This window comes from Candoia aspera, chromosome 6 (assembly GCF_035149785.1).
Source record: "Candoia aspera isolate rCanAsp1 chromosome 6, rCanAsp1.hap2, whole genome shotgun sequence".
Classification (NCBI taxonomy): domain Eukaryota; kingdom Metazoa; phylum Chordata; class Lepidosauria; order Squamata; family Boidae; genus Candoia; species Candoia aspera.
In genome coordinates this window covers 54,556,205-54,628,293 of record NC_086158.1, presented here as the reverse complement: position 1 = coordinate 54,628,293, position 72,089 = coordinate 54,556,205, and the positions used below count along the sequence as shown (strand labels likewise).

The window sequence follows — 72,089 nt, the reverse complement described above, 5'->3', positions numbered from 1 at the left end:
GGGCAAAATAACTTCTCACTATCACACACATATGTTTCACAGTGCAGCCACACCTTAGAAAGTTTGGGAATATTCCGGAATCGAAATGCATTAAATTGGAAGGTGGCTCGATTGTTTTTTCCATTTTCATATACTAAAATGGATTCATCTGTTGCACACCTGTGCCAGACAAAAAAACAGGGAGTATTACAGTGAGGAAAAAACAGATGAGATATAAATCTAACATAAGTAAACAGAATTAAGATATGCTTAACCAGTGGAATACCATCTCATGTGAATAAACCTGATTTAGGCAGAGAGAGAAAATGAATTACGTACCCCTTAGTTATCAGAGGCCATTGGATTTGATAGAAATATTCTGAGGAAGGGGTTGCCCAGCAATTGCTCAACACTACTTTAAATCTGTGAAAGGACAAAAAGACATGAGCACTGACAGAACAACAGTTTCCATAATAGTATCATGCTGGGGCCCATTGATATAAAAATCATACCTATGACTTAAGCCTTTTGCTTCCACTCCAGCAAATACATCAGAGCCAATTTCTGATGTTTCAACAATGAAAGGGGCTTCCTTCTTGCTTGAAAACTTGGCATTCTGAGATATAAAAACAGGGTAATGTGCTTTAATTTTTTTGCTGCAAGAGATTTGCAGGAGCAGCAAATGAGGTTCACCCTTTCTCAGAATATCTGAGGCCAGCCAAATTATTTTGGCAGCTGAAGCTTCAGAACAGTAAACATGCAACAAAATATATTAAATAATTAACTATCTGCTGCCCTTCCATGACATCTGAAACTCTGCCTGATGATAATACTGCTCTTTACACAGTGAAATCATGAGATCTAGTTTGCTGCTTGAGTTGAGAGAGCAGATGTAGTCCTCACCTATTATGAGAACCCACAGTGCATCATAATCTAAACTGAGCAAGTTATTTTATATGCTTCCCTCTTGAAGTAACAACATTTATACAAAATAAATTAAATAATCAGCCATTTGCTGCCCTTTTGTGTTCATTTAACTTGTATTTTGTGTTCCTTCATCAGTTCACTCTGCTTAATGGATGGGTCAGTCCTGGTCATCAATAATCAACCCAAACTCCTGCAGACTGCAAGACCTACAGATAATTACATAATCATTTAACAGGCTTTTGCTTTAATATGTGTTAGAATACAAAATTTCAACATTAGTGAAATATTACCATGGAGTTCAGAGGAAAATATCAGTTACCTTACCTCAATTTACCTTCACAACAAAATGTTAAAACTATATTAATATCTAACTTCTTAAATAATTCCAAACAAAACCTAGGCTATTCTCTGTCTGAGATGGGATGTAGGGAGGAGAGAACATTTTCTATGTAAGTAGCATGTGCTGAGATATACTAAAATTCTGAGGAAGAACAGAAATCATTCAAGTAGAAAAGGCCGTTCAGTCCAACCCCTCTTTAACTTTCAGTAAAAATCCATATGCCATTGAAGAAACATTAGAAACCAAAAGCAAAACAAAATAAAAAGTCCAAGCAATCATTAGACATCTTCTATATTAGGAACATTTCAGGAAGATTAAAATAAATACCCACCTCTGTATAAGTTACATAAAGTAAATGATACTTGGTTTCTACCTTTTTTTTTTTAATGGTTTCTTATACCACTAGTGGGGAATGTTAAAATGAAGCGCAGTGGCTGTTCCATAGTTTGGAAATACAAATATACAAACTATGATGCACACTGCCTAGCATTCTATTACTACAGTACGTACTGATAGATAAACCACAAAGATTGCTTCAAAGAATAAGGACACATTTGGTGTCGCACTGACACGTGGTGTGGGATTCATGTTCACTTTCCTCAAATACTGAATTTGGTAGAGATTGGAGTTCATAAGCTTGCACTTTTTTATCTTATGGACTACTAAGGGGTAGTTAGGAACAAGGATACTATTCAAGAGATTGCCTCTTTGAACCTCTCTTTTTCTATGCTCTGTCTTGATTGAAGACTGATACTATTAGTTCCTCCCTTCAGCCTACTTCATCCAAGAAAAACAGAGTACTTTCTTCTTTGTCCTTTATCCAACATGAAGATAGAAAGCTCAGAAATGCAGAATTTCTGTTGAAGCACATGTCTTCCTTAGCAAACTGTACTTGCTTTTTTGACCTGAAGCATCTGCCTTGAGATGGTCTTAAGCTTGTTTCTAGTCACATATGCGTGTTCTCCTAAATGCACCACAGTAAATGAACTACAAAATTCCAGTCAGTTGGTGGAGTAAGTTACTATTACATCACATCAGTTCATAATATAGCATATGTTTTAATAAATAATACATTGTTAGGTATGTGTCATATACAGTAACTCTGTGTGGCTCTGATCTTGGCCTGAATTAGACATCTGACTTCCAATGCATAATATTAATGATAATACCCATAAACACCCTCTTTAAGATGAAGAGAGTTACAAAAATAAAATTAATAAATATAAACATACATGTATCATAGATATATGCTCATTATCTCTTAAAGACTAGAGTATCAAGTGATCACTTCTGTGCGTGAATCTGATTTCCATAAATGAAAGCAAGTAGGAGAAATGTTTCCCTAATCCTCCTGCAAATTAATCTACCTTGATACCCAAGCCAATTATATATGATCCCCAGAATATTGGGAGATTTGTGCTCTGTAGAAGTTTACAAAATGGAGTTGAGATCAGTGAGCCAATACTTTCACAGAACCCTCAATAGAAATAAATCAATTTTAGCTATAAAGTGGTTATAGTACCAGTTGAGAGTCAATATATGATTATTATTAATAATGCACATCATTTATAGCATCCTTTGTGAATCTACAAAGGTCTGAAAAATAGAATTTACTGGATGATACTTAAAGCAGTATTTTTAGCAGTCTAGTCTACATGAATATTTTGTATATATTCGGTGAACTGGAGCAGCTACCTAAGTATCTTAGCTTTTTCAAGACATTATGAAATCCTTGTTTGTCTTTTTCACTATACCACTGAGAAATTTACTGAGGAAATCAGCACATACTCTATACTTACAGAATAGAAGTTGAGAGACAACTGGCTTTCAAAGGAACCAGCACTGCCATTCTTCACATGAACAGTTGCCACTCTAAAAGAGGCAGAAAATGTCACAGGACTGAATCCTATGCTATTGAAAATAGAGTGAAACATATGCTACAAGATGGAATTCCAGTGAATTGGGGCAGAGTTACCTTTGGTCAAAGGCAGCATGGTTCACCAGATAGTTTGCATGATAGGTGCATGTAAATGAGAAGTTGACAGGTTGGTTCTTCACAATGACAGTGCTATCATTGGAGATGATGGAGTTATAGAAATGATAGACCGGGTTTTTAAACTGCATGGGGAAAAAAATGTGAATGCAATTTTAGTTTAAATAGTTCTGTCATTAGTTCAGTTCTAGATTCTAACACTACTGCCCAGGGTGAGACAAAAGATAAGTAAATTCAGAAGGCAAGTCAAGAAGATCTTATTCACCCAACTCTTTTAAAAACTTAGTGTTATAACTATTTGTGTTTATTCTTTTGTACTTCCTGTTTTTAATTAAGTTTTTGTTTTGTTTTGTAAGAAGCCCAGGACTATTGAGTGAGAGGGGACCTGATATAGTTATTGCATGTGGCCTGGTGACAGCTAGATGGCATCAAAGGGACACAGAAAACTAACACTTTGCTGCCTCTAGTGGTTGCCTGGACTTTTGCAGACCATATGTTTTATTTTGTTTAATAGATATTTCTTTGCTTTCATGAACAACAAAATAAACAGAAAATAACAAAATACAAAGAAGAACAATAAAGAAAAGGAGAAAGGCAAAAAAAACCCTTCTCAGACTTATAGATAACAACTCAATTTGTAAAAGTGTTAAGCCTTGCCCACAAGGAGTGATGTTGGTCAGTCTTTCCATTATGTCAGTAAAGTATGAACATGTATTATGAATCGAACATTGTAAGTTTGGTTTCCAGCTGAGATATTGCAACCCTAAACATATCCATTTTAAAAAAACATAAAATACTGTATCATAGAACATAGATATGCTATACTTTTTCTTGACTCTTGATTGTTGCTATGTGGTATGGAAACATAGCTGGTAAATTAAGGATATATTCTAGCCTTAATTCTGGTATGTGTGTGTTTTACACATGTGTAAGCACCATCTTAACTGTACACTGGAAAAAAGTAAAATTAAATAGTGCATTAAGGAAAAAATAGAATTTACATAAAATACATACAGTAGTGGTGTTAAATAACACTGCTGTAACAATGGTATTCCTAACAGCAATGCAATAAAATAGTTGTGAAGTTGATTTTTTTTTTAGTACTCGTCAGATGAATAGAGCTGAAGAAAGAATTTGTCCATGTCTACAAAGTGTTTAGTCACTTTTCTTCTGTTGACAGGCATTGCATATTCAAAGACTGTGGCTGAAATGTCACAGCAAGGAATAGTTGACTTTGACTTTTAATATAAATGCAAATGATTTAGTTATCTTTAAAATACTGAAAAGATAAAGATGCTGGAAAATGTGTATTCATTCTTTTTCAAATTACTTCAAATATATAATAAAGTACTGTGATAAAACCTTATGAAATACAGTATATCTAACTTCAAACATACCTCACACAATTATAATCATGTATGCAAAACTGAATGTTAACACATGGTCTACTTACATCTGATTGTGTTCCACAATATGATTTGTTCTGGGGTGACAAATCTGGGATGGTAAATTGATAGTATCCTGCATCATGAACTCCATTGTAGCAAATCCCTCCAAGAGCCAGTTGATTAACTTCCCATCCAAACGGGCATTCTGGGATTTTTGTAATAATTGTTTTAGGATAGCAATATACCAAAATTACATCTAAAGTAAAAGAAAGAAAAAGAAAATGCATTGCTGCAGCAAAGTTCTGCTTACAAAATCAGGGGAAGTATGCTCTTTCCATGATTACAAGCTTGAGCTTTGATTCAAATTAAGCTTTCAGTATCTTCCACTATCAGCTACCACAATTAATACCACAACAAGCAGTTCAAACTACATTCTAATGCCTTTGGGCAGTGAGGAAAACAACATGCTTGCCTATATGGAAGCTAAAGGCAGCAACAGAGTCTGCGTATCTGAACTAGTCTTCTCCTCTCATTCTTAGAAATTATATGAAACAATAACACCCAAATAGAATTAGTAATATCTACAATTTATGACTTCATTTGCTAGCAAAATATTAACCACATCTTTATTCTGAGGCTTAATTTTACAGGCATGAATATATGTCTGCCCAGCACAGCAAACTGTGCAAAAGCAGGTGTTCATGCCACAATTTCCACAAGGAGAAAAACAACAGAATGAATCTATTATTTGCAACTGCAATATGTCCTTGCCTCATTTGGGGGACCACCATGTTGCTATCCCTTCTGTGGGAGTCATAATGATAAGGGGAACAATATACTGTAAGTGGAAAAATTCAGTAGAACTGTAGCCAAGTTACTGTTCACATTCTACTTTAGCCTTACAGCAACATGGACACAAAACATGAACAATTTGGTTCAAGGTCAATTGCCTGTTCTGTCCATTACATGATATATAGGCTCACGACACAATAAATGTTTAGGTTTCACAAAACTCACCCCATTCATTGCCCTTGAAGTTATTCTTGGCTTTAACATTGTCATGGATAGGATTTGTTTTCACATGTACTTGAAAAGGGAAAACCATTCCTTTATGCATGAAGTGTTGTTTAAAGTATCAAGTATTGAATAATAATAATAGAGTATCCACAGGCAAATTGCAATTACAATTATTTCTACTAAAATTTAACTCATTCATATAAGATTCCATTGACTTTGGTGGGGCATTTAAACTGTGAAATCAACTGAACTTAAATTTGACATTATTGTCATACGGCATTATTGTTATGAATTCTATATGTGTAGTTCCTTAGAAAAGGTATGATATATGTATCTGTTAACCATTTATGCTAGTCAAATATGATCAGACATATTGCAGATATATCTAGATTATTTTAAAAAATAAGTTATTTTACCTGCTTTATTTGGACTACAAGGAACTGCAAAACCTCGAGCCACGATGACCCACAGTAGAAAAATCAACATCATCATTGCTCCCAAAGATATGTAAATATTAGTGAAAGAATCTGATTTTCCAAAATGCTGCCAGATCTCAGGAATTCACTTTTGTATGTATATCAAGCCTGTTTCAGGTGCCTGTAAATAACCAGCAGAATATATTTAAAAAAATTAAATTTTCCACTCTGAGACTTTATTGTGATTCCTAATAAAAAGGAAAAAAGTTATATGCATGTTTAAACTTTTTTTAAAAATGAACTCTTCCTTTAGAATAGATTCATTGTCCTAGCCATGGAAGAAGAATAGATGAAGCAAATCAACAAGCTTTAAAAAATTCTCACACATTCACAGAATGCAATTGCAATTTCTGAAATTAATTTCCTTATTGACTATATGTTTACCTTTATCAGACTTATATCACTGAAAACTGAGATATATTGTGATTTCTCATTCTGTCTCCATGAATTATTTTGTCCTAGTATGAATAGTAATATTATTCTACTGACGAAGTATAATTCTCATTAAAAAGGAACAGCTTCAGCACTTTTGTACAAAAATAATTATGTCACTTGCTGCAGATTATATATATGGCTTTATATTATTTACACAGCTATTACTTCATGTCAGAAATGTTAGATTACAGTTGTTAAATAAATCCCATATTGATCTGATCTGCGAGAGTCACTTCAGCATACAATTCTCAGTCTATAGCATAATGTTATTCTAAAATACACTGGGGTTTTTTTCAAAATACCTTTCATTAGTTATACATTTCTGCTTAAATTGTGTATCATGTTCCAAAAGATCTTTTAAAAATCATCATACATACAGCACAAGAAACAGCTTGCAGATCAGGCTATTCATTCTCCTTGTTCAGAATGTAAATGTAAAGTCTGTTTTCCAGCAGGTATCTTTTTCAAATAACACTGTCTGGCCTTATCTTTGCTTTATATATGCCGTCTTGTAAATGGAGCCTCTGCATTTCAGTCTTCATTATTCCAGGTGGGAAAAGTAGGTTAGGTAGATAAAAAATTAAATCATTCATTTTCCCCTTACAGGAAATTAGTTTCAATTTTCAGTTCATGAATTTAACTACACTTTCCTAATGTTGAGATAGATGGGATTTATTTTAAAAAAAGAAAGCATCCTTTTTCATATGTTTAAAGAAAATTCTGGGCCATAGACACAGTTTTACAAATCATGTATTATTTTCCATATCACATTGTGAGTTTTGTTACCGGCACGATTTCTCTTTCACCAGCTTCTTAAGAGAACCCTAAGGAATATGGGACACTTATCTCTACCACATAGCTCAAAGAAGAGCCATCACGTTTTTGAAACACAACCAATTGCCTGTCAGGCTACAACCATAATGTCTAGAATTATATATGAAATCTCAGATAAGCTTCATCTTGTGGCAAATCTCAACATTCATGTTTTGAAGGGGCAGTTAAGATGTTTACATAATGTATTCCTACCCGAGCATTCTTAATTTCAAAGTACCAAATAGTATTTCTTTGAGATGACTGTCATCCATTTTAAGGGATGATTGTACAACTAGTGAAGGAACAAGCTATCCCAACCTCTCATTATATGTAAGCAATTTTTAGGAACACAAATATGCCCTTCTTAGGCCTTAATCAGAGTAATCCAGAGTACAGTTTGTGCTACAGTGCCTAGCTGTCTGATGATGTGTTGATTTGCATAAGAAAAAAAGACTCCACAAAACGTAATTGGGTGAACAGTATTTGATCTCTGTACTGATACAAGGTGAGGACCCAAGGGAGTTTTGTATTGCTCTGAGTAATTGCAGATAAAAAAGAGCATTCATTAAATAGCAAATTATACTTCAAATGCTAATTGCACTTCCTAAGAGAGCTCCCTTTTGATTAAGTAGAACGCACAACCTTAATGATGGGAGTATCTGTACTGGCCTCTACAAAAAGCGAATGAATCAATGGCTTCTTGTCATCTCAGCCTCAAAAGCTGTTTGACAAATAGCTCTTCGGTTTCTCCTTGTTCTGTCTACTGTTATCAAAAGTGTTGTATTATTATTTGCTGTTCATGTGTTACAACATGGTAGTTTGTGCAGTGAGAAGATAAATTATGTTGTAACATTTTTGCAGGATAACATTCTAAAGGAAGAAAACAGTTTTCCATAACGAAAGCAATCCTGAATTTTAGGCACTCTTCCCTCTCCCCTCTCCCTGCAACCCCGCCTCCCCCGAATATTATTTGTCCTCTTCTATTCTACTACACTCACTGAATCTAAGACAGTTCTCCCATTTTAAAGGCAATTGATTACTCGTTCGTGTAAATACTGTATGGTATATTCTTACAGGTAGCACAAAGCATAGTCCTTATGACTCCACATTCATGATAAGGCATCATAAAAACAAAATATCTCTCATTATTCTAATGCTTTCACACAATTTCTTCATGCCATACTTATTACTTTTTATATAATGATATACCTAAGACATGGTCTGCATTGTGTGTCTGCAGTGGGTTGATTTTCAGATGATTTGGACTTTTGAATTGTTTAATAAGTATCATGGAAAGTAAATTATACTGGAAGGCACCAGCCTGGAAGACACCAATTTCCTGAAGAACAATCTCCATGCAGCTGTTTAATTCATGGACGTTACACAGACTGTGAGTTATAGTATAAATCTACTTGTTTGCATATCTGCACAAAGAGACTGCTATTATATGTTGAGGACAGCAACTTTATTAAGGCATTTATTTAACAATCATTTGTACGCTAGTATTTTGGGTAAAAGAAGATAGTTGATGATGCATTATTGCATATTTTTTTCTGTCCACTTCTGTTCCTCAATAAACATTTGCTACTTCAATCATTATGTGGCCAAATAACAGAATCCTCATTTCCATAGAACACAGACATAAAACACTTATTTACCTGAAATCCATTGAGTAGGGATTATTTAGCCAGACGCAATTACCAGCGGAGAAAGACTCTGCCAGTTTATCAAAATAAAGAGAAGCTGTTATGAAGCTGCTGCTGCTAGCTAACTCCATATCTATGGCAGCTTTCCAGCACTACAGGGACCATGTCCAGCAAAGACATTCAACAAGAGCAAAGGATTTAATGTGAGGGCTGGCTGCCAGTCTGAGAAAATCTGTCAAATGAATGAATAGCACAAAGGATCCATTTTTCCTTCTTTTATCCACCAAAAATTCTTTCTAACTGAAAATCAGGGACACTTCAGGAAAGATAGCAAGAATGATATAGATTATAATAGAGTTAGAATTTGCCAGTGCTTGGGACACTTGTCAAATATCAGAGGACTAGAATGAACGATATCTCATACTATAGCAATAAATATCATATGTCTGATATTGCCACGTGAAGAGCGGAAGTATTTCATGGTAGTCATTTTCCCCAAAGTATATCCACTTTCCTACCATCCTTCATGCTCAACTCCATTACTTAGAAATTTTTTGGATTTATTTATTTATTTCTAATATTTCTATGCTGCTCCGTTTCAGACTGGTTCTGAGTGGCTTACAAGAAAAGTCAGTGCATTAAAATCAATAGAAAAAAACAAGAGACCAAAAAATGTTACGATAAAGGCACCATCCACCAGGGGCATGCTCCCATTAACCTCCCCTGAAAGCATTATTGAACAGTTATTTTTTTACAACTTTGTGAAAACTCAGGAAAGAGGAAATGTTCTGGATATGTTAGGACAAGCTTAAGGGGGACCACCACTGACAACGCCCAATTGCAGAATCCCTGCAGATTAAATTCCCTCAGGGAGGGATTCTCAATAGGCCTTCTCTCCCTGATGCGGAAGAGGTAGACTTGAAGCTATCCATGCCCTAAGCCGTATAGGGATTTAAAGCTGCTAAAGAACATCTTCAGTTACACCCAGAAACTGACTGGTAACCAGTACACCTCCCAGAGTACAAGGCTTACATGGCCAATTTAGATGCACTCGTATCTACTGGGCAGCAGCAGGCTATGCCAGTTTTAGCTCTAGATGGCCTTTAAGGGCAGCTCTATGTAGAGCAAATTGCAATAGTCTTGACAAGAATATGACTAACTGTGAACAATGTGTCCTGATCCAGGAAAGGATAAAACTGGCACACTAAATGCTGTTGTCTGAAGATTGAGACCTGCCGTTCCAGCAGAAGCAGTGAATCAAGGAGGTCCCTCAGTTTGTAAACTAGCTCTGAATGGGAAAGCTTGATCCCATCCAGAGCTAAGGGTGGGCCGATTCTTAGTAACAGCCATTATGTTTTGCTAGGTGGTCCCAAGTGTGTTACTATTCAGGCCCTAAATGCTTCCAAGCAAAGGGCCAGGACCTCTTTCACAACAGCTTTCTGGCTAGGGGCTAAGATGTAGAGTTGGGTAGCATTCACCAGCATATTGAAGATACCTCACCTCTATGCCTACAAATGACCCTATCCAGCAGTTTCATGCAGATGATAAATAATAAACTTGATATATTTGATTATCCATTATTTACATATATAGAACTGAGCATTGTGGTGCCATTTTTTTCCTGAACTTAGGGACATATGAGAGCACTGCAGTCCAACTCTTTTCAGATTTTTTCACTTTGTCTTTACAATCTGTGGCAGAAGGTACACTCAGAAAAGTGGATGAGGACAAGGCAAAGAAATTAATGAGGCCATGGTAAAAACTACACTTGATTTAGTATCAATTTTTGTTCTTGTTATTGTTCAATCGTGCCCGATTCTCAGACAGTACCTGGACAAGTCCCTGCAGTTTTCTTGGCAAGGTGTTTTAGAAGTGGTTTGCCATTGCCTGCTTCCTAGGGCTGAGAGAGTGTGACTGGCTCAAGGTCACTCAGCTGGCTTCCTGCCTAAGGCGGGACTAGAACTCACGGTCTCCCAGTTTCTGGCCTGATGCCTTAACCACTACACCAAAGTGGTTTTCATCAACACATTACATACTGTTAATCTGATTACTCACCATGATTTAAATTTTTCCTTTTTTCTGAATAGTAGAAGTTTGGAGTGACTCTGAGAGATGCACATTAGACATTCTGTAGTTGAGTAGGTTAGAGCAAACCAAAAGCTTTTAAAATTATTTGTTATTATTTATTTATTTGCTATTTTATCCTGATTTTCAAATAATTATGATCTCTCATAGCAGCTTTGGGAGAAAGTTTCTGTCCTCTGCCTTGCAATCGAAAAATAGACAATGCATGAAATAAAGAGAATGGAGGGAAAAGGGAGATTAAGGTATGTTCTTCAAGGCCCAAGTTAATTGGTGACTTATTTATTGTTATTTATCTCCAGTGCAGATTTTATTCATTACATCTTTTTTTGGGTTCCTGGCAATGCAGTAGGATCTGGGCTTCTTTTTGCTGACAGGTAGGGATAAACAATAGTCCCTACCATTGCTGTTTCCATGGTGATGTAACAGGCCAGGTTGGTTTCTCCTTGTCATTCAATGCTTTCCACTTTATTCCTCTCCTTTCCTGGAACATCTTCTGAACAATACGAACAGGAACAAATCTACCCATAGGGCAAAAGGGTCATCCCTCTGCAACAATGGACGGATCATTTGGATTACTTCAGTTTCTGTTTTCCCAAGAACAATCAGCAGGCCTGTAACTGGGCATGGGTGTGCACTGACCAGTGACCTACATTTTCTTTTCCCCACCTGAATTTTTAAGTTTGTCCCAACTTATTTTGGCCTCCTCTGCAAAACATTTAGGTGAGTTACAAGTTCACTGGCTTTTCTCATGCTAATAGAAACTTTTTTTCCCCAGTAACTGTAAAAATCAGCAATATAGATTGCAATTCTTATTGAGCTTGGTAAGATTACTTTGGATAAATATGGTTAGGACTGAATTATGCAGCAACCAATTTACTTTGAATACTTCAAGCAGACTTACCCTATCTGGCCTGCAAAACTCTGGATGACCACTACATGCTGATCTTTGCAACCTACATATGGAGGGTCTACTTCAACGACAAAACAGTTCATCATTACAGATGTAAAACTTACTAGGAAATCTGAGTAAATGATACTACTTAATGCACAGGTAGCATCCATTTTATTTATTTCTACTCAGTGCAAACAGAAGTTGTAGTAAGGATCTAGCAAAACCCACTGGTAATAAAAATGCTGGCTGAAAACTTGCAAAATATACCCAAACCACACCCTAAGCTTTATCTGGAAACACAGGTTAAGACAGGTGAACATGCCAGGAGTCTTACTGTAACCATGAGACAGGAAATCTGGCCCAGCTGGGTCTATAAGGTTCCTATGCCTTACACACAAAGAAGGTGGGAGGCAAAAGCTACCAACAAAAAATAACTCAGAGACACTTGAGGAAGAACAGCTGGAGTGCATGTAGCATCTGGCTTTTCTTCAGTCATAATGGTAGGAAGTGGGAAGTGAATCACCATTCCCTCTTTTTCAAGCTACATTCATATGACTTGTTTATTGACTCAACCATACTTTTTAAAGTTAACCTAATATTCTGGATTTTCATGATCCACTGTGCCAGATCATTTTATGTGTCTGGATCCCCACATCAAGATCTCTTCCCAGCTTTGGGAAGGTCTATCAGCTGACAGAGGCTGCACAGGAATGCCTCCTTGTTCCTGCCACTTGGGCTGTGATTATGTTTTACCTTTCTTCACGTCGGGAGGCACGTTCCCCTCCTGGAGAAGTTTCCTGTAGCTTGCTGAGAGACAGCAAATTGCTGCTGCTTTCTGCTTCTGCCTTCCATATTTTCACAGCCCAACTAACAACCAAAGATTGCAAGGAGAACCTGAGCATGCCAGCCTTTCCTTTCCTACCCTACTGTCCCCCACTCAGTGACTGGGGTGGGTGAAGGGAAGAGGGTGGAGAGTCCCCTTTTCGGGAGAGATAGGCGGTGATAGAAATTAGAAAAATAAATAAAAAATAAATAAGCTGTTGTAGGAAAGAGCTATGGTGGGGGGAACAGAGGGCATTTCTACTTGCTTGCTAGCTGCTGCTCCTTGGCAGCTTCCTTTCTGGAAGAAGGTACCCCAGGGTAACATTGCCCTATCCTGTTCCTGGCCCTAAATTACCTCCCCCACTAATATGGGTATCTGGGGAATTTAAATTTGTGCTTCAAGAAACATTACTTTAACTCTGTGAAATCAGAGTCTGAAGCATTCTAAATGCCATACATAAAAATACACACATGACACAGAAAACCTCAACCATCTCAAAATGTGCTAGTGTCAGATCCCCCTGATCAAAGGTTTTACAGAAACCCTTATCGGAGCATCTCCCATCATTTCCTTCTCCAAGGAATGGAATCCGTGTTGCCAGATGGGAGGGGGTGTGAAGTTGGAGTGTGGTTTAGTATGGTTATGGAGGACATCAAGGACATGGGGTTGAGATATGCCAGGAATACCATCTGGATGGGAGGGGGGGTGACATGGTTTCATGGGAAAGGGGACTAACTAAGGGAATGTAGTTTTTAAGTTAGGTTTGAGCAGGAAATCTTTATTTGCAGCTTACCTTCTGTACCATTCATTACGCTTCATTAAAACAGTTAAAGGAATCCCAGCCTCCTGACTGTGATTGTGTGAATGCTCGAATGATCAGGTGCTGACAGCCAGAGGCAGGTTGTCCTAACAGTCAGGAACCACGCTGAGACGAGGAATAGGTATCTAGTGTTTTATTACTGCTACGTTAGACAGAAAATCCTAACAAACTGAAGAAGTGTGGGAAAAACCCAGACAGATAAACCCCAAAAGTCAGGGCGGGTCTGTTCTGTGTCTCTTTGAATGACTGCTCAACTCCTCACTACTATGCATGTGTTTTCCCCACTGGATAGGGGCCCCCTCCTGCTCACCATCAGTGCTCATGACACAGGTACACATATAAATTGAAAAGTGAAAGAGGACAGTGAATCTGTTCCACAGTGAGAAGAGAACATGCTGGTTTCTGCTCTGCTCTGCTCTGGATAAGTGGATGGATGATACATAAATAAATAGATACTATGTAAATTCTAAATTCATCATTAAAAATTATGTTTCCCCATAACTATGTCTGAATTCTAATTTTAAAATTAGACTCCTTCCTACGGGAAACTGCTGATGTTTTGAAATCTAAAAAAAAAAAAAAGGATGGGACTTTGAAGCTTAGACACTAGAGGAAACCAGAAGGGCCTAAAGATTACAATTAAAAGAGAACACCACCTAAATTCAACTCGCTAATGCAGAATGGAGAAAAATACTTTAACATTGCATGTACTGAAGGATATTTGTGAACAATGGACTCAGAAGTTAATTTTAAGAATGTCTGCCATTATAGGTAGATTGTGTGTAAACGATGTTATGGAAGAGGAACAAGGTTTATTGGATAAGACTGAAATTGATTTAAATGTAGATTTAAAAATGACAGGCTATAAGAATGATGAGAGGCAGTTTGGTCTAGTGGCTAAGGCACCAGGTTAGAAACCAGGAGACTGTGAGTTCTGTTCCCCCCTGAGGCATACAGCCATCTGGGTGACCTTGGGCCAGTCACTTTCTCTCAGTCCTAGGAAGGAGGCAATGGCAAACCACTTCTGAAATCTTGCCAAGAAAACTGCAGGGACTTGTCCAGGCAGTCTCTGAGAATCGGACACGATTGAACAGATTAAGAAAAATAAACACAAGAATGATATGGAAAAAAAATGAAATATTGGATATACAAATGAAACTGGCTGATGTTTTAATAACTGAAAGGGACATACAAATAATAAACCAGAAGAGTGACTTAGATAACTTTCCTATATTGGATTTACGAAAGAGATCTGTTAAAGTTCTGAGGGATTTTGTGAGAAGGGACAAAGAAAAAAGGAAATCAGGTTCTAGGACAACATTTGAAGGATTTAAGACCAAGATTATTAAAAGTAAAGGGAAGGAATATAAAATTGGTTTATTTGGTCAAGATCAAAATATTTTGCTATCTCTGGAAACCCTTAATGGACTTTTGCTGACCAGAACTGAACAACAAGGCTTTAGTTTTGTTTATAGATAAGAGATAAGATATGGGAAGAAGACATCATTTGTTGAATTTTAAGAGAAAGTGGCAAGTTACTAAAATTGTTTATACTTGTGATGAAGGAGGAAGTTATTTCTTTATATATCTCTTTTCTTTTTACTATATTATTTTTCTTTTCTATTGTTTTCTCTTTTCTTTTCTGTACTTTCTATTTTCTATTTTTACTCTTTTATTATTCTTTTAGTTTGTATTAGCTTTTATCTTTTTAATTGTGATGTTTAATAAAATTATTATTAAAAATGTTTAACAAAGGACATTTGGACTTGCAAATCATAAAGCAAAAATCAGGTTACATTAAGACCTAGCTAGGAGTCAGGTGGAATATAAATTTAATATATTCCCCCTCCCCCTCCCCTCCTTCTTCCTCTTCTTCCATGATGTGCTGGCATAGTATGAGTAGACGATTGCTCTGCACAAGTTAAACCCTTTACTCATTTTTTAGAACAAACTGCAGTGGACGCTGTTCTATGACCTTATGTTCCAGAAAAATAATACTGAAGATGCAACTTGCTGAATTGTTGCATCATAGAAATATAATCCCTGACCTGATGTGGCAACGCTCTGATAATGCAGATCATAGTACATTAAGTTCTAGCAATCATCACTCACGTGACACCACATCATTTGAGTTCTGAGTAGCATACTTCTGGTCTTGTGCTGGTTTATTTGGAACCAGAGTCATGCTGTGGCTTTGCTGAGTTTGTGAACAGCTGATTCTCCATTTGTGATCATTTTTGCCTTACCTTAACTCCCAGTTCCTGGCATTCAGCCACTTCAATGTCTTAGATATTACTGTTAATATTATTTACTTGCTTGTGAAAAATTTAAAAAGATAGGGGCTGCACATACTGCCAGGGGAATTCCGCGAAGTGAGGGGCTGCCAAAAGAGGCCTGTTGTCTGGACCACACCCACAAAGGTGAGTGGGGGGACTTTCAACAGGCATCTCTTGGTGACTGGACCTGAGAGGCGGATTTGGTTTCAGCAAGATGCTGTCCGATATATCCCAGATGTGTCATACATGGCCTTAAAGGTAACGGCAAGTACTTTGAACCAAGCTTGGAAGCCACTGACAACCCATGCAACAATAATTCAGGAGTAAAGAGAGAAATCACATCAATAGCAAACCTTACAGGGTAGATCCAATTTGTTTGTAAATATGACTTCAGCTTCCTAATAAAATATAAAGCAGAATATAAACAGAGAACTCCAAGGGTCTGATAATTTAGAAGTAAAAAGAAAAGAGTGAAGGATATGAAAGCAGGGTAAGCTGATAAAGAATAAATCTGTAATTATGTCAAATGTATGCATTTTCTTTTATTAGAAGTACTGATTAACACAAGTGCCTTTTAAATTTATCTTAGAGTTTAGCTGTCCAATCCTATCCATGTTTATAAAAGCAAAGTTATTTATTCAATATAAAGTAACTATGATAAAAACCAGAATCCAAAACTTTTAAAGTACTAAAGTCATAAATACAATTTAAATAAACAAATTAACAAAAAAGATGCTGTAGTTAAGTAAGGGAATGACTATTTAATACTACAATCTAGTAATACTTTCTTTTCGCACAAGGTTCCGGCTCTGATGCAAAGCACTAATAAATAAAAGCATCTAGAACTCAGCAAAAATGACCTCCCTCTCTTCTGTTTCATTTTGTTTTGCAAATACATGAAGAAGAATGAAATGATTCAACAGTTGTAACACATACTTATAATCAAAGATATGCAGCCTTTGATATCAGGCATTAAAATAACTCTTGACAACCCGCAAAGGTCTCTAAACAACAATCATAATGTTGATGTTGGAACTTCTGGTTGCATAGACGGGACTGTTTGTACTCGGGCGAGGATAAACTTGACCATTGAGAACAAAAATGCCTTTGTTGATTAGCTCAGCCTCCTTCATTTTCCCTCACTGTAAGGTTTTGTTTTTTAAACTTCTGTTTAATCTCTTAGTTCTATAAACATAGCCATACTCCCCCCCCCCCATTTAACAACAGTTCTGTAGGAATCCCAAACACAAATTGCAAATTTGGAGCAGAGAATGCTTTAAAGGAGAGAGAGAAAGGGTATGAGTGAAAATCTTCCCTGAAAACATTCTAGAGAAATAATCTCTATAATACTTTTTGGCCCATATATTTATATATATGAGTGTGTGTATTAATATATATTAGAATTGCTTCTATTGCTTATAGTGCAAGTGATGGAAAACTTGCAGTTAATTCCAATGCCAACAGATTGTAGCATCAAAAGACAATGCAGTCGGATTTCTTAAAAAAGAAACTATACAGTTGAAGCAGGCCATTTAGAGTTTTAGAAAGCTCTAAAACCGTTCTCATTTATTTGATACCATAGCAACATCACACACAAGAAACAATCTTAGAATACAAAATTGAGAGCTTTCTATATACAATAAGGGATCTCTTGTCCAATGCTTTAATGGATTTCATTTTTTGAAGTACACCATTTCTGACAACCACTTCAAAGGAAATACATTCTCCCAAGATTTTTTTTTAAATTTACCTAAAAGGAATACAACACAACAAAGCCACCATCCTAGAGAACAAGAAGCAAGCAATAATTTAGAGTCTTGAAATTAGCTGAATATAGTTTTTCATAATAAAAAAATATATTTATTGTATATACAGTGTGTGTGTGTGTGTGTGTGTGTGTGCGCACATACATACATATATTCTAAAGACCATTATTTTGTCTCTTAGCAATGGCTAACAATTTTAGTTGAACTCAAATTTCTGTCTTTCTTGTTATTTACATAACATCACCAGGGTTCACTGAAATTAGAAGTGAAAGAGGACTAATTTTTGCTTTAAGAAATGTACAGTCTTAAAAGAGGAAGCAGCAAGAAGTGTAATCAGGGGGAAATAATGAAATTTTGATTTTTTTTTACATATCCCCACTTAAGCTTGGTTACAGGCTAAGGAAGTCTCAGCTTGAATAATGGTTAAAGGCTCTGAAAAGGGTTAAAGGCTCTGAAAAAGCTGTGAAACTGTTATAATGCCAGAATCAGTGGCTTCTGAGTGAAGAGACACTTGGTCTTGGTAGGGTTGACTTTGAGACTGTATACGTAAGTACAGATACTGGGACAAGAAATCTTTTCACTGGGATGTTTCACACACAAGGGATTTTTGAACTGGGTTTGAAGAATAGCTCATTCTAATTCCGGTATTGGGAAAATTAGCTGAAATTACCTTTCACAACGAAAAACAACAATACTCCAGAGAAAAAGGAAAACTGAGAAAGTAACGTTTGGATGGAGTTGATATGATCCTAAAAAAGTGAGAGGTGAGAATTCAGAAAACAAAAGACAATGCATGAACTGCTGTATGGATGTGACAGAAGCAAAGATGGTTTGTAAGCATAGAGACATATGGAGAGAAATAGTGGATGGTGTTGGTATATGGTGTTGTATTTCCTTTTTTAAAAATCTCACATCTTCAATTTCTTTTGCTTGCTATTGCTTCTTCCCTTTTCATGCTTTGCATAATATTACTTATCCCAAAAGGGAACATATATACTTCAAAGAGGTGACTAGCCTGTCAAAATTGATTGGGCAACAATCTGCTTATGGATGTGCATATCTCCCCCAATCCAGCAGCAACAGCCATTTGATGGAACTTAGCAACAGAAGGTGAAAAGTGAAATGTGGTTTGTCTGCTTATGGCTTAGCATGATGTGGAAACCCAGCTACAACTGTTGATAAACCAGTTTGCGGCTTATTGGTGTATGCAAACACAACTGATGACATTCAATATGATCAGTAACGTTCACTTCTGTGCATTAATTGCATTCTCATTAGAGCAGCACTCAACTTCTAGTTAAGCAAGTAACAGGACAAGGGATTTGTTCTTTCCTAGCCAATTCTAGTGCATCAACCAGAGAAAGTATACAAGTTAACAGTGATGACTTTTTTCTTTAAGTAGTAGACTGAGTGGGATAAAGGGAGCAGCCCTTGTCTTTTTTTGCTTGTCTATTTCTCTTTCCACACCCCCACTTCATATTTACATGTTATTGGAGGTGCCTGGGATTGTTCAGGGCATCCTGTTTTGATGGCCTTTTCCAACCTGAGATTTTCAGGCTTTGTTGCAGGGCAGAGAAAGATGAGATTATTATCCGACCTTGTCTCTCCACCAACAGCTGCTCAATGACACCTATCTTAATAAAAGAATCTTCGTTAAGCATAGTTTTGTGAATTTTTAAAAAAAATCATCCCAAACTGGGACAACCCTTTTTTCCCCCCTTTGTTTCAACCCTCAATATGGTGTCCCTCTGGCACAACTTTGCAGAATAATCGGCAACTGCCTATGTCCTGCAGTAAAGCAATGTCTCTAACTGCCACCCCCGTTTATTTCTAAGGATAACCGGCAGCCTATTGAACGTTTCTCTGCACAATGGAAAGACTTGGTGACCCCGGAGCTTCCCCTGAGATTGGGCTCATCTCCCACCCTCCCAGCCTGTCTGCCTTCACCGGGTAGAGGTGATGGCAACCCAAGACACGTGGAAGGCACCAGCTCGCGGGCGGCGGGGCACCACTCACAGCATGGCAAAGCGCTCCGGCGGCCGCGCACGTGAGCACCGCCCGGCCTCTTCCCTGTTCGCCGGCGCCTGGCGCTCAGGAAATCACGTCAGCATCTCCCCTCCTCGTTGGGGCGGCGTGACCGAGTCAGCCTGCACCCGCTTGCCGGCAAGGTCTTTGCTGGACTGCTGCCGGACTGCTGCTCGGGTGGGAGCCGCATCGCTATAGGGCGCGCACGGCCGCCAGCCCGCCCCCCACTGGCCGCTGGCTGCTCCCCAAAGGGCCGGAGATAGAGAAGTTCAAAGAGCAGAGGATCCGGCGCGTCGCAATTCTCTGGGAGATTTCTGCTAGATATTTCGAAAGGAGAGCTTAAAAGGCTGCCTCGAAGCTACTCCTTCGGTGGTGTCCTCGCTGGAAGAAGAAGGTAGATTTGGGGGATTGGGGCCACTGTGTTGATGGCGGGTCTGGAATAACTAGGCTGCTTATGAAATGCTTGCACTGGACGTGATTTTGAAGGGAAAAAAAAGATGTTGAAGCCGGTCACCTTCCGTAACCAGCAGTATCTTTGCAGTATCTGCTGCAATCATGACTAAGACGGGTGGCCAATATATAAATGAATCGTAAGATTAAAATGGGACAAACCGTGTTCCATACTAACTAGAATGGAAAGTATTTTAGGAACTATTTCTTGAAAAAAGAGCACGTGGTAAACCGAAGCTGTGCGTGAATGAGATAGCAAGTGAAATGAAATGAAATAAATGCAGAATCATCTAGTTGACACCCCCTTTCCCCCCCTTTTTGGCATCTGCAGAATTTTGTGAAGCTGTGGATGAGAGTGTAGAGAACTAGCATTGTACTACAAAAAGTATTTTTCAGATTCATCCATGAGCCTATGGAACATTAGAAGAACTCACCTTCATCACTGTAAGGAGAAAAATTCTTCCATGGTGGAAAGTGGTTGTGCATCTCTGTGTTTCTGTTCTTCTGTCTGGAGCCTGCTAGTATATGGAAATAGTTTATCATTCTCTTACTATGGCAATCTGGCTGATGTGTCTGGATTAAGATTCAGAGGAGATCTTGGAAGAATGCCCATTCCCTTTTTAGATAGGCTGTTTCTTTCTCCCTTTTTCTTTCAATCTTTCACTTGCATTCCATTGATAGACTTAACTAACTCTGTGTGAAAGTCCTTTCTGTCATTCAGCCAACTTGGCTTCAATTGCTGACATTCCCTTGGTGATCAGTTGAGTGAAATTTCTTTGGCAGTAGCCTTTTGCTGTACAAGGACACCCAACACTTGATACTAATAATTATTACAGTAGTTCTGTTATTAATAGAACTTTTGAAGCTATTGTATACTTTCCTAGCACTCCTTCTTTGTGCTAGTGCATATAAATTCTCTGAGCAAATTCTGAAAGAGCTATCTTTTTTCTTCTAGGACTTTGTGAAATTGAAAGTTTAGTAATTTGCAGCCCAGTCTTGTGTTCATGTAATTGGAAGTAAGTCCAATTAATTCAGTGACATTTATTCCCAGGTAAGTTCACCTAAGGATCCAGTTTTAGAGGCTGTTGTTTCTGTGGTCTCTTTGTTCTAGATTATCTTTCAGTACTTACAGGGTTGATGTATGAATTTATGTTATTAGCTGAGTAATTTAGAGAGATCAAAATGATTTTTATAGCAAAGTTTTCCCATGTTGCCTATCTGTTTTAGTGCACCAGATTCTGGAGCAGTTCCAAGTAAGATTTTATTTAAGGTTGAAGTTTACACTTTATGTGAGTTAGACTTGGTCAAGCCACCATCAGATATTCTGGTAGGTGTTAGTTTAAGTTATGTTTTGTCCTAAAGGTGTTGTAATACCAGCTGAAGACAAAGTAAAGATGTTGTTCAGTAGGAAAGTAGACCATGAGCTCAACCTGTTCTGGATGAGGTTTCTCTTAAAAACAGCTTTTCAGCCTGGGAGGGTTCTTTGATTCTTAGCTGTTGCTGGATGCCAGGTGACAACTGTGAGAAAGAACATGTTTGTGTAATTACATCTAGTATGCCACCTATGATTCTCCTTAGCCAATTAGATTTTGTAGCAGTTATCTGTATCTTGGTCATACCCCCTTCTTGACAGTTTCAATATACCCTATGTAGCTACCATTGAAAAATGTCTTGAAGCACCAATTGATGTAGATGTGTCTGTTGAAAGATCTGCACTAATTGTCAGTTGTTTTCTCAGCACAGTTTAAGGTGGTGGTTATATTAGTCTTCAACTCTAGATATCATGTGAAAAGGTGAAAGGTCCCCCGTGCAAGCACCGAGTCATGTTTGACCCTTTGGAGGGAAGCTGCTTTTGCGACATTTTCTTGGCAGACTATAGTAGGGTGCTTTGCCATTGCCTTCCCCAGTCATCATAGATATCATAGGCTATGATTATTTGAGATTATAGACATCATAGGCCATGATTATCTGAGAGACTATTTCTTCTGCTACAAACCTGCTTGAATGCTTTGATTTACAAGAAAGAAGATCCCCTGCTTTTGATGTCTATTATCAGAGGTTCTCAAAGTTTCTCCGTTCATGGGATCCTTATATCTGAGTAATTTTTTTACAGCACCACTAGGCCAAAAGAAATACCTAACCGTTCCATTACTTAAGTAGTTAGGTCCAAATTTAAAATATCCCATGGTGCCCCTGTGAGTTTGCTAAAAACACCCCAGAGTGCTGTGGCTCACAGTTTGGGAACCACAGGTCTATATATTAGGCAAACAGGAGAGGGCTTTCTTCCACATCACTCCCAACTATGGAATACCAAGTCTGCATCTCTCCATTCCTAGTCCAACATCTTAATCACTACATCACATTAGCTTTCTTAGGGAGTTGTGCTTAAACCCCTTTGAAGAACAGCTAAGATGTGTATCTTCTTTCAAAATGCCTCTCTTCCATGAAGCTTTAAAAACCTTTAGTTTTTATTTTTGTATTTTGAACTGGAGTTGCTTTTAGCTACCATGAGTATTCAATGCGACTAGAAAGGCAGAAAACAAAGAAAACCATTCTCTGCTGAAAACTGTCCTCTATAATTTCCTGGGTCCCTGAAGAAACTTGTTAGTGTATCTTGGGAAAATGCATGTTATTGAGCTTTCTCACTCTGAACTAATCCATTTGTTTATGTCTCTGCATTTTGTGTGCATGTATAATGTAGGGAAGGGGTACATTACTTCTTACAATAAAAAAAAATGCTTATGGTTAGCAGGGTGAAAGGGAACCTTGATTTTTCCCGTATTTGATTCACTGACTGTAGAGTATAGCATACTAACCCATGGTTAACTAATATAATTTACATGCCTAGATCCACACCATCTCAAAAAATTTCAACCCATACAATGTTTTTTTAAACACTGCAATTGTTAATTGATAAGGGTCTTGCAGTCTCTCTCACATCTAATCTGCAGCTGCATAACCAACCTGCCCTCCCCTTTTCTCCCACCCTTCCTCCGGCTTATCTCAATTTAAATTCTACATCAGTCTAGCTACTCTATGCATCTTACAAAGAGAGCTGTGGCTCACAAAAGCTTACTGTATGTCTTTCAATCAAATTTGTTAAGTCAGAAAAGGTGCTACCATACATCTGATTTTAGGCTCATGCAATATGCTGACATAATTTGGGTGTGCAAAACACACTGAACTGCTAACCAGACAAGATTTTATCCTTGCATGGTTTGAGAACTTAGCATCTGTGTTCCAACTTTCTGAAGCCTGATTGAGTTCAACTAGCAGTGCTTGACTGGAAGAAAGCTTCTGCAGCAGGGAAGTATATATTAGAGAGAGACCAGTTTAAATTCCTCTCATTCTTATCTTATAATAATTAGGCACTCATTTACCTTCTGGGTATGAATGGAACACAAATGTAATTTGCTCTGATCATTACCAATTCTGGTAATGATGAGCAACATATAGATAAGTTTGCAGTGTAAGCACAAGCTTTTGTGAAATGAGCTGTCCTGAATGGAAAATGAGTTGCACTGAAAGAGAGCAAGTTATAATTGTAACATGCACCTTCTTAATTTGGAATTAAAGTCCCTGAATGTGTCAAGGATTTCAGCTTTAGAAAGACATTTAGGATAACTGAATTGGCTTATTTGCTAATACACTTATTTTGAGTTGCTTAGGATTATTTTTAATGAATTTATTTTCTTCTTTTAGCTCATGAGACTGAATTTATGTTGTAAATCATGGATGATACTGCTTTGTCACTTGGAACAATAGATGTTTCCTATTTGTCATCTTCAGCAGAATGCACTGTCACAAGATGTAAACATTCCAGTGAAGAATGGGTAAGCAAAATGTATGCTCTTTCAGTTTTCCTGTGCTTCTTAACAAACAAGACTAGTGCCTTATTGAATGTATGAAAAAGTAACATATGATTATTCCTAAAAAATTAAGAATACAGGTAGTCTTTGCTTATGAACCACTTGTTCAGCGACCATTCAAAGTTGCAATGGCACTGAATGAGTGGTACTTACAACCGGTCCTCAAAGTTCGGGTTGTCGCAGTGCCCCTGCAGTCACATGATTGCGATTTGGGCACTTGGCAAATGGTTTGCACTTACAATGGTTGCAGCATCTCACAGTCACGTGATTGCTACTTGCAACCTTCCCTGCTGGCTTCCCACAAGCAAAGTTAACGGAAGGCCAGCAGGGAAGGTTGCAAGTCTCTCTGGTAAGTCCCCCAGCCGCCCTGTGCTTGCACCCTGCCACACTATCCACCCTGCAGCCTTCCTGGGCTTGTGCCCACCACACTGTCCACCCCCTGGCCTTCCTGTGCTCGTGACCTGCCGTGCTATCCACCCCCGGGGCCCTCCTGTGCTTCTGCGTGGCCTTACCTGGAACTTTCACTACTTCTCCCTTAATGACCCACGTGTGTTGATGTTACATTGGCAACCGAGACTGCCAGAATTACCACTGTTAAGTGATGCGGTCACATGACGTTACACTTTACGACTGCATTGCTTAGCAATCCCAGTCCCAATTGCCATCATAACCGCCCAGAGTCCCCTTTTCGGGAGAAATGGGCGGTGATAGAAATTTGAAATATAAATAAATAAATAAACAAACCTGAGGACTACCTGTAACACATTTAGATAGCTTTGTACAAAGCTCTTAGGACACGATATAATTGATAAAAATAATAAAGTACCATAACCCAGCACCCTTTTCATTCACAATATATCCATAGAAAAAGTGCAGATTCATATTATGACAAATAGTATAGGAACATATTTTCTAGACTTATTGCTTATAGTGATTCCTACAGCAGTTCTAGAAATGTAAAGATTCTCTACTTGGAATGATTGTGTATCAAATATAAAGACTTTGTATAATTTAATGGGAGGAGAAGTGATATGGCAGTATAGTTGATCTATATACATAAAGGCAAACATTTGTATATGTGAAAGTCTGTGAGGGTGTTTAATTATTTCCAGGAAGCCCAATGAAGACTGAATTTGGTTATGTATATGCACAATAAATAAATAATTTGTTCTTAAGTTTAGCCAGTTCATTTATAGAAAGCACTTTAAAGAAATTCAGAGCTGTCTGTTTTTATCTGCTATATTCATATTTTCTTTACTGTCACTATTTTCCAGGGAGAATGCAATTCTAGGCCTACTGTCTTCCGATCAGCCACTTTAAAATGGAAAGAGACCCTTCTGGGCAGGAATAGGCCGTTTGTGGGACGGTGTTGTTACGTATGCACTCCCCAAAGCTGGGTAAATGGGATTATATTAGTAACAAAGCGAAATGTGATTTTCATGTAATGGCAGTTAAATAGTTAAATTCAGAATTCAGTAGCTATGTACTTACCTTATACAGCTTACCTTCAGATTCTGCCTGGTGGTAATAGATTAGTATTTGATGTCTCTGTATTAATTAAAGACAGTAAAACAGATCTGTTCAGGCAAGATGAGGATGCATATATTTGTCTTTATTGTTGCATTGTTATTTTTCTGTTTGAACGGCCCAGAGTTGCTGGTGTACAAATTTAATAAGTGTGCATATGTTTTGAAAATAGCTGAGATTTTATGTGAGAACACTAAACTTTTACAAAATTTGGCAAACTTTCAGCTATAGTTTATTATTTGGGGGGGGGGGATTCCTGCCTCTTTAGAGATACTATATAGGTAAATTAGATGGTTATTGTGAACCATCTAATTTATATTCATTTATGCATTTCCCTCTCCCTTTCAGGACAAGCTTTTTAATACTAGTATCCCTTCCTTGGGTCTTCGTAATGTCATCTATATTAATGAAACACATACAAGGTAAATACTTTTTTTAGTGTAGTTAATACTGTGGTTTATTGAAAAGTATGTTGCACTCATCTGGGCAATAAGTAAAAAGGTTAAACGTTGTTGGTTTTGCTGAGGTACCTGCAGGGTAATCACATTTTGTCTTTCAGTGTTTACAGAAGAAACTCCCTAAATGACTCAGAACAGTGGTAATTTATAAAAGGGCTTTGCTTTTAGGGGAATCAAGAAAACATAGGCTGAAATTGTCAGTATTATTCAACTAAGAAAAGTATTAGTATGAGCAATTTGATGAGGCTAGCTTTCAGCCAGAAAATTAAAGTCTGTACATTGGCTGGGCTTGATGGTCATAGTTTTAAAAAATGTATTAGGCTTTTTGAAAGCTAGTTCTGCAAAGTGATACTGCAACAATTTGTATAAGTACTCATGAAAACAGATACTGATTTCGTTAGACAGAATGAAACTACTTATTTCCCCTGTAAAACTTATGTATGAGGATCAGAAGAAATGTAGATATTATGCAATATGTATATTTTCTGGTATAAGCTAGGTGCATTAATTTTGTGCTGTCAGCTGTCTGCTTTAATTTTTATATTAAAAAAAACACAAAAGTACAAGGAGAATTTCAAGTTTGTCAGGGATAGGAAGTCCTTTGGCACATTTAAGTCTACTACATTTGGCATGAATTTGAATAAACAAGAATTTACTTGCCAGATGCATATTTTTAAAGCCTTGTACTCTCATCTCATTTCAAGTTTATTTTTAATAGAATTCATGCTGAAAGCAGATTTTAATTAAGAGAGACTGTATAGACTTCAGATTGATAAGAGCTGCTTAAGTGTTTTCCTTTGGCAGCACACAAAAGAACAGATACTATTTTGCACTTAATGTCTACTGTAAATGTATGCACATAGTACCTTATGGCAAAAAAGGTAGAAATAATTTATATACTTATTCAATATAGCTTAATGAATTTCCATCAGAGCCCTTGTATTTCTTATCCAAAAAAGAAAGCAAGTTTCATGCTGCATTCCAACTACAGAACTCCCAATTTCTGCCTACAAACTTCATCTTTGAAGGTTATAATCAGGAGTCAATCTAATCTAATCTAATCTAATCTAATCTAATCTAATCACTTTTATTCTAACTAGGCATGACTGCACAACCATGATGGTTCTTTAATCATGCTGCAGTGCAACCTTTGCAATTTCTGTCAAATTGTATTACAAAATGCATTTGTTATTTTATAATACGAACAGCACACTGGAACTCAAAAGAAGGACAAAATAGTTAATCCCATAATTTCTTTTTGGTTCTTTTTGGCTCACAGTTCAAAAGTGTTCTGCTAAACTGAACAATGATTTTAGCTTAGAAACAGATGTAGATATGGATGTAGAAAGCCATGTGTACCAAAGGGAGAGATCAAGTTCTTGTTAACTTTTGTTTTCCTGGTATTGTTCTTCCCTAACATGGTCTGACTTATCTGCTGCTTTATATTATCGTATTGTATACTATTGTTTTTAATCTTTATATGCTACTTAAAGTTGCTCTGGTATGTAAAGGGGCAAATAAATAAAGTGGCATTCCCTCCCATTTGATCCCAGAATTGCTATTACCTCTATAAATTCTTCATCATCATCACCATCACCATCAACAAAATTATCTGTCCTCCACCTTCAAATGCTCTTCCAGAATGATTTACTAGCTTTCTTTACCTTTACACCTTGTGTATTTGAGCTAATCAACCAAACCATGTTAGAATCTACCTTGGTCTTATCATCATCTCCAGTACAATAGGATTCCAGAACAAAGTGATCTAGAGTATGGTAGCTGTGTGGCCTTGAGAGAAGGTACAACTTCTTTAAGTGCTGCGTGACCTGAAACATCTTTTCTCTTTTGAATCCACAGCTCTTCATTGTCCTAGTACACAATGACAAGTACAGTTCTGGATTTATTATTATCATAAACATGCATTGGCTACATATCATGAAATGATGCCATGTCTGTGTTGTGTATGAAAGTTAGTCCATTGTGCATCATAGTCTTGCATCATTTAAGTCATTTCTGTCTCTGTGCACAAAAGTGATTCAAAATAGCAGTTATGTCTACAGTCAATATTAAAGCAACCAAAATGTCTCTCAGAGCTTCCTTTGTGTGGAAGAAATCTTTTCTTTATGCAGTTGATAAATTCATTGGTAGAGAACATTTTCAGATTGGGGGCTTCAGTTGATTTCCTGAAAGGCACAAGAGTTCTGCTCCGAAAAGTGCCAGGGATAGAGTAAAAAGTAGGTGGATATATCTCACTGCTGTCTTCCAGTGCCACGGAGTTTCTGTTTTTAGTTCTGAATGGGATTCCACTTCCCCAGACGCAGATTCATGGTTCTCCTGGACACACAGCTCCTGCTCAAAGAGCAGGTGACAGCTATGGCCAGGAGGGCTTTTGCTTAGATCTGCCTGGTGCATCAGTTACACCCTTTCTAGACTGTGGTTCCTTCTCACACTTACTCATGCCTTGGTTGCTTCAGATGTGGACTAATGCCATGCACTCTCTCTGGAGCTACCTTGGAAGATTCTTTGGAAGCTGTGGCTGATCAGAATGTAGAGACATGAGCAGTTATGGGCATGGCTCAATCTGCCCTTTTAATACTTATATTGTGTGAGCTACAGTAGTTACCAATAAGCTTCTATGTGCAGTTCAAGGTGTTGGTTGACTCCTACAAAGCCCTTCATGATACAGGGCCTGGCTACCTGAGGGACTGCCCTTTCCCATACCAGAAGAGCTAACCAAGTAGGCATGTTCGAGGTCCTGGCTTTGAAGCAGAAATCAGGAAGTGGCTGTCAAGGATAGCAGAAGGCAGGAAAGAGAAGCTCTGGCCACCTTTGACACTACTAAATCTTTGGCAGCAAATTGTAATTTGTAAAGCATGAAAAACAAATAACATTTTGAAGGCTGCACAAAAACTTGGGGATTTGCAGTTGCTTATTCCTAATTTAGGTCTTTGTATATCCGTGGATGTGCTCAGGTTTTAACCATCCAGAATTTTATCTGCGTCTGACTCATGCCATGGTCTCAATTGCCACATATGCCTGTGAAAGTTGGACATTAAAAAAGGAAGATAGAAGAAGAATTGATGCATTCGAATTGTGGTGTTGGTGAAGATTATTGAAAATACCATGGACTGCCAGAAGAAAAAACAAATCAGTTTTAGAAGAAATACTGTCATGAGTATGGGTGGTGAGCAGGAGGAGGCCCCTATCCAGGGGGGAAAATGCATGTGTAGTTTAGAGACTTTGAGCTGTCATTCAAAGAAACCCAGAACAGACCCGCCTTGAGTTTTGGGGTTTATCTGTCTGGGTTTTCCCACGCTCCTTCAGTTTGGTAGGATTTTCTGTCTACAGTAGCAGTTAAATAAAACATTAGAGACTTTCTCATCTCGGCATGGTCTTTACTCAACCAGGACAAATACAACCAGAATGTTTCCTAGAGGCAAAGATAACTAGGCTTAAACTCTCATACTTTGGGTACATCGTCAGGAAAGACCGATTGCTTGAAAAGGACATCATGTTTGGTTAAGTCGAGGGCCAGCGGAAAAGAGGAAGACCTTCAACGCGATGGATTGATACAGTTACAACAACAATGGATGCAAACATTGGAACAGTCGGGCATATGGCGCAAGACCGAACAGCATTTCATTCTAGGGTTGCCAGGAGTCATAAACGACTCAATGGCAACTAATAACAACAACAATTTTATCTGTGCATCAAGTGTTCATTTGAGAAATGTTCTGATGACTAATCAGAAAAAATCAGCTAGTATACATCATGTGTCATTTTAATATCTATTTGTATTTTGAGTGAATAAATTCTAGTTAAGTTCCAGAGATTGTTAAGCATTTAGATGAATTTCTTTAAAATTTATTTTAATGTATTTCTTTTCTTTGTATTAACAAGAAAAGCAAAATGCTGTATTTGCCTCTTTGATGCTTGTTATGCATAAATACTTACAGTATTTAAAACCTTTAAATCTTCAGTGCTTGAAAATTCTGAATGTTAGAATAACCTGGTAAAAAAAAAAAGGCTCAGCGGCGCTTTAAGAAGGATTTTTCAGCAATTCATATAATTGTTGCAGATCGTATGCATTTTTTCTTGTTAGTTTTTCATCTTACATTTAGTTTTGAAGATCTTTTATTTTACTAAGAATTCCCAGTTAAAATCACAATTTGAAATCTTTGTTAACGTCACACTTTGACATTGGAACGTAGAGGCCTGGCTTATGCTTGGATTGAAACACAAGGCAAGAATTGTTTCATTCATCAATTCTAATCCTTTAATCCTTCTTGGTACCAATATGTTACATCTTCCCTGATCAAGAGTTTTATCCATGCCCAGTTAGGCAATCTGACAATTATATCTTTATATTTCACTATAAAACCTCCATAACCTACTAAGTCCTACCTTGATGCTATATGCTATATTCACATTGAAGGTTTTTGTTTTATGTTTTGCTTTTTTGATGCATAGCTTCTATACTAGTTCTTATCTAGTATCTTTTTTTGCGAAATCTGTTCTCTGATTCTCAGAGACTGCCTGGACAAGTCCCTGCAGCTTTCTTGGCAAGGCTATTCAGAAGTGGTTTACCATTGCCTCCTTCCTAGGGTGATTGACCCAAGCTCACCCAGCTGGTTTTGTGCCTAAGGCGGGACTAGAACCCACAGTCTCCTGGTTCTAGCCTGGTGCCTAAACCACTTCACCAAACTGGTTCTCAGTTTATTGCATCACTGTTCAGACAAAGCTGTACTTCTCAGGAGCTATTGTTTTTAACCATGGGAGGCTGATTTCATACACCACATAATCTATAATTTTCCAAGTATCAATCCTGAAAATCTATTGCCAAATCACCTTTGATGGGCAATCTATAAGTATTAAACTATGTGTAATATATTCTTTCCTCACAGCCCTCTGAGAGGGAAGTAATGTATTGCATTAAAATCAAGGGAGCTGCTATAGTCTCAGTTTCAGTGTCTCTCCCCACTTGGTAGAAACCTTCTTTGAGGTATGTCTAGGAATATTTTATTAGTGCCGGCAGCTCTTCAACCTCTTGGAAAGTTTCTGTACCTTATTTGTTTAATTAGGCAATGATAAATGGGAGATGAGATAGTGCTGCCAAATAATCTACATGGGATCATCACAAAGAGAGTTCAACTCAAATAAAACTTTACTTTTTTTTTAAAGATGGATAGAATGAAAGATGCAGGTAAACAAACAAACTATCAAATGCTGGCTTGTCCATGATTACTTTACCAAACTGGGCCTTGTTTAAAAAATCAAAGTTTAAGCAAATCTTGGATGAGCTGTTTCACATGTTGCCCTGGGCCATAATGTCAGTTTTGACTTGGCCCTTTGAGTGAATCTGTCATTGTGGGTTGCAAATCATGGTTTATTGTTTAACATGAATGAAGCCATCAGTTGTGGTTTGTTCTGTAAACAAGCTGTGGTTTCAGCCTAATGTATGAAGTTGTCTAAGTATGAAAGCAGCAACCCTTAAGAGGAATCATTAAATCAGTTCTACGGAACGTATTCTTGCTTTTGGCTTCAGGAGAGCATCCTTTGCCATGTAGTAAGACTCATTTTGTAACAATTAGACAAAAAATGACCATATTGCAGTTATTTTGTTGCCAGATCAAAATATTTTTGTTTACCCAGGCATTTTAGATTTGTCCAATTTACTGTATTTATGTACTTTTAATCTTATTTTTAGTAATGTATTTTATTTTATAGCCTTTTATGGTTATATGACATATTATATGTAGTTAGTATATTTTGTATAAATGTTTTATATATATGCAATCTCTTCACTTGTTCAAATTGGTTTAAATCCATATATGTTATAGCCAAATGCTGCATAGTGCAGTTATAGTAGTACAAAAGCCTAGGAACAAGTTTATGATCAGGCCAAGTGTTAATAGGTACTTGTAGAGTACGGTACCAGTAACCTAGAGACTGTGTGTGGTTTCAAGCCATTGGAGGGAGGCAGCTTGGAGTGCTTTAAAGAATGCAAATAGATGCACTTTGTTTCCTAGATGGCTCCTGTTCCCATTCTCCACCATAATCCCCAATACAGAAAAAAAGAGCCAAAAACATAGTTCACTCTCTTCCAGAAATGTCATAGTATCATCAGGCAACCTTCTGCAGACATCCAGAAGATTGGGAGCCAACTTGCAGTAACCAGCCTCTTGTAATTTCTCATCCCTATTGAAAAGGAAGGAAGAAAAACGGGCCAGGGTTACATCACTACTATATACATTCCCATCATGCTGTTCCTTTTCAGGTTATACAGCATTTTTCAAAGCGTAGGAAAGGAGTAAGAAATAATAAGCCAAAGAAGTTACGTAGTAGGTGAAGCAAAGAAAATTAAACATGTAAATCTAGGTTACACCAGCACCATTCACTATACCTGCCCATACTTTCTGTTCTTGCAAACCAATTTTGCTTTTACCACAAACATATTCCTCATACTTTCCTTTTTTTTTCATTTATTCATCACTAAGTGAAAAGATTTGGGTATTCTTGTTCTCCATAAGGATCTAAATCTAAACCTATTTTTTCCTCATCTATTATGGAAGACAGTAGCCTTTATGATGTTGGTGATTACTTACATTGGATGCTAGGTAGAATGAATTAAGAACATAAGAAATGCCCTGGGGGAATCAGGCCAACCAACCCATCTTGCTTTCTGTGTATCGTGGGTATATTCATTCAGAATGTTCTCTAACAAGGCAGTTGCCTTCTCCCAGTTGTGTTTCCCAATAGTTGGTACATATGATATGCTGCTTGTGATTCTAGGGGTAGTAAATTTCCCTGTAGACTAGTAGACAGTCCTCCCTTAATTTAGCAAGTCCCGTTTAAAACCATCTAAATTAATGGCTGCCCCACATCTGTTGGCAGTAAATTCCAAGTTTAGCTATGTGTTGTATAAGCTAATGAAGTACTTTATTTTACAGGTAGTCCTCACTTACTGATGGTAATCAAGACTGGGCACTCTGTTGCTAAGCAACACGGTTGTAAGAAACAACATTTTTGAGCTTCTCTGAAACTTTAAGCAATTCAAACAACGGCAGTTCCGGCAGTCCCAGTTGACATCATTAGGCAAATCCCACGTGGTCACAGTGTCCCTCGGGCACATGGTCATAAATTGCGACCTCCTGCTGGCTTCCCCATTGACTTTGCTTGTTGAAAGCAGCCGTGAAGGTCGCAAATGATGATCGTGTGACTGTGAGTCTATGCAACCGTTGTAATTGCAAGCCAGTTGTCAAGTGCCCGAATCGCAATCGCGTGACCATGGGGATGCTGCAGTGGCCTCAACTACGAGGACCAGTTGTAGTCCCCCTCATTCAGTGCCATCATAACTTTGAACAGTTGCTGAACGAGCCAATGTTAAGCAAGGATTACCTGTAATCAATACTGAATTTTCCCACATTTAGTTTTAATGAGTGACCCCAAGTTTTGTTTTGACTCATTGATTCATTTATTTATGCATTTATATGGCTACCCAACCTCAAATGATATGACTCATGATGGGTTGATTTAAACTGAACATACGTTGCTCACGAGTTTGCATCATGTATTTCTGTCTCTGTTTTTTCTGTCACTTTACATCAGAACCAAATCAGCACCTAAACTCAAAATGTGACCTCTATTAATTTCAATACTGAGAATGATATGATTATTTTGCCAGCCATTTAAGTGAGAAATTTTTAATAATAGGTCTCTTTAAATTCTTGTGTAATGTTACAGGTACAGAGGTTGGCTTGCCCGGCGGCTCTGTTACATTCTTTTTGTGCAAGAGCGAGATGTTCGTAAGGGCATGTTTGCAAATAATGTGATGGAAAATGTGCTGAATAATAGCCGGTAAGAGAAAGATGATAGTGATTATTGTAATTGAAGAAGTTCTTGTTTATGAATAATAAAAGTTCAACATACTATAATGGGAAGGCCCTAGAATTGTTTTTTCTTGTACAGCAGAACCTCTGCATTTTAAAAACAATTATTTTGAATTTCTTCCTGTGTATGTATCAGCTATAATATCTTGAAATCCTCCTTCCAAAGAGTCATTGTTATGTCCTTGTGTCTGGCTGTGTGACATTTATTATATAGATGTATCTTCAGTGGCATGCAACTTTGTTGGGATTCAGCCACACTTTACCTTTGTCTAGCATACTGCAGACTGCACTTCAAAAAGAAATTGATAGAACAAGGACAATGGTTAAATTTGATTTTATCTACATGTACCTTTAATTGTTTATAGGTACATTTAATTATTTACAGGTGTAGTTAATATGATTCCTGTTTAGTCAGGTACTGTTTAATTTTCCCTTAAGTAACATTGAAATCACCATTGTGTAATAACACAGGAATATGGGTTGTGTAATTCTGCTCTCCAATGTTCTATAAGGACTCTCTGAGTTCTTTGTGCTGCTAATCATGAATGCTTATACAGGTACATACATCTGTGTATGTAAATATATGCACAGACTTACGTTTGTGTATTTTTAACCTTGAAATGTCATGCTATATAGCATTTTAAGTGAAAAAAATCATGAATATTCCAATGAGAAACTACTGCAGTTTATAGTTAATTAGCATAATACATGGGAGATTTCTTTGATACCTGAGGATTTGTTTTCTTTAAACTGAAAATATATTATCTGAAGTACGTGCAATCTACAGTGGTATCTAAATTCACTTTATTATATTTGTAATATTTAGAGTGCAGAATGCTTTTATACAGGAGGCTTCAGAATCATCAGCTGTAAATGGTCCTGATCAGCTGGACTCTAGAAACATTAACAGAATCAAAAAGAAAGCTAGAAGGATCCTTCAAGAAATGGTAGCAAATGTCTCTCCTTCTCTGATTAGGTAATGATACTAAGTTTTGTTTGCAATGTCTTTGTATACTGAATACTGTATAAATCCACAGAGATATTTGTTATTTCTTACCTCATATTCTACTTCTACTGTCAGTGTTGCAAAATGAATAAAAACATGGCTATTTGTCCTTGAAAAATTGCTTCATATAATAATGTGGCAAGACTAATTAATTTTTTTCAATAGAACAAGAGAACATGTTCTCAATAAATGTCATCTTATCAGCCCACAAGAACATTCTGTTCAGGATTATGTAAAACCTCTTTGTATGTTATATTTCCTACAGCTGATATTAGTCAATAAACTATTGTTTAAACTGTGTCTTACTAGAATTTTTATAGTCATTTAATACACTTTTGGTCCATCGTGAATGATGTGATTCTTTCTGTGTTGTACATGAAAGGCAACTAGTATATCTGTATTAATTTATCAATTATATCATTTAATTCTGCACAAAACATAGGTTCTATTATATAGTTGTTTAACTTATATTTCTCTTTCAGGTTAACAGGTTGGATTTTATTGAAATTATTTAACAGCTTTTTTTGGAATATCCAGATTCATAAAGGCCAACTAGAGATGGTGAAAGCAGCAACTGAGGTAATAAAATAGTTAAGGCAATATATGTAACACTAGCATTTTTATTTTTATAGCATACTAAATATCCAGTTATTTTCAGATTTAATCTACCAAATATTCAGGGAAAAAAAAGTTTGTTTTTCTTTGCTGAAAAGAAACCTCTGGTAAAATAAAGTTCACCCACTTCCAGAGGAGTCTGTTTTGCACTGTCTACCTTAAGCTTCAGCATATGACCACTTCAGTTGAATGGCTTATTTAATAAATAAAACAGATTTTAAAATTGCTGCCAGAAGTTGTTTTGTGCGGTAAATTGTGACAGCGCATTCTATTTCTTCCTCACCCAGGCCACAGTAATAAGCAGAATGTTTAAGAAGAGAAATGCAAAAACTAGATTTTATAATCTTGTTTTCAATTCCAGTTTCATTTTGGTTTCTCAAGACCCTTGAAATTATTATTGGAGCTGAATCTGAGTAGAATCATTATTGGCCAAGATAAACTGTAGTAAAATGTCAGAGAATGATGTATTCTTGAAATAACATCTACTTGAAATACAGTAATTGTGAAATATTTAGGTGATAGTTTACTATCAAATAAGTACTTGTTCTATATATTTTTGCCATTAATTGCTAGATGATTCAGCTTTGAAAGTACTAAACAGTAATGGTCAAAGTTTGCATGGCCATATAGTAAAAATACAAACTAATTTGTATACGTTTCAAATCCACCTTAGATTACCCATCATAGGATGCAAATAAAGCAGTTATATTTAATTTCTGTAAAAGTTGCTGAAAATATATGGTCTGTGAAATATATATCCATTCATTCCCCCATCCTTCCTTTCATATTGGCAATGCAAGTATTGCCAAGAGTAAAAGGGAAATACAGTGACAAGATGTAGTAGTTTGATATTTTAAAATTATGTTTTGATATCTCGTGTAAACTCTTCTTTTCTTCATACAGCTAAATTTGCCTCTTGTATTCTTACCGGTTCACAAATCTCATATTGACTACCTACTTCTCACATTCATTCTTTTCTGCCATAATATCAAAGCACCCTACATTGCAGCAGGAAATAATCTGAATATCCCTATTTTCAGGTAAAACAGTATTAATTATTTCACTATGTTAATGTCAGCCATTTTGATTCCCTTACCTGGCCAAAGTGAACTAACATTTATCGGGAATACCTGAATGTGTAGCATGTATTGACTGGATAAGTGCATTGCTGTATCATATATTACACATGGTCAGCAACTGTTACATTAATTTGGCAAATAAATAGAAGTAAGATTGCAGCTGTAGTCGTATCTTGAAGTTCTGATACCATTTTAACATATCAAAAATTCAGAACATTAACATTGCCCATATGCACATGATAAGATGCTTCTGTACATGCAAAGTATTCGTGCAGACACCTGTGTCAAAAAGTAATGAGATGTTTTTTTTACAAATCCTGCTAAACAGAATGAAAAATTTACTGTATCTCATCTTCAAGAACTAGTAAATTCCTCCATGAAAGACAGAAGAGTCAACTTCTAATGTAGGAATAACATATGAAGTAGGAGCTACATGTATAATTAACTCTCCAGCTATTCAACTCTGTCTTATCTACCTCATGCTTAAGAAAGTAGACTGATTCCCAGATTAGTCCTAAAATTGTAATACTTGTGAATCCTAAATGACAGTTTTCTATGTTTTTTTAAAGGTGTATTTTGTATATGTAACATGTATCTTCAAATAAAATGCTACTTCAGAATTACTTATAAAAATTAAAGCTATGCAACTAAGAGCTTGCATCTTTATTACTTATAACTTGTCTTGGATGTTTTAACTAGTATGTAGTATTTTATCTATTAGTGACTAATTCTTTTCATATAAACCATACAGTGTAGATAATAGAATGTGTACTTTCTAGCTGTAAATTTGGCATAGTTTCACAACATATGAAATTAGAAATATAGGGTTTTTTTAATCTGCAGAAGAGTTCAAAATAGGAATTTTCTTTAATTTATTGAAGTATTTTTATCATTGGAGGGAAAAGTAGGTAATCTATAATGTTCTGTGTATATATACTGTTGAAATCTTTGTCTCTTACAACATTTCTATATGATGTTAAAACAATTGTTAAGGATAAATATTGATACTGATTCTAGTTCAAAACAAGATTGATTTATGAAATCAATGATGATAAAACTTGAACTTGATTTATTTTATGTCTTGATTTGATTAATATAAAATTTGTGCTAATATGTATGTATCTATAGATGCTTTCATGTTATATTTTCATAATATAACCACATTTTCCTCAATTAAAGACATTAAGAAAAAACATGTCAAGGGAAAAGAAGTGAACATTTGTAGTGTGTTTTAATGTGCAATGTTGATCTGAATGCATCTAAAGAGTTTATAGCCACATTGCCAACTAATATTTGTTCTTAATTTTTTACATTATGAAAATAATAAGCATATTGCATTTTTTTCAATCAGGTATAATCTGTGGACATACCCATTGTGGTAAAGCTGCATTCTTTCCCTTTTAATTAAAAAGGCATGCATATTCTTTTCCTATCCCTAGAACCCTAATCCACAAACTTGGAGGGTTTTTTATTCGGAGAAAATTAGATGAGAGACCTGATGGCCAAAAAGATATTTTGTACAGAACCTTACTGCATGTGGTATGTACATTTTTTTTAAAAAATCAAAAGTTTATTTCTACAAATTAGCTAATAAAATCTATGTACCATTTCAGTTTCCAGTGCTGGTGCGTATTTGAATTTGTGGCAATTTGTGGCAATTTGTTTTCATTTCACTATATAAATAAAATATAGTTCCTTCGAAGGCTAAGGCTGTGTGGTATAAAAGATTCAGTATAATAGAAATGCTTCTGCTAAGAAAACAGTAGAGTGTGTATTTTGTGGAAACTGTGATGACTTCTTGGGTCACTGTAATGTGGTATGCATGTTTGAAGAAACTTGTATACTTTAATGAACCATTGAAGCTGCAACCATATGCCCTTAGTTGTATGTACTACTGTCAGTAGATACCAAAGTTACTTGAGATCTTTCAATACTGATTATCCTATGCAATTACATGTAGTTCCAATAAAAGTACAGTTGTATTTCATAGATGTGGGCATGTTGTTGCCTAAATTATTAGAAATCTTGTTCCTAGACAGAGGTCCAAATTTGAGCACTGCTTATGGTGGGTGCTCACCTTTTAAAATTACTGATTCGAAACAATGTAAAGAACTTGTGTCTGATCTTGTTACCATTCTCTTTTCAGCATGTTGAAGAGTTGCTTCGACAGCAGCAATTCTTAGAGATATTTCTGGAGGGGACACGGTCCAGGAGTGGGAAAGTATCCTGTGCAAGGGCAGGCCTCTTATCAGTAGTGGTGGATGCTCTATACTCAAATGCTGCTCCTGACATACTAATTATACCTGTGGGAATCTCCTATGACAGAATAATTGAAGGTCACTATACTAGTGAACAGCTGGTAAGAGTTGCTATTGTTTGCTTAACACACAGTATTTATAGAGTGTTGTTACTCTTGATAGTTCTGCTGATAAACTATAGTTTGGAAACAGAAGTTAACTTGATTATCTGGACTTCATTTGTAACAAAATGAAATCATGCAGAAATTAAATCATTCAGGGCAAAAAGTGCTTAAAAATATAAAAATATATGCTAATTTAGAGAAAGCAACTATTTAATAACTTCACATGATTTGGAGGGCCAATGAATTTGATTTAGTTTTATTTCTGAATAAGTATAGACATGATTTGGTCTATTCATTAATGTAATGCTTGCAAGCTTTTGTATGTGATTTTTTTCCTTTCTTTTTCTTTTCAATGTCTTGTAGGGAAAGCCCAAGAAGAATGAAAGCCTTTGGAGTGTAGCCCGAGGAGTTTTTCGAATGCTACGAAAGAATTATGGATGCGTTAGAGTAGATTTTGCACAACCATTTTCTTTAAGTGTAAGCTCATGTTTTATGGCCATAATTTCCTGAGAAACTGTGAAAAAGATATTTTAGACTATTTGTATGTCAGATGAAATAGAAACAATATTTCAAGTCTTTACTTCATGCATAATGGTACTGCTCAAACAAAAGATTTTGTAGCTGAAATCCCATGTTGGAATATGGATCCTTTCATGTTAACAAAGTGCTGAATGTGAAATGCCATGTCTTCAATGTATTACTCACTCTGAGCCATCGCCAGGGGCAGTTGTGCTAGCTTTTCTACAATAATAATTTTTGGGAATTATTGGTCAGATGACTCATACCTAACTGTTGCTTTAACTACCTGGCAAGAGGAATTATACATTTTCTTATGTATTACTTTATACAGCCTATTCCTGGCTGCCTTTCTTTACTAGACAGGAAAGAAAAAATAGATTCAACAATGAATTTCTATTCTGGTTTGATGGTGTCATGTCTTAATAAAATGTAGTGAAAATGGAAAGAAATAACAGCTTGCATTCCGAGGTCAGGTTTTAAGACGTGCCTTCGAATGTAGGAAATAAACCATTTTGTTCATCATTAATAAAATAGAAATTCATAGTAGGTCCAGTTCTTTTCAAGACAATGTTAAAATGTACTAAATATTGTAGCAAATAAAATAAGACAACAAAGGATAGAGCTAATATTATCAACTATGTGTGCATGTGTTTGCATATAGGGATTCTTCTAGTTTTATGACAATACTAGCTTGAAAGAAAATATATTTGTTGGAAATTTCAAAAAGAGATTGGTTTCTGTTCATAGTGAAAAACTAATTTGCTTTTATGTAAATATATCAATGGAGGGATGGAGTCTAGTGGCTAGGATTCCAATGGCATTAATAGCAAACCAATGAATTTGGTCACCTCCCACTAAGATCTCTTAGAAGAGTTACCAGTTAAAAATAAATGTTCAGAAAAATAAAGTTTAGAAACATGTAGCTAATAGAAATATGTACGATTCTTATAATTAAAATGGGCTCAGTCTGTGTTGCTGTGTCAAGTATACATAATTTAGTGTGGAGTTCTTGGTGCTCTCTGAGCTAGGTTGTTTGCTTGCAGGTGTTTCATTACCCAGCTAGGTAGTATCATTATCACTTACACTGATCACGTGGAAATGAAATGTATGCAACAAATAACCAAGTCCAGAGAGCACCATGAACTCCACAGTTCAGCCCTGAGCTACATATACTCTCTATTGGATCCATAATTTTATAAGACAACAGAATGTGATCCTCTTTGGTCTTTGGAAATGCAGTTAGGACAGATATGTAACAATTGTAGAGGGAGAACTTTGAGAGAAATTTTCATGAGGTGAGTAAATTAATTTCATGGAACAAACAAGATTTTTCCTAATGAAAATTAATTGCCAGTTCTATGACAGTTTTAAAACTCCATAAATTCAAATTCTTACATCTCTCACATTTTTATAATGTAGTACAGAAGATAGAAATCTAAGATCTACAGTGTCTACACTGTGGTCTACGGAAAGACTTAATTTATCTGTTTCAAGATACATGTATAAAATTAGGCTTATCCACACTACCAGCAACTTTTGAAATTAGAAACTGCATAGGTTCAGCAAAGTTAACTTCATTATTTCACAATAATGGTTTATTGATTTGTTTTCATAATTAGGATATTTAACCTATTGACAAAATATGTAATTGTCTGCATTCTGACATTTTCTTTGGAAATATTTGATTAATATTACTAATCCTAAATGTATATTAGGTAGAACTGGATACATTAAAAACATTTACTTATTAATTCATAAGTAATTCCTTGTAGTTATTGATATTATTCAGCTAAAGCACCCATAGTAAATAACATTAAACCATTCACAATGAAAATCCATAATACATAATAATACATTCATAAGGTAACCCACAGTAACAGATTAAATTAAAAATTAAATAAAATCAGCCATAATAACAGCACCTCAATAATGTACACATTCATTCATTCAGACTAGATGGAGTCTCAAATGATCTACAGAAGGGTGCAGCCAAGACTTAACCAGGACGCTATTCCAAAGACCAAGTGTTACTACCAAAAACAGGGCCTCGACTCTTCAGCTCCATCACTTCATGGCAGTAGGGTACAGCCAGAAGCATCTTCTGTGATGACCATGTCTGCTAGGACTGCAAGGAGAAAGCAATAACATCGTTAATTTTTTTCATAATAACATAGTAATGTTTCAAATTATGACAGACTGGGAAAACAAACCTAAATTGGCTAATATGTAAAGCAGCAGTAATAGAGGGTCATAGGTTATTTAAATAGTAATGCGCTATTGGGCAATAGTTCGGTTTTTTAGTTTGGTTTACCAACCAAAAAGTTCCAGCATGGGAAGAATATTCACATTTCCAAGAATTCCTGCTCATTCTGAACAATTAAAAAAAGCAGAAGGAGAAATGTACAAATTCAAGCTAGATTTGTTGTTATTGTTGTTGTTGTTCATAATAATAATTAAACTTGTAAGGTTGGGCAATGATGGAAATTGTAATCCAGCAACTTCTGAGAAGTCAAGGTTGGAAAAAGCTAGTGGAGCTTTTTCTCTTGAAGCAGTGATGCAAGAAGTCCCACCTGGAAATACCTAAGAAATTCTGTATTAACCTTTCAGTTTGGTTGTCATTTACCTTAGATTCTTGAGGTAATTCATGCACTTCACAAATCATATGTTTTCGGTATGTTATATTATTGGATAATTGTCAGTATTTGCTACTTACGAGGTCCTCTCAAAGTCAGTTTTGCTAATCAGTAAGATAGCTGTTACAGATGTATGAATGTTATGTATTTACAGGAATATTTAGATTGCCAAAGCCAGAAACCTATGCCTATTCCTCTTTCTTTGGAGCATACTCTCTTACCAGCTATACTGCCTTCAAGGTAAGATGGAACTGAGGATTTTTTTTATCAATAATGAACAAACAGCAATCAAATATTCTGTGAAATCTACAGACTAAATTATAAATTTTCAGGAAGGTCTTTTCCAAATCTTACCATTATATTGAGCTTAAGCAAATATTAAAGGACTTTTAAATGTCTTTTTAATTGATTTAACTAAGTTAGAATTCTTTTGGGATAACAAATCTCTTAGGATGCTTCTATTGAGTATTATCATACTTAGATAATTATGCAGACAATTAAGTATTAAATTTCAAAGGCATTCAGCCAAACTAGTTAATAGTTAGAACTCTAGCTATATTTTTATTTAGGAATTACACTGTAAATGTTTCTTGAATTTTGGATGTTTTGTCTGTGATTTGGCTAAGTTTGAGCTAGCCTGTTGAAACCTTTTACAGGGAACTTAATAAGTAATAGATTTTCTGTGATGTATTAGCTACTTAATAGCTTAAGACTTTTTGTTTTTATGTATTTCTTGCACACAATCAGAAAAAAAGATTTTGAGGAATTGTTGATATGATAGAAAAGTTGTAAAGTGTATGAGTCATTACTCTTGCTATGTAGACGGAATTCTTTCTTCAGAATATAAGAATCTTAAGTTGAAGCATGATTTACTATGTTGCAACACAACCTGGCTGCTACTATGGGAGCCCAGAAAGTCTCTTTGTTAATGTGCTGTGGTTCCAGGAAGCAAGCAGTTGTGGGGAAAATGTCCACCTCTGTTCACCTCGGATGTATAATATAGTCAGGGGGGTGCGGTTCATGTTTTGGCACAGGGGAGGCAGACACTAATAAACTTGCCCTATAGTAATTTTCAAAATGTGCCCTTATAAGAGGAAAGAGCAGTTTACCTGCGAGTTCAGTGTCATCTCCTTCTCAGGTGCAATCTTTGGTCCTGGGAACTTCAGCCTGCGTCAAAACCAAGAGAGGCCAGCACTTAAAATATTTTGTTGTCTTACTATGATGATGTGATTTATAAGTACAGTTTATATAGTATAAGTCATCTGTTCTGTTACCTGTCTGCAGGCCAAATTACATAGTAGGAGAAAGTACAGAAGCTGGCATTCCTGATTCCAGGGATTTATCTTGTGAGCCACTGAGAAGACAGTTAATAGCTAACTTGGCAGAACATGTAATGTTCAGTAAGTATTAAGTGTGGAGTTCATTCTGCATTCTGTCGCATTCAGCTTTCTAAAGAGCAGGGCTTTCCTCTTCCTGTATCCTCTCTTTTTTTTTGTCTTTAAACTGTAGTCTTTAATCTGACGATGTCGTTCTGAATAAGCCTCTTTATCAGACTCATTGTCTTTACTGTACAGTATTAGAATCTTGCATCAAATTATTTATTCATTCATTCATTCATTCATTCATTCATTCAAATTTTATTACCACCCATCTCCCCCAAAAGAGGAACTCTGGGCGGCTTTTTATGGCTTTTTTTATTATGGCCTGCCTTTTCTGCAGTGATATAACACCATCTGGATTGCATTTAATATAGGTAGGAAGCCATATCTACTTATGAAAGACTAATGCGTGAATAGCATAATCTTAGTTTTCTTCAACTATTTAAACTAATTTTTCAGCACTGAGCTCACTCACATTAAATAAATAATAGCTGTGGTATTATGCTCCCAGAATTTGTATGACATAAAAGGAGTATATTGAATAGTTAAATATTTCGGCTGACTAACTTTCCAAATTTAAGATATTCTTAAAGCAGTAATACATTAGTTTTGTAGTAAAGGAATCCAATTTTTGTGGAGGCAAAACCAAACCAGTTAGCTGATAAATATTTTGGTTCTTCCTGTTCTTTATTTGGAATATTTTGCCCCAGATCAATTAATTTAACTAAAGTTCATTTCTAAAACAGGACAGGACCCAGTTCTTCTCCTCAGGTGTCAGATATTACTCACAAAAGGGTTGGGAGGAAGAATGAGGAGAAAAACAAAACTAGGCATCAGTTCTTGAAGTGACAGTTTGCTTGATAATCAGCTGGGATAGATTGACTGTGGCCAGGGGGCAGCTGAGGGAAAGCAAAGGCCGGTAAGTCAGCTTGCTTCCATTTCCCCCCCCCCGCTTTTTTTTTTGCCACATGGCATATGTACAATCAATAAATGTGTCCCTTTGAACATCAGGACTGTTGTTCAAATGTATAGCTTGAAAAACGAAATCAAAATGACACCCAAATTCCATCTTGTGGTTGTTCTTGATGGAATGTGCATTCTTCAATGTTGCTAACAGGCTTCTACCAATGAAAAGCTTAGTTGGGTTAAGAAACTTCTGCTTATTTGTTTATCGGAATTTATATACTGCCCAACTCAAACAACTCCAGGCAATTTACAAAGTTAAAACAGAAACAATCACATCAACAACAGAACTACAGCATAGTAAATAATCTGCTATTCAAGCGATGACTGCTGGTTGCTATAAAATTATTAGAAAACCACTAAAATCAATCACAATTGGCCAGTTAAATAGCACAATTGTTAACACCTAGTGGAACACGAATAAGAAATGCCTAAGTATACTCTCTGGGGTGTAGCATGGAAGCCATTATGGAGAAATACTGTCTTTGTGTTAATGTCTGTTTGACGTAATGCTGGAACATATGCACATATTGGCTGACCAATTCTGTTTGGAGGAGGGTGTCACAGTTGCGGTGGGTCTAAATATGCTAAGTTAGTATCTTAGGTAATGGCTTAGACTTAGAAACCTATACATATCCTGGAGCTTAGAAATACAGTAGCTTAGACTTAGAAGGCTTTTGATAATTGATGTAGCAACTGGAGAATATGTTATATCAGGGCCGCAACTAGGGTCTCTGTCACCTGGGGCAAACATGGATTCCGCTCCCATTTCGGCATCCACCCCAGCACTCATTTTGGTGCCCCACCAGTGAAGCGCCTGGGGCACATACCCCAGTTGCCCCCCCCCCCCCGTTGCGGCCCTGTGTTATATGACTGTGATAGTTGCCTGTAAATATTTTGGCCACATTTTGTACCAACTGTAGCTTCTGGGTTATTTCCAAAGGCAACCCCATAGTTACAGTGTGTTATAGTAATCTAACTGTGTGAGGACACACAAAGTTACTGGAGACATAGATTATTGTTGCCAGGGCTTTGTGGTTTAAATAAGACTAGCCGGGTGTAGAGAGTAAGGAAGGTGACCTCCAATAACAGTATGCTGAACTCCTATTCCTACTTACACCTCCCTCTACCCATTACCATGAAATTTTAGCTCCCTGTGTTCCTTTCCCCTCTGGTTCCCCCAAACCCCACCCCCCACATTCCACCATAACCATACAAGCTTTAAAATAACCACCATATATCCTTTGAGTGGGCAATGTCTATTAAAAACCTCAACAGCCCCACCACACTTAGATATACAACATTGCCCTCTTACTTTTACTCTAGAATGGGGCTTTCCATACCATTCTGCCACTCATTCTGAGATCCTTTTGACCACTTCTTTTCCAGTCTCCAACCTGAGACAATTATATAGGGATTCACAGATCCTACACTGTTGCTGCCTCTATTCCCTGCCATCATGCCTTATCCAGTGTCCTCGGAGCTGACAGCCACACCTTGCTCACTGCTGTTTTTACGTCCACTCTTCAGTTTTCAGGGTGCCATGTAATTTAATTTAATGTTACAATGGATTAAAATAGGACTTTTTGTATAAATAGTAAAAACTTATATGTTTATTTTTGATCAACAGATAGGCTTTTGTGCTGCCTTGTTGAAAATGTAAAATCTTTCTGTATAAAACAAAGCGTAACCATATTCTTAATTCATCTGTGAGTGACATTTTGTTCCTGTTGCCTTCTGAGTCCTTCAGTTGCAATGCAAAGTGCCAGTATAGCTTTATTCTATTTTGTTTGCTTTTAGCTGCTAACAAATCATGTGCTGTGATGTCAACGTACATTGTTGCCTGTTTGCTGCTCTACCGACACAGACAGGTAAGGCTGCTGTGCATTCACTAAATAGAATTGCAAAGTGCCAGCGATGCTTAAAACATATTCTAGGTTTTTGTCATCCCAACTGTATCTTACCTAGTTTACTTGAGGAACAGGGTACATTCAAAAGCTATGTGTAAACTGACTTTGTTAGTTGTTTGTTCCTATTCTCAGAAATAGGGCAAGAAGCTAAACCTATTCAGAGTCATCTACTGAAAATAAAACTTGTTTTAATTATTCTTGTATGACACAGACTATATATATATATCAAGAAATAAATTTCAGTATAGAAGCAATAAAGCTGCATTCTTTTTGTTCTGGTATTAATTTCAAAATTTGTGCTATGCTGAGTTATTTTAATTCTTTTCCTGCCAAATTAGATTTAAAATTTCAAGCAAGATAATCTTTCTCTTTGTTTGAAAATCAGGAAAACTTTTAAAGAGGAAGCTTTTTAATACATACATAACCAGACCCCTTGAGTAATTGCAATTGTTATGGAATGTAACAAGCTTATCTAAGCTGCTTGTTCTGCTGTGTTCCATGGTACAATCCTGCCTTTCATTTGCTTTTCCTTCCTTTCCTTTTGAGGAACTCTAATGGAGAATGCAGGGCATGCTCAAGGTCAAATAACTGAATGCTTAAGTAAACTGAAGATGAAAAGCTCAGTGTTTCAGTGCTTCAGAGAAGGCTGTTTGTCTCTTTGCTAGTTACACAATAGGTTAACCATTTTTGTAGCCTTTTTTCAGTTACAATATTATAGTTCTCAAATACGAAAGATGCAATGGTAAAAAATTATTAAAGCTATAGACATGCAATAAGAGTTTTTCATAGCCATTACACAGACAAACAAACCAACAAAATATTTATAACACCCCTTCCCCCCATATGTTGTTTCAGGCCTGATTCTTAAGCATCATAAGAAGTGGTTTCAGTATTACTCTAAGCAATCCTACTTAGGATTTCTTAAACCACGATTCCAAGATGTAATCCAATATCTACATAATGTTGAGTCTTTCTTTGAGTTTACTATGGGCTTTTCCATTATACTGTCAATATTTATTTATTTATTTTATTTCTATATTACTCTTCCTTCTACAATGATTTACAAAGGAAGTTGTAAGGTGGAAGTGGGAGATCTTAAATGAAACCAGTGTAAGAAATCAACAGTGGTTAAAATGATAAATATGAACATTAAAAACTTTTTATTTTAATTACAACAAATTTTAAAAAATTAAAGAAAATAATAGGCTAATTTAAAGGGAGTCCTGGAATATTTGTTGCCCTTATTGCCTTAGCAAATAGGAACATCTTTAGTTGTTTCTGAAAGAAGAATGTGGGCAAACAAGCTTCTTTCTGGACAGACTTGTCCAGAATTGGAGAGCTATCACTTGCTACACTAAACTAAAGTCACTGGTGGGACCTAAAGTGATAATTAGTTTTAGGCACACTGTATCTAGATTATCAGTTGGCTTTATCACGTCACCTAGATACACACTCAATGCAGTTACAGCCGAGATTAATTCAGTTTGCTTTGAAATGTTGGCAGATTTATATAAAAGAATTTTCTAATTTTTAAAAACAGCTTATTGACTTCAATACTTTGTCTAGGGAATTGATCTTTCCAAGCTGGTGGAAGATTTCTTCTCCATGAAGGAGGAGGTCCTGGCTCGGGACTATGACTTGGGATTTTCAGGGAATTCTGAAGACGTTGTCATGCATGCTATCCATTTGTTAGGGAACTGTATAACTATCACAAACACCAGTCGGAATAATGAGTTCTTCATCACTCCCAGCACAACTGTTCCTGCTGTCTTTGAACTCAGCTTTTATAGCAATGGGATACTGCATGTCTTCTTCAAAGAGGCTGTCATCGGTATGTTATAAAGCTGTCTTATTCTAATGTCTGAAATACTGTGCCTAAATGCTGCTGTTACAGTTTAAGAGGTAGAGCTTGATATATCATGCAGTAAATTAGGCATAAGTTTGAATGTAACTTTTCTTTTGCTTCAGCATGTAGTCTTCATGCTTTACTGAATAAAAGGCATAGAAGTGGTATCAGTGGAATTCTGCCCAACGTGGTTAGTCAAGAACAACTAGTCCGAAAAGCTGCCAGCCTCTGTTATTTGCTGTCCAATGAAGGAACTATTTCATTGGTAAGTGGTTGGGTGCAGATGGCACATATTCTGTTGCTACCACCATGTCATTTGTATTATGTTACAGTATTGAGGGTCAGATGGAGGTATACTGGAGTTCTTAAAAAGGAGAAACAAAGGAAGAAGGGAAGAGAAAGAGGTAGCTGCAAGCAGTAGCAGTTTTCCATATGCTTTACACACAGAAGTGGCAGGCAAGCTCTGTGTGTGTGTATATCACACACATCTTATGTCCAAAATGTGACCAGGAAAGAGGAAGACTGTTGACAAAGGCAATAAATAACACATATACACATCTAGAAATGTAAACTTTCTGAAAGTTTTAAGCTAAGAGAAAAATTGATATATATTTAATACTTATTTTTAAATACCTTTACAGATAGATTTATTCTCTTACTTTACCAAATGTATTATGTATAATTTGTTTTGTTTGTGAAAGTATAGTTGGTGTATAAAAGTGGGAAAATACTTTATTCAAACAATAATTCTAATTTCTTTTCCTCTAAGAGTAAAGGAAAGCGATACAAAAAAACTACAGTAATTTTCTGGGGAAAAAAACTGAGGAAAAGTGGGAAAAACTAGCATTACGATATATATTTAGCCACATGTAACATTGTCTAACCAATCTCATTTTTTTCATCTCAAGTACTAATAGTATCAATAATTTTACTAGTAATGGTCCTTTATTTCACCATTTTCTCAGACTTCTAAAATCTGAAGTTGCCATGTCTTGAGACAAGATTCTTTACTGGTCCGTGTGTGTGTGTGTGTGTGTGTGGTGTGAATACCTTCAAATATAGAACAATTTATTTTACATCTTAACCATTTTATATGCCATTTAAAATGAAGAAGCTAGGAAATATTTTAAAGTATTTTTCTCTTTTTTTTCCTGGGCTATCTCATTTCTACCCACACTTATAATAGATGTAGATGTAGATCTACCCACATCCTTTAAAATGAGAAGCTAATAATAGTAAATAAGATCACTTAGATTTGATAAAGGATCTCTTGAACTATGAATCCGGTACTGTTGGTTCCTGCTCCAACACTTGCTAGCTGATACAGCACTTTGAGAAAAAGAGGTCTTTCAACAGAAGCTAAAACTACCACCAAATCTAAGTGATCTTATTTACTATTTACTGCATTACATGGACAAGCACCAAATGAAATTTTTTTAAAAAATGATCTTTGGGCATATTTCACCTCACCCTGTTCAGCAAATGGTGGTTATGAATTACATACTAGAGGAGATGCTCAATGGATGATTTTGGAGCAGACACTGGGCAATTTAGGTCCAATGGTCTACTGAGTTAAAAACCAATCCATTCTGCATTATGATTTGGATTTTTCACCAAGCTGGAGCAAACCCTAATTTAAAGTCTGAAGAATAATCTACGTCAAGCATTAAAGCTGATAGTGTAAAACAGGGCAAATTGGAGCAAGAAGTGTAGAAAGATATATAACACTAATTGAAATAATAGGAAAATGTCACACATTGAGATAAGTGTTGGCTGATAATCTTTCAACCTTCTGGAATACATTTTAGGATAAAACCTTAAGTGGTAGAGAGATTCTCAAATATGGGAGAAAGGGTTGCCTTCTAATAATCTGATTCTGAAATTGTTTATTCTCCTGCTTTCAGTTTTCAAATATGTTGGAATTAAAATATATGCATTAGTTGTGTTTCCTCTGAAATAGGAAAATACATAAGAATTTGCAAGCATTCTTGCAAATACATCCACAGATATGATCTACATATTTACTTTTCTACCTCTTTCAGACATATAACTTACTGACTGAGGTAGCTGCAGAGGAAATTATACATCCATTTCTTGAAATCTTCTTTTCTTAGAAGAAATTCCTGCTCATTTTATGCAAGAAAATATTTTAAAAAATAGCAATTAATAGAGAAAAATTGTACATTGAAAGAGAATTGTCATAAGTGAGTGATCTGACTTGTTTTCCTGTTTAGCCCTGTCAGCTGTTATGTCAAGTGTGCCATGAAGCAATTGAACAGTTGATACAATATGGAATTCTTTTGGTAGCAGAGGTAAGGTGTTGATAGTGTATTTTATGTATCTAGATAATTCTGTATTTATAGCTTTGGAAGTATAATGTTTGACAACTTTTTATACTCATTTCAATGCAGAAAATCTTCTGAAAATTCTTCAGCTCAAAATAACTTTTGGTATTTAGAATGTTCAGCATTCTATTATTTTTAGTATAAGTATTGCTCACTAATTAATATTTATTAAGAGCTACATATATACCATCATATCCCTGCAAGGAATTGGCTATTAAATATATTATATGTACGTACATATGTATGTTTGTCTTTTTCCCCAATGTACCTATTTGACTCGGTTGCTTTCAGCTCAGGAGTTGAAATCAGATGTCTGTTTTGTTACTGATTATTGGGTATACTGTTTTCTTGCATGGAATGCTTTTATTTGTTCATTAGCTTCATTATATAAATCTTCATTATTACAATTAGTTAGATTAAAGCATTCAATTTTTTAAAGAAATTAGTCTAAGGACACTATCCTGATACTAGTGTAGACAGAAATCAATTTTGCACAAAGCAAAATTGTTAAATCCAAAGGTCCATTAAATCCGAAGACTTTCTTTCCCTTCATGGGAGATCAGCTATAGTCACTTAGCGTGACAGCTTTCTGAATGACACAATGACATTTTTGGTGGCAGTGTTAGGTTCTGTTGAAAGACCTCTTTTTCTCAAAATGCTGTATCAGCTAGCAAGTGTTGGAGCAGGAACCAGGTGGTTTTTGCTTTCACAATGTATATCGACTAGACTGCCTGATTGACGAATCTTCTCAGCATCTTCTAAGGCTCCATAAGTGCATCATCCACCAATCCACCCAATAGTCCTAGTCTAGATAAAATTTGGAACTGTATATACTTCTGTATTTTGCTGGTTTTAAAAAATCCATTCTTAAAGAGATCTCAGTATGTTTCACATAGGTTCCATTTTCTTTCTTTTTTCAAACTGTACTTAATTATATTTTCTGGCAGTATGAAGAAATATGCATGTAAAATACTTGGAAACTAGGAAGCTCAGTCTTCCTAGTTTCCAGGTATTAATTATATAGGTTAAAATTTAAAGCATTCCTGTGTATATAGTACAGAATTCTCTGGAAGCTAGAACTATCAAACTATGAAGCTCAAATGTCTGTATTTGTGAAAATTGCACCAGAGGGAATTATTTAAACCTTGGAATTGTGGAAAGTCATAAAGCACCCCAGGCATTTTTAGAACCTAACATGTGAAATATACTAGAAGAATATTTCTGTAGTAATGGGGTTGAATTGGCTCAATTTCTATGAAATTCATCAGCAGAGGCTTTCTGCAAACTGATATTTCCTGTGATAGGTAACACCTAGATTTTAATATTAAGGGAGCTGTCTTTAGCTACCAGCTTTGTTTTTCGTGCAAAGCATAATAGTAAGAATGATGTAAGCCAACCTTTGTCATTCATTGTGTGAAGTTAATTCAGCATCTTTGGTTTATAAAGAGAGAGACATGATTTCTTTGGGAGTGAATAGTTGGATCTTCCTTTGCTAACCCCTGAGATGACTAGAAAAAAAAGTTGGTGGTTGTTCTAGAGCCAAAAGCAGTATTCAAAATGGCAAAAAACTTGTTACGATTCTTACAGCTTTATTTTTCTATTTTCAGCAGGATGAACAGGAGGATATTAGTTCTAGTCTTACAGAGCAGCACTGGGAAAAGAATATCCCAGAGCCATTGTCTTGGAGGAGTGATGAGGAGGACGAAGATAGTGACTTTGGTGAAGAACAACGGGATTGCTACTTGAAGGTAGACTTGTAGGAGCAACTCTTTTTTTAAAAAAAAAATTATATTTATTAAGAATTTTTACATAAAAGACTAATCAAAAGAAAAAAAAGGAAAGGAAGAGAGAAAGGAAGAAAAATTGCAAGAAACAAAAAAGAGAAAATGAAAAAGTAAACTTCATTTCAAACATATGTTGAAATGAAGGTCACAATGACTTCTGACCTTCATTTCAACATACAATTGCAATCTTATTACCCCTCCTCCATCATTGTTATATATATCCTTTCATCCCCTCATTTAGTCCACATCTTTCTTAATCTTCAAATCCAGAAATCATTATTTCATTTCTTTCTTCTTTCAGCAAAAAGTCCATATAAGGTTTCTGGTCTTTCAGAAAAAGTGTTTTTGTTTTGTTTTGTTTTTTTCTCTGACCAGACAGGTCAGTTTTGCCATTTCTTCGAATTCTGACATTTTCACAATCCATTTCTCCACTGTGGGAATTCTTTACTCTTCCATCATTGTACATACAGTACAGTAATCTTGCTTCAGTTGCCATATACAAAATCAATCTACCACAAATCTTTTCTAATTCAGTGTCCATATGTCCCAATAAAAAGAACTCTAGTTTTTTCGCAATATTAATCTTTAAAATCCTTTGCATCATTGTGTGAATTTGTATCTAAAATTTTTTAGCTTTCTCACAAGTCCACCATGCATGATAAAATGTTCCCTCGTGCTTTCACTTTTCCAGCACTGGTTTGTACATTTTTGTCGATTTCTCTGGTGTCAAATACCAACAGCACATAATTTTTAAAAAGTTCTCTTAAATTATGACACAATGTAAATTTAATACCAGTTACCTGCATTCTCTCCTAAGTGTCCATCTCAGCTTGTAGGAACAACTTTTAAGGATTTCACATTCACAGCTGTTTGGAAGCTTTCTATTTTGAAAGCACTTACAGCTATCAGATTGCCTTTGAGGTCCTCTACTGGATGGATCAACTCATTTTGGTTCTTGTTTTTAAGAAATAAGCCCAGAATTCTTTTCACCAGATGTTCTGTCATTTCCGTGTGTTGCTGAATTAGAACTTTTAGCAACACCACAATTGTTTTAACCACCGTTGGGTGAACAATCCAGAAAAAAACAGAAAGAGCAGTCATGGGGGGTGGTTTAGCCAACTCTTAGTCGATTTTCCCTTCTTTTTTTCATTGCTCTTGCTTTGTGTCTCTGGATTGATTATAGGCTTGCCCAGGACAAAAGACTGAGACAAACAAATACAAATAAATGAGAAAGCCCCAAAGCAAACCATGTTTCCTGTTTGCATCTTGTGCTAAACTAGAGTTGCACTCAATAAGCCAACAATAAATCCTAGTTTTAAATAATAGCTTACCACCTAAGACAAACCATAGCTTATTCCCTGGCGTTCCCCCACCCCAAACTTGATAATGGCTGGGGTATAGTGTGTGGACCTAGCACTGTGTACAGCTTTTGTTGCATCATCTTCCTTGGCAAGTGATGCTTGTTTTTTATTGTTATGCTTGTCTTACTAGGTGAGCCAGTCACAGGAACACCAGCAGTACCTCACCTTCCTTCAGAAACTGCTCGGGCCATTGCTGGAGGCATATAGTTCAGCTGCCATCTTCATCCATAATTTCAGTGGACCTGTCAGGGAAACAGAATACCTTCAAAAATTACACAAATACTTAATAACAAGAACAGAAAAGAATGTTGCAGTCTATGGTATGTCAAATAGTTACTTTCCAAAGAAGTATTGGTTTCTGATTTTATATATATATAAAATCTGGTGAGTGTCCAAGCCACTGTCCTGGATGAAACCCAGAGCATCCAGGAGTACATCAGTAGATGTCACTCAAAGATGAGCTGCTGAAAGAATGCCTGAGGCAGCAGCAGGAGGGAGGAAGATCAAGCAGAGGAAGTGCCATGGCATGGGATGCACCATCAACAGATTGTGAGGTGGCTGACATTGGGAAATCCTACCAGTGGCTGGAAAGGGCTGGACTAAAAGACAGCACTGAGGAACTGATCATAGCAGCACAAGAACAGGCACTAAGCACCAGATCCACAGAAGCAGGGGTCTACCACACTAGACAGGACCCAAGGTGCAGACTGTGCAGAGAAGCCCCAGAGACAGTCCAACACATAGTGGCAGGGTGTAATATGCAGGAAAGAATAGCATACACTGAACGGCACAACCAAGTAGCTGGCATTCTGTACAGGAACATCTGCACAGTGTTGGGCTAGACCCTCCCAAGTCCAGATGGGAGATTCCACAGAAGGTTGTGGAGAATGACAGGGCTAAGATCCTGTGGGACTTCCAGATCCAGACAGACAGGCAGGTACTGGCCAATCAACCAGACATCATGGTAATGGACAAGGACCAGAAGACAACGGTGGTGATAGATGTAGCAGTGCCAAGTGACAGCAACATCAGGAAGAAGGAGTATGAGAAGCTGGAGAAGTACCAGGTCCTGAAGGAGGAACTAGAGAGGATGTGGAAAGTGAAGGCCAAAGTGGTCCCAGTGGTGGTAGGAGCACTCGGGACTGTAACTCCTAAGTTGGGAGAGTGGCTCCAACAGATCCCAGGAACAATATCAGAGCTCTCTGTCCAGAAGACTGCAGTGCTAGGAACAGCTAAGATACTGTGCAGAACCCTCAAACGTCCAGGCTCCTACCACCACTGGGACCACTTTGGCCTTCACTTTCCACATCCTCTCTAGTTCCTCCTTCAGGACCTGGTACTTCTCCAGCTTCTCATACTCCTTCTTCCTGATGTTGCTGTCACTTGGCACTGCTACATCTATCACCACTGCTGGTAGAGGGCCTGAGGTTGAGGAAGACACATACCACCCATAGGGGTGAGAAAGGAATTTTTTATTTATATTTATATTTATATATAAATATTAGCCAAGGTTTTTTTAAATCTATAAATTAACAATATAATATTAATATTATATTCACAGCTGAGAGTGCCACCTATTGCCTTGCAAAAAATGCAGTTAAAGTCTTTAAAGATATGGGGGTAAGTCTAGATACTTATTGCCTCACAATGATTTTAGCATACCTAAACATTAGTCCTTAGTATGTAACGTTATATATGTGTGTAATGTAATGTATGTAAACAACTTTACTTACTTAGTTTCTAATGTCTTCATTTTTAATCTGAGATTATAATATAAAATCATAAACTTCAGCAATGTCAAAGGGCAGCAATCTTTTTCAGGTGCTAGGCATCATCACATGTGTGGTATGTGTTCCCATAAAATAAACTACCACAAATTTTGGAAACTTTTGAGAAATTTGGGGATTGTCATGAGACCTTGCATGATCCTTCATAGGAGTGTCTTGTGATAATTCATGGAGGAACATTAAATGTGATGATCTTGTGACACTTTGTCCATTTCATTTTTTAAAATTAATTTTAAAGGCATGTAGACACCTGTTGCCTGTGAGCATCATGTTCCAACCTCTGGGCTCTGCTAATTCAAGTAATTAACTCAGATTATAGTATGTTGAAGTATTACTGTGTCTCTGAATATGTTTGCTAGATTAAGTGGCCATTTCTTGGGAAAATATTCTACAATTAATCGAATAGGATAAAAACTGAAATATTTTATTTTGAATGATAAAATGTAGAACACTTTTAAATATATACAGCTAAGTGCCATACACAATGATAACTGTGTTAAAATAAGGGTTTGCTTACCCAATATTGGCCCAGATTACAAGTTCCTTTGCTGTTACAGTCAGGCCAAGAACAACTCAGAGTTACTTGATTTACTTAGACAAGAGCAAATGTCATTGGACTAAGACTGAGCCTAGTGTTTAGATTTCCAGAATTGTTTGTGTACGTTTCTTGTCTATGTTACCTACATAGAATCAATATATATCACGATTGTTGACAAATATGCAATGTGCCTAGAAGATTTATGGAACATCTATTTTTCTTGCAGGTATTTAAGGAGACAAAACAGAAGAGAGAGAGCATTTTGGAATTAAGCAGTACTTTTCTACCTCATTGTAATCGGCAAAAACTATTGGAGTTTATTCTGAGTTTTATTGTCCTGTAGAATATCTCTCAACGTCCCCTAGTAGACTTGGAGATGTGATGCAAAGCTTCAGGGTTTGGTTCTGCTTCTATAGCATGACTAGTGCCATTTTTGGCAAGGCCTTATCTGACCCAAGCCATAAGAAGACAAGTGCCTTCTTACAGATGCATATATGGGACTACTAGATGTAGAATTCAAACACATTGCTATATCCAGCACGTTCAGCCATGTTTGCACAACCCCCTGATTTTTCCATGAATCTGTATCAAGTGTTATGGTTTTTACATAGCTTAGTACTAATGACTGACAAATGCACACATGCATTTTTCAACGATCGAACAGATTTGAACTGCATAAAATAATTTGGATTAATATGTGAACTTTGCAAAAACATTGTCAGCATAACTACTTCATTGTATTCAGTACTGCAAAGGAATGGTTTTTAGAAAAATTGAGTAAGGGGGGGTGCAGAAAAGGCATATAATGTTTTATTCTACTGACTAGTATGGTAATGTAAACAAAAGTAGTAAAATACTACTTACTAATACTACTTTAAAGTAGTCACCAGGATCTCATTAAAATCAGTTGAACAGCAAACAACCTGCACAGAATGTTTTCCAAGTAGCAAAATCTGAGTATAAATCAGAGAGAATTGATCTTTCTCTATATAAGAATTCAGCACTCATATATTGGTACATTAAAGGAATAGATTATATGTATTTGTCCCCAAAAGTACTAAAAGCTTTTCGTGATAGCTTAAACCAAAAGTTTAACACTCATGTTCTCCTTGCAAGCATTTGGAACTCAGAAGTAACTGTGGCTTAAGCTCTTAAATTCAAGAAATAACCTAAGTATTTCACAAATACATTAGTTCATTCTAATCTTGATTAATTTTGGAGTGTGGTTTGCTGTCATAAAGCTCTTACAAGCCATACTGCTGAAACCCATGAGTGATTTGAACTTTGAGGTGTATAATATGATGATAAAATAAATTACAAGCAACTTACTCTTGGATAATCTTACAGAAGGCAGTAACTTCCAAATTGGATTACAAAATGAGATCTGCAAACTCATACACATTATATCTGCTGAAGCAATAAGCAAGGCATATATTTTTAAGAGAGAGAACTTGTTGCCTTATTCCTTGAAGAATTTTTTTCCACTGCGCTGTTAACAGTGTTTTTCAACTTCATTCTTTTCGTTTTCTTGTCTGGAGTTGAGAAACAGTTTGATTATGAAAATCCATTTTAGCTTTTTTTTTTTTCTCAAACATGCCTGAGTACTAATAGCATACTGCTTTCACTCTGATACAGAGCTTCTGGGCAGTGTTTATTTGGATCTACTCCACAATTCTGGGTTTACTCCACATTTGTGAAGCCTGTGTTTTCTGTGAATGTATCTATGAATTAAAACATTGCAATGGTGTTTTTTTTTCCCCAGTATTATCTTGCAGTTCTGAATGACAGGAACAACTATGCACATTTGCCATCATAAAACAGGTGCTTTAAAACATGTTAAGATAAATATTTGAACCAAAGTTGCATCTCATCAATGACAGCAATAGTCAGAAAACCTGATTTAATTTGTTTGTTGTTTTACAGCAGGATAGCAGCTGAAATGAAGTTCACTTGTTCTATTAAACATAGCTACATAGGGCAATTATTTTCCATTGTTGCTCATGTGAACTGTTCATTAAAACAGAATGTATTTTGAATAGCAGTTTTAAAGACTGATGATGGCTTCCAGTTAAGGTCAGATAGTAGGTGCTTGTAAATAAATAATTTCCTGTAGTTTTATTATAGTTCAGTAAACATTCATTGTATTAATAGAATTAAGATTGTGTATTAATAAAATAGAGTCAAGCAATATGTTGTAAATGACATTTGGCTCATTTTAATGAAAATGTTCTGTCTAATTTAAAGAAATAAGGGGCTTGGAATTAGTTTGGACACTAGAAAATAATTGCTAGTTGTTATTTCATGAGGATAACTTATTACATTATTAAAATATTCTTTAGCTGGGGGCCGTGTTCATTTGAATTAAAGAGATATGCAGTGTATTGTAACTACTGAATGTGAAAATAAGTTTTTAAGTGTCATAAGCAGAGAGATTTTGCATGTGCAGAAATGTCAATCTGGAATGTTGTTCAGGGGCAGAGGTCTGTGGCATGGATGTGAATGTGCACCTAGTTTGGCTTTTCCATGAAAGTAAAGCACTGAGCTCGTTAACTACAAAGCTGCTAAACAGAATGCTGCTTTTGTGGGGTGTTATATTTCAAACTATAGAACGTTGCTATTCTAAGGCAAAGTCTTCATGTTTAGTTATAACAAAACTTATGGCTCCTAATTCTGGTTCTAGACAGCAAAAATAGATACTAAAATGCATTATGTTGACAACTTACTGAAAAATAACATGGAAATCTAAAGGACAACATTCTATGTACATTTGTTTGTTGTCTACTGTATAGAATGGATAAGGTTACCTTTCAGGTCTCCAGTAAATGATTTTCTAAGATTACACTATTGAACAACTCTAATACTTTATATTCTTAAGCATACATGATCTACACAATTGCCTTGCCTGCATAATTTTTTTAAAAAAATAATATTAGCATGATATTTTCATAAATGAAGGGATGGGGTACAATTGCAAAACAAAAACAAAAACAAAAACTGTAGCTGGTCTCTATTTCTACTTGTGAAACCAGATGAAGTCTTGAAAATTACTAACACTACTTTTTCCCTTTAACATCTCCTTTGTCTCTTGTGTAAGAAGCACAGCTGCACAGTCATTGTATTTTAATAAATAATTGAAACTGTTTTGGTGTAATGTGACTAAATCTTTACACAGTGGGAAAAATATGAGTGCTCCCTACTAGTTACTGATGTTTTCTGTGATGCTTAATCTTGTCTAAGCTTGATACAGCTGATGATCATCTGTTAGAGAAATTGCTGTGCAGGGAAAAAAAATACCATTCACTAAATAGTTAATCACAATCTACTCCTCTACAGTTGGAAAGTATTACTCTACCTAAAGACACTATGTTTTCTACAACACTGGACAGTGATATCTTTTAGGTAATGGAAAGCTGATCTTGATTTCAAGTATAAGCACTAAATGGCCAAGAAATGTGGGACAGGATAAGATCATTGCTCACAATATCTTATCCTGCCCCTCAGGATAAAGAGTCCCCTTTTTGGGAGAGATGGGCGGTGATGGAAATTTGAAATGTATGTATGTATGTACGTACGTATATATAAATAAGATGAAGGAAGGAAGGAAGGAAAGGAAGAAAGAAAGAAAGAAAAAGAAAAGGTTTAGTAGCAGATCCAGTACTGTTCTAACTGCTTTCCATCTACAGGAGTAGAGTTTCACTGACCAGTTTAGCACTAAATTGTCTTTCTTAAGCCAATTAGAGTAATAGTTTAGATGGTAGCTGAACAACACTTCATGAATTAGTCTATTTAAGCCACACTAACACAAAAGAATTAGAAGTGTAAGAAAATTAAAGAATAGTGAAGCGTGACACACTTCACTTTAGATATAGTGAAGGCCAGTTTGAAAAGAGTTCTAGAACGTTGGCCTCACATTGTCAGCATGTTGAAAATTGACCTCTGGCTCAACTGCAGATGGCTGTGTATTTCTGTGGAGGAAGCATTGCCTCACCATTCTTCCTAGAGGTTTTCGAATGGAAGGTGGATAGCCACCTATATGGATGGTTTAGTGGATTCTGTATTAAGGAGAATGCTACTCTTAGTCCAGTGATCCTAACCTGGAAAAGCAAAACAAAAAAAGGCATAGTATTTTGGAAGACAGTCCTTATTTTGGGTGAAGCCAGTGGCTCAAATTGAGCTTTATATTATGTGATTGCCTGTGCAAAGCCCTTGAGGATGCATCAATGTTTTGGAGTGTCATACAAGAACTGTAAGTAGTTTGCTGTGGAAAAAATTCTTGTGTCTTTTTGCCAAGCTATTTTTGGATGATTCTTATATTACATTTGTATGTATCATATTCATATATAAACCATGAGAAAATCTTTTAAGACTGCTTAGATAGATCTATTGCCCTGAAAGGACTGTGATTAGGAATAAACTATGATTTTCTTCTTTCTGTTCCAACTGGAAAAGTGCTTGTTCATCAATAACTGATTTGGATTTGGAAGCCTTTGGCTACATCCATCAGGTTATGTTATTAATTGGATAAAAGAGACTTAAGCAGGAATGAAAATAGTATTACTGGTGATGTGTGTCTCAAGCTTAATTTTTATTGATAGTGGCTGTACTGATAGGCTCCTTCTATGTAAATGTCTAGCATTTTGCAAAGTCATTGAATGTCAAAACACCTTTTAATCCTTCAGTCTTTGTGAAATTCAATTTCTCTCATAATACTATTCTATTAACAAGGCTTGAGTTCAGTTTCTCATTGAAGAAAATGTAGCATTGTCACACTGGAACTTTTATTCTGGGAAGCCTCAAGAATTGTGCACTATTGAAAAAAGTGGTAGAATATTGAAAACTAAGATCATTTGCAGGCTACAGCAGGTGAGGTAAGTTTTTATCTTCTATACTGCCCAGCCAGCAAATGTCCCATGAAGAGTTCATGAATGTGACACAAAAGCACTACAGAATTTAGAAAAAAAACGAGTAGAGCTGATATCATTTTGTAAAAAGTTGGAAGTAGAAATTGATAGAATCAGTACATGCCTGCCAAAAGGTAAAGGTCTTTGTTACCTGAATTTATGTTGTCAGGCTGGACATACAAAGGACCTCTAGAGTGGTAGTGCCCAGAGAGAAACTCCCAAGATAATGATAGCCATCGGGAAAGGGCATAGGGGAAAAGTCTGCCTTCAGGTAGAGTGGAAATCAGCCTGAAAAAAGCTGGAGTTGATAGGTTCAAAGTTGCTATTTCCAGTGAACCATTTCACTGCTCATTACACTAAATAGATTGTTTGGATTGTCTCCAGAGGTAACCCCAAATATAACCCATTGGAATAATCTAAGTGGGAAGATACCAGTGCACAAATTACTATAGTTAGACTGTCTGTTTCCAAGGAGAGTCATATTTGCCAAAGTTAGTAAAAGGTATCTCTTTTTACTATTGGGAGTGCATGAGGGGAGTGCAAAGAGCTAAATCTCTTGACTGTCTCTGCAAGCATGCAACCCTATTCAAACAAACTTAAAAAAGTTAAGCTGAACATTTCTTACCTGTCTTCCTTTCTCTTGAAGTGTGATAAAGACTAGAAATCATGTTTATCGATTAGAGATTCACATTGCAAAGACTGATGGTTCTCAAAGTAAAAGGAGGCTTTTTCAATGGAAACAGCTACATTGTAGGCCCTTTAAAAGAATTCAGCCTGTACACTTAACTATTAAAGATATGGGGAGCGGGGAAGTGATGCAGTTGATGCCAGACCAGCCTCTAGTGCCTGCAGAAGTTTGGAGTTGCAGATCCAGAGCCACGTGTGCCTCCCAAATCTTGGAAGTGGCCTTCACAAAATTACCACTGACTATTATTTTCATTTTGATAGGACAGGGAAATTAGTGAATATATTCAAATAAATTCTACATTTCATAAGGTAAAATTTAGGGCCAGATGTACATACCAACAAGTTTCCAAATATTGGGAACCATGCCTTATCAAAATTTCAAGCTGCAAGGAAATTATAATTATATAATTTATATTTTATATAATTAATTATATCCCCTGAAAGCTCTTACAATTTTTGCTCATTGAGATATTGGAAACATAACCTGCAAGCTAGTGAGGAAGGCTGGCAAAAAGAAGGGGGGGGGGGCTTATCTAGCATTGGAGACAATGTAAACTTTTAAGGGCTATATGAGTAGTTATAATTCTGATTAAGAGCTGGACATTGTGAAGTATGTGCAGTGGCAACACCAGGCAAGAATTAAAATGGGTTGACATTTATTGTTGGTCTTGCAACTGAACAATGCGAGCCACAATTGCTGGCTCTTATAGGAGTCTGCTACAAAGGGCAAGTGATATCAACGATCCAAAGCATTCCCATTCTGCTTTAATTGTGAGCCACCAACATAAGGCAAAGATGTGACGTTAATAAAAACCTAATAGTGATGGTGTTTAGAATAGGCAATCATTACAGATATAGAACCATCTCACATATCAAACATGTAATTATTCTGTGGTTTTTGTTTAGTTCTCTCAACTACTGTTGTTCTTCGTTCAGTTGCTTCCGACTCTTCGTGACTTCATGGACCAGCCCACGCCAGAGCTTCCTGTCGGTCGGCAACACCCCCAGCTCCCCCAGGGACAAGTCCGTCACCTCTAGAATATCATCCATCCATCTTGCCCTTGGTCGGCCCCTCTTCCTTTTGCCTTCCACTCTCCCTAGCATCAGCATCTTCTCCAGCATGTCCTGTCTTCTCATTATGTGGCCAAAGTATTTCAGTTTTGCCTTTACTATCATTCCCTCAAGTGAGCAGTCTGGCTTTATTTCCTGGAGTATGGACTGGTTTGATCTTCATGCAATTCAAGGCACTCTCAGAATTTTCCTCCAACACCACAGTTCAAAAGCATCTATCTCCCAAGGATTAAACGTCTTCTGATTTCCTGACTGCAGTCAGCATCTGCAGTAATCTTTGCACCTAGAAATACAAAGCCTTTCACTGGCTCTACATTTTCTCCCTCTATTTGCCAGTTATCAATCAAGCTGGTCTCCATAATCTTGGTTTTTTTGAGGTTTAGCTGCAAGCCAGCTTTTGCAATTTCTTCTTTCACTTTCATCATAAGGCTCCTCAGTTCCTCTTCGCTTTCAGCCATCAAAGTGGTATCATCTGCATATCTGAGATTGTTAATGTTTCTTCCAGCAATTTTAACTCCAGCCTTGGATTCCTCAAGCCCAGCACATCGCATGATGTGTTCTGCGTACAAGTTGAATAGGTAGGGTGAGAGTATACAGCCCGCCATACTCCTTTCCCAATCTTAAACCAGTCCGTTGTTCCATGGTCTGTTTTTACTGTTGCTACTTGGTCGTTATACAGATTCCTCAGGAGGCAGACAAGATGAGTTGGTATCCCGATACCGCTAAGAACTTGCCACAATTTGTTATGGTCAAAGGCTTTAGAATAGTGAAAGGCTTCAGAATAGTCAATAAAACAGAAATAGATGTTTTTCTGAAACTCTCTGGCTTTTTCCATTATCCAGCGGATATTGGCAATTTGGTCCCTAGTTCCTCTGCCTTTTCTAAACCCAGCTTGTACATCTGGCAATTCTCACTCCATGAATTGCTGGAGTCTACCTTGCAGGATCTTGAGCATTACCTTACTGGCATGTGAAATAAGTGCCACTGTTCGATAGTTTGAACATTCTTTCGTGTTTCCCTTTTTTGGTATGGGGATATAAGTTGATTTTTTTCCAATCTGATGGCCATTCTTGTGTTTTCCAAATTTGCTGGCATATAGCATGCATCACCTTGACAGCATCATCTTGCAAGATTTTGAACAATTCAGTTGGGATACCGTAGTCTCCTGCTGCCTTGTTGTTAGCAATGCTTCTTAAGGCCCATTCAACCTCACTCTTCAGGATGTCTGGCTCTAGCTCACTGACCACACTGTCAAAGCTATCCCTGATATTGTTATCCTTCCTATACAGGTCTTCCCTATATTCTTGCCACCTTTTGTTGATCTCTTCTTCTTCTGTTAGGTCCTTGCCATCTTTGTTTTTGATCATACCCATTTTTGCCTGGAATTTACCTCTGATGCTTCTAATTTTCTGGAAGAGGTCTCTTGCCCTTCCTATTCTATTGTCTTCTTCCACTTCCGCACATTGCTTGTTTAAAAATAATTCCTTATCTCTTCTGGCTAACCTCTGGAATTTGGCATGTAATTGGGCATATCTCCCCCTATCACTGTTGCCTTTTGCTTTCCTTCTTTCTTGGGCTACTTCTAGTGTCTCAGCAGACAGCCATTTTGCCTTCTTGGTTTTCTCTTTCTTTGGGATGTATTTTGTTGCCGCCTCCTGGACAATGTTGCAAACTTCTGTCCATAGTTCTTCCAGGACCCTATCTATTAAGTTCAATCCCTTAAATCTATTCTTCACCTCCACTGCATATTCCTTAGGAATATTAGTGAGCTCATATCTAGCTGATCTGTGGGTCTTCCCTAATCTCTGTAGTCTGATCCTAAATTGTGCAATAAGTTCGTGATCGGAACTACAGTCAGCTCCATGTCTTGTTTTTACCGACTGTAGAGATGTCCGCCACCTTTGGCTGCAAAGGATGTAGTCAGTCTGATTTTGGTGTTGTCCATCTGGTGAAGTCCATGTATAAAGCCATCTCTTAGGCTCTTGGAAGAGAGTGTTTGTTATGCAGAGTGAGTTGTCTTGGCAAAATTCTATCAGCCTATGTCCTGCTTTGTTTTGTTCTCCCAGGCCATGCTTACCTGTAATTCCAGGTGTCGTTTGACTGCCCACCTTAGCATTCCAGTCTCCTGTGATGAAAATAACATCTCTTTTAGGCGTGTTGTCCAGTGGGTGCTGCAGATCCTCATAGAACTGATCTACTTCAGCTTCTTCAGCATCTGTAGTTGGGACGTATATTTGGATCACTGTGATGGTAGATGGCTTGCCCGGAATTCGAATTGAGATCATTCTGTCGTTTTTTGGATTGCATCCAAGCACTGCTTTAGCCACTTTACTATTAATTATGAAGGCTACTCCATTTCTTCTGTGGTCCTCTTGTCCACAGTAGTAGATCTGGTGGTCATTTGATGTGAAGTGGCCCATTCCGGTCCATTTCAGTTCACTAACGCCCAAAATGTCTATCTTTAATCTTGACATCTCACCAATAACCACATCCAATTTGCCCTGGCTCATAGATCTTACATTCCAGGTTCCAATGGTGTGTTGATCCTTAGAACATCAGATTCGCAGTTCACCACCAGCACCGTCGGCTGCTAGCCATCCTTTTGGCTTTGAGCTAGCTGCGTCATCATGTCTGGGGCTAGTTGAACTCATCCTCTGTTCCTCCCCAGTAGCATTTTCACCATCTTCCCACCTGGGAGTCTCATCTTCCAATGGTATACTGACATATCTCTGGTTGTACTGATCCATTTAGTTTTCATGCCAAAATACTTGGGTGGGTTGCCATTACCTTCCCCAGGGATCACATTTAGTCTGACCTCTCTGTCATGACCTTCCCGTCTTGGGTGGCCCTTCACGGTTTAGCTCATGGCATCACTGAGGTGCTCAAGCTCCAGCACCACAACAAGGTAACGATCCTTTGCTGAAGCTCAACTACTGTATGCAGAGAAATGCATAGCTATTGGTTTTCATACAAAGACCAAAGATTTAAACAATAAAATAGTTAATTTATAAATACGTAAGTTGTATAGTTTTAAAAGAACAAATTAATAAAGTTTTATTACAGAGGCCAACCATCCTTCTACCCTGGAAACATCACTGGGGAGAGATACAAAGGGAATGGGTTGGAAGCTGAGAGTGTAGGATTTTGAAATGCAAGTGATTTAAACAAATAAAAACCTCTTTTAAAGGTGTGCTCCATCTCTTTCTGTGTTTAGGGTTGTATTTCTATAGCAATAGTTACGCCATTCCTTGAATGATTGTTATTCCACCACCCACCAAATGTGCTTAGCCTTTTGCAAAACATATGGAAAGATAATGCCTGACATTTTTCAAAGTCACAGGAGAAGATTATAACTCCATACTTCTCATTAAGCTTAATGGTGGTGGTGGCTGTTTCAAAATTTGGAACAATTATCTTTTCCCCATGGAACTTACAATCTATGAATAAATGAGAACAGACAGGGAGTTGGATTGCCAACAGTAGGGAAGAGAAGATACAAGGTTGTTTCTTTGTAAGTTGTAAAACATGTATCTTGGATATGTAAGGAATGGACACCCAACTGGGATGCAAAATAACTTGCTCTTGAAAAGAGGTCACTGGCTGTCCATTAGACTGTCTGCCAAATGGTAATATATATTTCTCAGGAAAGTTTATTTATTAAAGACCATGCTTCTTGTGTGTCCCATTATAGTAATACGTTGATTGCCCTAAACGTTCTCATCCTTCTCACTTTCTTGATTTGCATCTGGACCCAGCCTGAGTATGTGTATGTGAGTGAGTGAGAAAGAGACAGAGGCAGATAGGCACTGCATTGTTGTTGTTTATTCATTTAGTCGCTTCTGAGTCTTCGTGACTTCATGGACCAGCCCACGCCAGAGCTTCCTGTTGGTCATCAAAACCCCCAGCTCCCCCAGGGACGAGTCTGTCACCTCTAGAATATCATCCATCCATCTTGCCCTTGGTCGGCCCCTCTTCCTTTTGCCTTCCACTCTCCCTAGCATCAGCATCTTCTCCAGGGTGTCCTGTCTTCTCATTATGTGGCCAAAGTATTTCAGTTTTGCCTTTACTCTCATTCCCTCAAGTGAGCAGTCTGGCTTTATTTCCTGGAGGATGGACTGGTTTGATCTTCTTGCAGTCCAAGGCACTCTCAGAATTTTCCTCCAACAAGGCACGGCATTATATGGACAGAATTAATGAGCCCCAATTACTGAGGTGTAATGGATTATTGAGACAACATGAGAATGGATTATTGAGACAACATGAGACTCCAACAGTGAGGTTGGAGATTTGAGAACTCCAAGAATTTTTTTTTAGAACACCACAGCATTAATTTATAATACACCTCGTAGCCTTGCAAGAGTCCTCTGGGCTGTTCTTGCATCAGCAATAGCTCTTTATTTGTTTATTTTAAATTATTTATTTAGTACAGAAGACTGAGTCTGCTGCAGACTTGCTGGGGAAAAACAGTCTCTCTCAGAGGAGATAGGCAGCAGCTTCGACCATGATACATGCATTTCAAGCAGCCTCCCCCAATCTGGAGTGGCTAAAGGATTATGGAAGTTGAAGTCCAGCACATCTGGGGGGCTCCGTTGGGGAGGGATGCTATGAAACATCCCAGGTGTTGCAAAGTTTCCAAACATTACACATGGGTGAATCATTGATTCATGAGAACTTTTCAGTGCCAATATAATAATAATAATAATAATAATAATAATAATAATAATAATAATAGAGTCCCCAATGTCAAATGTTCTGGATGACCTTTTATGTACACTTTTATTTAGTTGCTATGCCTTGACTATATCACATTGCTTGCCTGAAATTTTATCACATACAGCTTTATGCTGCACATAGTTTGGAGAATTTTGTTTTACTGTATATTCCAAGATCCTTTAAGGGACATTTTTAAAAGTTGCTTTCTTTAGTGCTGGCAATGAAATGTACTCCCAAAATTCCTTAATGAAGAATGTGCAGGCAGCATAAAACCATTTACTTAATAATTAAATTAATAAATCAAGTATCTTTCTAGGTAGAGGACTATATTGTTGCTTTAGTTCTTAAATTTAATGGAACTGTACTTTTGATTTCTCTGTACTCCATAGGGAATGAAATATATTTGTAGATGTAGGAAGATTAATGAGATAATCAGCTAGAATTTTGTGAAAAGTTTTTTAGCCTTTTGCTACCTCCACTTAATGTCACTTGCAGTAACTTGATTGTTTTTACCTAACACTTCATGTAGTTAATATTTTTGTAAATTTGCTTTCTACATGACAAGTCTTATCCTGTTTTTTGTTCATTTGAATTGGGCAACTTTAAAGGGACATGAAATAGAGGGGACATAACTATATAGAACTAGAAAGAAAATTGGTTCTCTTACAACTATAAGAATTACAGCTGAATCCTGATTTGATAGAAGCCAAAAGTTATTTCCCTTGCTTCAGTAGTTTAAGTAATCCTTTCCTTCCCATTGTTAATAAATCTTGCAAAAATAAATTGAAAATAAATGACACCTATCTCTTGGGAAGTTCAGATAAATGCTGTTATGTATGATCATGCTGTAGAACAGAAAATCTGCTAAGTGTAATTTACTCTCTAAATTTGTTTTAAACTTCTTAGTAACTTGGAAGATTGTGAATATTCTTTGAGCAGGATAAATATAACATAGCAAGTGCTTTGCTTCTATGGGTGCTTCTAGATTTATAGCTTCAAAACCTACTAATCAAAAGCATTATGCAAATATTTTGTCTTAACTTTGTGTGTGTGTGTGTAAGAAAAAGGGTGAAAACATGGGACAGCTATAAATGGAAAATGGCCGCATCTGGTTGTCCCATAACATTCTGAGAATGAAGAGGCAATTATTCCGTAAATCTGTCCTAACAGTCAGGAACCATGCTGAGACGAGGAATAAGTCTCTAGTGTTTTATTACTGCTATGTTAGACAGAAAATCCTAACAAACTGAAGAAGCCTGAGAAAACCCATCTCTTTGACTGGCTGCTCAACTCCTCACTACTACGCATGCATTTTCCCCCCTGGATAGGGGCCCCCTCCTGCTCACCATCAGTGCTCATGATGTCATCCTTCTTAGTTTATAATAATCTTCTGGATGCTTCATTAACTCCCATTGTCCTAAATCAGGGGTATTTTTGCAGCATTTTCTTGCTGTTGTTTTCAGTGGCCAGTGACTGCATGGGGTGAGATTAATGGAACTGTAATACCAGAATAATGACAGGATAAGGTTTTCAGACTGGGGTTGCTTTGAATGAGGTTATACATTGCCCCTTCCTCCCCCACAGTATTTCAGGTGTAATAAGCTTAAGTAATCTTTACTAATTTTATTTCTTTTGAGAGTGGAACTTGATTGGCTATTGTACTGTGGCTGTTCGGCAAGTTGTCACTGAATTTTGACAGTGAGATCCCTGAAATCTCTGGCAACTGCAAATTAAGGGTTCAGTGGTCACCTGCACCCTGTGGATTGCAGGAGCCCCACCCTTGGGAAGATAAATTTTGACGTTTCACTTTCTTTCACTTTTTTTGGAAACAAAACCATGAAGAACATAGCACAGCTGATCATTATCAGCCCAACTCTGTGCATATTTTTTTTTCCTGCTGTTCAATCATGTCTGATCCTTGGCAACTACCTGGACTTGTCCCTGCAGTTTTCTTGGCAAGATTTTGGAAGTGGTTTGCCCTTGCCTCCTTCCTAGGGCTGACAGAGTGACAGGCCCACAGTCAGCTTTGTGTCTAAGGTGGGACTAGAACTCACAGTCTCCCAGTTTCTAGCCCATTGCCTTAACCACTAGACCAAACTGGCTCTCTGTGCATGTTTAGTTGGAAATAAATCTCACTGAGTTCAGTGGGACTAACTTATAAGTGCTGCATAGAATTCAGCCCTGCTTATCTTTGGTGGATAGATCAGTTGGCCATTCCTGCAGCCACCAAAATCAGGAACACTTGTATTTAACCCTTTGACTGTTAATTTGTTTTTATAGGTTTTTTCACATTAGGTTTCTAATGTGAACGTTAAAGCTGTGCTCCTGCCTGGGCAGCGTTATCTTGAAGAAAATGACACAAGGAGTATGGTTACTAACTGTATCTTTTGGTTCATGCTCCAAATGGCCAAAATAGCATTTGAACTTGATTCCTGGGTGATAGAGCAGAATTTGTTTAGTGAGTACATGGCAGCTTATTATTTCCTTGGAAATTTGTAGCCTGCTGTGATTAAAATTACTGCATTTCTGTTGTATCAATTTTGAATTCTATGCTTTCTTCCACCCAAAGTTCAGGGTATTCTGTATGATTCCTGCTCACAGCAAGCCTGTAAGGTAAATTGTGTTAAGTTAAATGTTGGAACAGTCCAAGATCATTTAATGAGTGTTATGGTTGAAAGGAGCTGAACCTTTGTTTTCCTGTTTTTAGACCAGCTAGGAGTCTCAACTTGATACAAATGATGTAATGCTGTACAGTAACCATGTCTGTGCATGTCCAGATAGAGGGGCTGAGTCAGTAACCCATGTATTGTTACATTGCCAGTTGTATCACTCATAGAGTCTGGCTCTCATAAACCTGATTGTCAGAAATGTTAGTTGTCTTTCTGATCAAGAGATTATAATCTTCCTCCTGCAAGGCCTAACTTGGGCAATCACTATAAAAGTTACCAAGTTTCTAGCAATAGCTATGGCTTGTAAAATCGATTGATAGCTATGGCTTGTAAAATCTTCTCATTATTAATTGAGTTTGTTTTTTCTCTATTTAAATATTAAATTCTCTATTTAAATAAAAGACAGTACCTGTCTTTTATTGGTCTGGGGCTATAAATAAATAAATAAATAATAAGAGTCTTAAGAAAAAGAACAAAGTGGCAACATTATTTGTTAAACATACAACAAAATGCTTCAAGTGATATATCACTATAAGCTTTTGAAGGTATGACACTTAGAGTTATTTCTAAAAAGTGATAATGCTGTAAAGAAAGTGATTTGTGACTTTTTCATTTAGCACAAGTAGTTCATCTGCTATAATGACTTATTAAACACAAATTAGTCATTAGAATTTCAGAGCAAGAGATAAATGCTAATGGAGATGTTAGAATACTTTGTCCATCTTCAGTGAGTAAAAGATTATTTCCAGCAATGTACTACATGATTTTCCTACCTTTTATTAATACCTCTGTGCCTTTCTTTATTAAGAAATCTTACTGAATTTCTGTAGTAGATTTTATCATTAAGTTTCTGGCTCGAAGGTTAAGGTGATGAAAATTACTCTTAGGCAGAATATGACTCACTTCTGAACATTCTGATTATATAATGGCTCTTATGGGACAATTAGCATCTTATGATAATAGCAAAAGAGAGGTGGAGCTTCTAAGAAAAGACCATGAATGAATTAGAAACTGCACATGCCCTATGAAGTTTCTTGATGAAGGATTAATCCTGTCACAGATGAGGACCTGGTGAAGGTACTACAGGAAGTGGTAAGGGTGAGGTCATGGTTCAGGAAGCTTAAGGAGTGGGGTGAGAGATTTGGGAAACAGAACAGGCTAAGGAAATGTGAAGCCTAAAAAAAAGAGATGTGGACATGGAACTGAGTTTTCAGTGATAAACCATGCTATAACCAACTTAGCCCATGTTTGAGCACAGTGGTGAAAAGAACAAGTTTTGAACAAATGCTAGGAGCAGCAGAACTGACTCCACATTAGTAAGTAATGTGGAAGAAGAAGTAGCATCAACCCCCAAATTCAGAAATAGGCAATTTAGTGCCTTCTGGATGTTTTAAATGTATATGTCTGTGAGTATGCCTTGAATCCCATCTGAAAAACTATTAGTGAAATAGCTATTAAAACTATAACAGAAATAAGGTTTATTTATAGAAAATACATTATAGGGATAGGAGGAGAGTCAAATAACGTGTTCTGTGCATGTGGGCCTGGCAAGAAAACAGAAGTAAGTGTCTGAAGATTAGCAATGTTTTAAATAACGAACAGACAGAATGATAGACCAAGAGAGAACACAGCGTAAATCTTTATCTCTCTATCTACACTCCACTGCCTTCTTGTGATCAGTAATCTGTGAGGTGCTAAAGAGACTGGATCATTGGATTTGGAGCCCCCAACATTAAATTTCAGTTTCTATTAAGTACAGCCCGCTAGATTGCCTGGTCCTGCACTTTTTTGCCATTTCTGCTTAACCAAATCCTTGCTGTTTTTTTTCAACTGAACAGTTGTATACAGTATATATTTAGTGGTCTGCCTTATAATCTTAATATAGCTTGTTGCCTCAATTGTAGCAAAAAAAATAATAATGTCCTTTTGTCCTTCAGTTTTTCAATCCAATTTCTTGGGCTTCTCCATGGCAGAAGAAGTAAGCCATGAAATCCTGCTGAAGAAAAACTTCATTTTCTCACATAGTC

The 72,089-nt window shown here is 36.7% G+C and overlaps 2 protein-coding genes across 5 annotated transcripts in view; one reads left to right on the top strand and one right to left on the bottom strand.

The window, feature by feature from the left end:
- The window catches only part of TECTB (tectorin beta), an 8,245-nt gene extending 2,109 nt beyond the window's left edge, over positions 1 to 6,136 (bottom strand). The window contains exons 1-7 of the mRNA XM_063307805.1: positions 6,061 to 6,136; positions 4,693 to 4,883; positions 3,222 to 3,364; positions 3,046 to 3,118; positions 492 to 595; positions 319 to 402; positions 1 to 159 (exon numbers count right to left, since the gene is read on the bottom strand). The exon at positions 1 to 159 is cut by the window's left edge and continues 4 nt beyond it. Of these exons, the coding sequence (XP_063163875.1) occupies positions 1 to 159; positions 319 to 402; positions 492 to 595; positions 3,046 to 3,118; positions 3,222 to 3,364; positions 4,693 to 4,883; positions 6,061 to 6,136 (830 nt within the window). The remainder of the gene's footprint in view (positions 160 to 318; positions 403 to 491; positions 596 to 3,045; positions 3,119 to 3,221; positions 3,365 to 4,692; positions 4,884 to 6,060) is intronic.
- Positions 6,137 to 19,890: 13,754 nt separating this feature from the next.
- GPAM (glycerol-3-phosphate acyltransferase, mitochondrial) lies at positions 19,891 to 59,162 on the top strand. Of its 4 annotated transcripts, XM_063307152.1 has the most exons (22): positions 19,892 to 20,095; positions 21,107 to 21,202; positions 23,854 to 23,984; positions 25,295 to 25,417; positions 25,896 to 25,969; positions 33,749 to 33,862; positions 34,721 to 34,870; positions 35,383 to 35,479; positions 36,419 to 36,555; positions 38,034 to 38,133; positions 38,741 to 38,953; positions 39,320 to 39,433; positions 42,263 to 42,348; positions 43,393 to 43,508; positions 46,251 to 46,321; positions 47,927 to 48,191; positions 48,329 to 48,471; positions 50,441 to 50,518; positions 52,159 to 52,299; positions 53,827 to 54,016; positions 55,258 to 55,316; positions 56,248 to 59,162. In XM_063307152.1, exons 3-22 carry the CDS (start codon positions 23,883 to 23,885, stop codon positions 56,362 to 56,364), a joined length of 2,490 nt encoding a protein of 829 aa, XP_063163222.1. In that variant the 5' UTR covers positions 19,892 to 20,095; positions 21,107 to 21,202; positions 23,854 to 23,882; the 3' UTR covers positions 56,365 to 59,162. The 4 variants fall into 4 exon arrangements, with proteins under 4 accessions (XP_063163223.1, XP_063163222.1, XP_063163221.1 ...); XM_063307153.1 differs by lacking the exon at positions 21,107 to 21,202 and having other exon boundaries at positions 19,891 to 20,095; positions 52,162 to 52,299; XM_063307151.1 differs by lacking the exon at positions 21,107 to 21,202.
- The last annotated feature ends 12,927 nt before the right edge of the window (positions 59,163 to 72,089 follow it).

Bases quoted from the DNA above. Each gene is read 5' to 3' on its own strand.
- GPAM (XM_063307151.1), top strand. From the start codon at position 23,883: ATGGATGATACTGCTTTGTCACTTGGAACAATAGATGTTTCCTATTTG. The intron at 25,970-33,748 runs GTAAATACTTTT...GTAATGTTACAG, and splicing joins ATTAATGAAACACATACAAG to GTACAGAGGTTGGCTTGCCC. The intron at 54,017-55,257 runs GTATGTCAAATA...TTATATTCACAG, and splicing joins AAAGAATGTTGCAGTCTATG to CTGAGAGTGCCACCTATTGC.